At 36.9% G+C, this 72,089-nt stretch overlaps 3 protein-coding genes and 1 pseudogene across 3 annotated transcripts; 3 read left to right on the top strand and 1 right to left on the bottom strand.

Annotated features, from left to right (window-relative positions):
* Nucleotides 1–24,351: 24,351 nt before the first annotated feature.
* Nucleotides 24,352–25,295, bottom strand: LOC117074817 (olfactory receptor 10T2-like). The gene is given in 2 exon segments (XM_033196678.1): nucleotides 24,352–24,908; nucleotides 24,911–25,295. Coding segments are annotated over 2 exon segments (942 nt in total).
* Nucleotides 25,296–40,964: 15,669 nt separating this feature from the next.
* Nucleotides 40,965–45,935, top strand: LOC117074118 (olfactory receptor 10K1). Its single transcript, XM_033195332.1, has 2 exons — nucleotides 40,965–40,989; nucleotides 44,782–45,935. The coding sequence occupies exons 1-2, from the start codon at nucleotides 40,965–40,967 to the stop codon at nucleotides 45,696–45,698; spliced, it is 942 nt and encodes a 313-aa protein (XP_033051223.1). The 3' UTR covers nucleotides 45,699–45,935.
* A 12,178-nt stretch (nucleotides 45,936–58,113) lies between these two features.
* LOC117074856 (olfactory receptor 10R2) lies at nucleotides 58,114–59,121 on the top strand. The gene has a single exon (XM_033196760.1). The coding sequence runs from the start codon at nucleotides 58,114–58,116 to the stop codon at nucleotides 59,119–59,121; it is 1,008 nt and encodes a 335-aa protein (XP_033052651.1).
* Nucleotides 59,122–69,687: 10,566 nt separating this feature from the next.
* Nucleotides 69,688–70,629, top strand: LOC117074117 (annotated as a pseudogene).
* The last annotated feature ends 1,460 nt before the right edge of the window (nucleotides 70,630–72,089 follow it).

The raw sequence follows: 72,089 nt of genomic DNA, 5'->3' as shown, positions 1-72,089 counted from the left end.
TTCTCAGTACATGCTTATCATTTCTTCTTCCTTATTAGTTAACCCTTTATAGATTCTGGATATTAGCCCTTTGTCAGATGGATAGATTGCAAACATTTTCTCCCATTCTGTAGGTTGCCTGTTCACTCTGATGATCGTTTCATTGGCTGTGCAGAAGCTCTTTAGTTTAATTAAATCCCATTTGTCAATTTCGGCTCTTGTTTCCATTGCATTTGGTGTTTTAGTCATGAAGTCTGCATATGCTTATGTCCTGAATGGTATTGCCTAGGTTTTCTTCTAGGGTTTTAATGGTTTTAGGTCTTATGGTTTAAGTCTTTAATCCACCTTGAGTTAATTTTTGTATAAGGTGTAAGGAAGGGGTCCATTTTCAGTTTTCTGCATGTGGCTAGCCAGTTTTCCCAATGCCATTTATTAAATAGGGAATCATTTCCTCATTGCTTGCTCTTGTCAGTTCTGTTAAAGATCAGATGTGTGGCATTATTTCTGAGGCCTCTGTTCTGTTCCATTGGTCTGTGTATCTGTTTTGGTACCAGTACCATGCTCTTTTGGTTACTGTCACCTTGTAGTATAGTTTGAAGTCAGATAGCGTGATTCCTCTAGCTTTGTTCTTTTTGCTTAGGATTGTCTTGGCTATATGGTCTCTTTTTTGGTTCCATATGAAAGATCAAGTAGTTTTTTCTAATTCTGTGAAGAAAGTCAATGGTAGCTTGATGGGGATAGCATTAAATCTATAAATCACTTTGGGCAGTATGGCCATATTCACAATATTTGATTCTTCCTATTTGTTTGGTTCCTCTCTTATTTCCTTGAGCAGTGGTTTGTAGTTCTCCTTGAAGAGGTCCTTCACATCCCTTGTAAGTTGTATTCCTAGGTATTTTATTCTCTTTGTAGCAATTGTGAATGGAAACTCACTCATGATTTGACTCTCTATTATTGTTGTATAGGAATGCTTGTGATGTTTGCACACTGATTTTGTATCCTGAAACTTTGCTGAAGCTTCTCATCAGTTTGAAGAGGTTTCAGGCTGAGACAATTGGGTTTTCTAAATATACAATCATGTCACCTGTAAACAGAGACAATTTGACTCCCTCTCTTCCTATTTGAATACTCTGTATTTCTTTCTCTTGCCTGATTGCCCTGGCCAGAACTTCCAATACTATGTTGAATAGGAGTGGTGAGAGAGGGCATTCTTTTCTTGTGCCAGCTTTCAAAGGGAATGCTTCTAGTTTTGCCCATTCAGTGTGATATTGGCTGTGGGTTTGTCATAAATAGCTCTTATTATTTTGAGATACTTTCCATCACTACCTAGTTTATTGAGAGTTTTTAGCATGAAAGGGTGTTGAATTTTGTCAAAGGCCTTTTCTGCATCTATTGAGACAATCATATGGTTTTTGTCATTGGTTCTGTTTATGTGATGAATTACGTTTATTGATTCGTGTATGTTGAACCAGCCTTGCATACCAGCAACGAAGCCAACTTGATTGTGGTGGATAAGCTTTTCGATGTGTTGCTGGATTTGGTTTGCCAATATTTTATTGAGGATTTTGGCATCAATGTTCACCAAGTTTATTGGCCTGAAATTTTCTTTTTTTGTTGTGTCTCTGCCAGGTTTTGGTATCAGAATGACGCTGGCCTCGTAAAATGAGGGTCCCTCTTTTTTCTATTGTTTGGAATAGTGTCAGAAGGAATGGTACGAGTTCCTCTTCGTACCTCTTGTAGACTTTTGCTGTGAGTCTGTCTGGTCCTGGGCTTTTTTTGGTTAGTGGGCTATTAATGATGGCCTCAATTTCAGAACTTGTTATTGGCCTACTCAAGGATTCAACTTCTTCCTGGTTTAGTCTTGGGAGGGTGTATGTTTCCAGGAGTTTATCCATTTTTTCCAGATTTTCTATTTTATTTCATAGAGGTGTTTATAGTATTCTCTGATGGTAGTTTGAATTTCTGTGGGATTAGTAGTGATACTCCCTTCATCATTTTTATTGTGCCGATTTGATTCTCCTTTCTTTTATTCTTTATTAGTCTGGCTAGTGGTCTATCCATTTTGTTGATCTTTTCAAAAATCCAGCTCCTTGATTCATTGATTTTTTGAAGGGTTTTTCATGTCTCTGTCTCCTTCAGTTCTGCTCTGATCTTAGTTATTTCTTGCCTTCGGCTAGCTTTTGAATTTGTTTGCTCTTGCTTCTTTAGTTCTTTTAATTGTGATGTTAGGGTGTTGATTTTAGCTCTTTCCCACTTTCTCCTGTAGACATTTAGTGCCATAAATTTTCTTCTAAACACTGCTTTAGCTGTATCCCAGAGATTCTGGTACGTTGTGTCTTTGTTCTCATTGGTTACAAAGAATGTATTTATTTCTGCCTTAATGTTGTTATTGATCCAGTAATCATTCAGGAACAGCCTGTTCAGTTTCCTTGTAGTTTTGAGTGAATTTCTTAATCCTGAGTTCTATTTTGATTGTCCTGTGGTATGAGAGACTGTCTGTTATGAAATCTGTTCTCTTGCATTTTCTGAGGAATTTTTTTTTCCAATTATGTGTCCAATTTTAGAATAAGGGCAACATGGTGCTGAGAAGAATGTATAGTCTGTTGATTTGGGGCGGAGAGTTCTGAAGATGTCTACCAGTTCTGCTTGGTCTAGAGCTGAGTTCAATTCCTGAATATCCTTGTTTATTTTCTGTCTCGTTGATCTGTCTAATATTGACGGTGGGGTGTTAAAGTCTCCCAGTATTATTGTGTGGGAGACTAAGTCTTTTTGTAGGTCTGTAAGAACTTGCTTTATGAATCTGGGTGCTTCTGTATTGGGTGCATATATATTTAGGATAGCTAGCTCTACTTGTTGCATTGATCCCTTTACCATTATGTAATGCCCTTCTTTGTCGTTTTTGTTCTTTGTTGGCTTAAAGTCTGTTTCATCAGAGACTACGATTGCAATCCCTGCTTTTTTTTGCTTTCCATTTGCTTGGTAAATATTCCTCCATCCTTGTGTTTTGAGCCTATGTGTGTCTTCACACATGAGATGGGTCTCCTGAATACAACACACCAATGGTTCCTGACTCTTTATCCAATTTGTCAGTCTGTGTCTTAATTGTGCTTAGCCCATTTACATTTAAGGTTAATATTGTTTTATATGAATTTGATTCTGTCATTATGATGCTAGCTGGTTTTTTCTGTTCATTAGTTGATGCAGTTTCTTCATAGTGTTGATGGACTTTACAATTTGGTATGTTTTTGCAGTGGCTGGTACCAGTTTTCCCTTTGCATACATATTGCTTCCTTCAGGTGCTCTTGTAAGGCAGGCCTGGTGGTGACAATATCTGTCAGCATTTGCTTATCTGTGAAGGATTTTACTTCTCCTTTGCTTATGAAGCTTAGTTTGGTTGGATATGAAATTCTGGGTTCAAAATTCTTTTCTTTAAGAATGTTGAATATTGGCCCCCAATCTCTTCTGGCTTGTAAGGTTTCTGCTAAGAGATCTGCTGTTTGTCTGATGGGCCTCTCTTTGTGGGTAACCTGACCTTTCTCTCTGGCTGCCCTTTACATTTTTTCCTTCCTTTCAACCTTAGTGAATCTGACAATTATGTGTCTTGGGGTTGCTCTTCTCAAGGAGTATCTTTGTGGTGTTCTCTGTATTTCCTGAATTTGAATGTTGGCTTGTCTTGCTAGGTTGGGGAAGTTCTCCTGGATTATATCCTGAAGAATGTTTTCCAACTTGGTTCCCTTCGCCCTGTCACCTTCAGGTGCACCAGTCAAACATAGATTTGGTCTTTTCGCATCGTCCCAGATTTTTTGGAGGCTTTGTTCATTCCTTTTCATTCTTTTTTCTCTAATCTTATCTTCACGCTTTATTTCGTTAAGTTGATCTTCAATCTGATATTCCACTTGATGAATTCATCTATTGATACTTGTGTATGCTTCAGAAAGTTCTCCTGCTGTGTTTTTCAGCTCCATCAGGTCATTTATGTTCTTCTCAAAACTGGTTATTGTAGTTAGCAATTCCTCTAACCTTCTTTCAAGATTCTTAGCTTCCTTGCATTGGGTTAAAACATGCTCCTTTAGCTTACAGAAGTTTGTTGTTACCCACCTTCTAAAGCCTACTTCTGTCAATTTGTCAAACTCATTCTCTGTCTAGTTTTTTTCCCTTGCTGGTGGGGAGTTGTGAACCTTTGGAGGAGAAGAGGAGTTCTGGTTTCTGGAATTTTCAGCCTTTTTGCACTGGTTTTTCCACATCTTCGTGGGTTTATCTACCTTTGGTCTTTGATGTTGGTGTCCTTTGGATGGGGTTTCTGTGTGGATGTCCTTTCTGTTGATGTTGATGCTACTCCTTTCTGTTTGTTAGTTTTCCTTCTAACAGTCAGGTCCCTCTGTTGCAGATCTGCTGGAGTTTGCTGAAGGTTCACTCCAGACCCTGTTCGCCTGGATATCACCAGCAGAGTCTGCAGAACAGCCAAGATGTCTGCCTGTTCCTTCCTCTGGATACTTCATCCCAGAGTGACACCAGATACCAGCCAGAGCTGTCCTGTATGAGGTATCTGTTGACCCCTGCTGTGAGGTGTCTGTTAGTCAGGAGCTATGGGGGTCAGGGACTCACTTTAGGAGGCAGTCTGTCCCTTAGCAGAGCTCAAGAGCTCTGCTGGGAGAGCTGCTGCTCTCTTCAGAGCTGGCAGGTAGGAAGGTTTAAGTCTGCTGACACTGCACCCACAGCTGCCCCTTCCCCCACGTGCTCTGCCCAGGAGATGGGAGTTTTATCTATAACCCTTGACTGGGGCTGCTGACTTTCTTTCAGAGATGCCCTGCCCAGAGAGGAGGAATCCAGAGAGGCAGTCTGGCTACAGCGACTTTGCTGAGCTGTGGTGAGTTCCACCCAGTTCAAACTTCCCAGTGACTTTGTTTACACTGTGAGGGGAAAACCACCTACTCAAACCTCAGTAAAGGTGGACACCCCTCCCCCCGCCAAGCTCGAGTGTCCCGGGTCTACTTCAGACTGCTGTGCTGTCAGTGAGAATTTCAAGCCAGTGGATCTTAGCTTGCTGGACTCCATGGGGGTGGGATCACTTGCGCTAGACCACTTGGCTCACTGGCTTCAACTCTTTCCATGGGAGTGAACAGTTCTGTCTCACTGGTGTTCCCAGCCCCACTGGGGTATGAAAAAGAATAAAAACAAAAACAAAAACAAAAAACTCCTGCAGCTAGTTTGGTGTCTGCCCAAATAGCCGCCCAGTTTTGTGCTTGAAACCTAGGGCCCCGATGGTGTAGACACCTGAGGGAATGTCCTGGTCTGTGGGTTGCGAAGACTGTGGAAAAAGCATAGTATCTGGGTGGGAATGCACCATCCCTCATGGCATGGTCCCTCAGGACTTCCCTTGCCTAGGGGAGGGAGCTCCCCAAACCCTTGCCCTTCCCAGGTGAAGCTATGCCCCATCCTGCTTCAGCTCACCCTCTGTGGGCTGCACCCACTATCTAACCAGTCCCAGTGAGATGAGCCGGGTACCTCACTTGGAAATGCAGAAACCACCTTCTGTGCTGATTTCACTGGGAGCTGTAGACTGGAGCTGTTCCTATTCAGCCATCTTGCCAGGCACCTAATTAATATAATTTCAACATCACTTTCCATCCCTATGTCAGTGGGTGTTGAGGACCTCTAACAATACTTCGGTGCATAGTGAGAGCTCACCAGTAATGATACCAAAACCAAAAAGGTTACTGAGAGCAAGAAATGATGCCCATAGAAATAAGAAGCAAGAAGAGTGGCATTTAATATACCAAAATGCTGGACATTTGGTTTTTATTATTTATTCTCAAGGTTCACTCCCACTACTTATCATAATAGTGACCCAACTTTATTTTGGTTTGTTTTGTTCCCAGTCTCATCTAATTGTTTCATCCTAAAGTTTCAGAGAGCAATAGGTGCCATGCACTAACTTAGGTGGTCAGGACATTGGAATTTCTCTGCTAAAATATCGGGTTCAGAATGGGCATATGCTCCAACTCTGGACAATCAGGAACAAAAATATTCCATCTCATGATGCTTGTTTTAACATCTGTGAAACAAATTCTGTCTTCCTCTTGACTAGATTTTATGAGCTGAAAGTGTCAAGACTACTGTGTTTAGGCTGAAAATAGAACCAAGTCACAAGAAGCAGAGCTATGAAATGCATCCAGATAACAGTTTGAACTTTGAAGCAAGCTGTACCTGAAAACATTATATACTGGATTTCTTAGCTTATGGGGGCCAATAGATTTATTGCTTGCTAGTGCCAGTTTGAATTGGATTATCTGTTATTTACAACCCAAAGATTCCTAAATAATAAGAACATATCTCATTTCAGAAAGGATTTGAGATGACTTAAAATAGGTACTATTAAGGCAAGGATAAATATATTAAGCATTAACAAATTAGGGCAAAGATAAAGTAATGGTGTACTAATAAGGTGAATTTAGGAGGAATCATGACATAGAAACATATTCCATGAGGCTCAATTTATTTATTAATTTTTAGGCCAAAAATTAAACAGCAAATTTCACACTAGCTAATTAAATAGACAACATAAATATGTATAAGTCATGTTGTTCACAGATATAAAACATGCGAGGATGTGATTTCTAATAGGGAAGTGTTGGCCATATTAATGAAGCCCTAAGTAATTATTGGATATCTGAGTAGAATGGAAGAAGTACTATGAAACAATATGGCTGTACCACACCTTAAACATCAGATTTACAGCCTAAATGAAAAGCATAGTTTTATTTGTCTTGCCTCAGCCCACCCAGATCTCTGGTTTATGTGAATCATTACTCTGAATGAAGATTGTCCAGACCTTCCCCAGTACAATTTCCACTCTCTAACCTCTTCAGGGCCTGGGGAATTCAAGATGACAAATGGCAAGACATGAGGACTTATTGTGACTTATTTCTAAACATCCCAGCCCATTTACCTATGTTTCCTCTCCCTTCCATAGAACAAGAGTGTGGTTCTGCAGCCTTTGAACTGAATAACTTCAACTTCTGTTATTTTACTCCAAAGAGCATTTCAAAATCACCTGACATTTCCATACCACCTACCTTACTTTTCTCTTCTCTTCTGAATAGTTCCTTCTTTTAAATTATGCCTGGAGTTCCTTCACTTCTTTGCTTGTTCTTCCTTCTTGTGGTCTGAATTTCAGAGACCTATCTCACTTCCTTGCTCTACAGGCATCTCTCCCAGAAGAACTGAAAGGATGAAAGCCTCTTTTGCTCTGGTTTTCTCCTTCCACATCCTCTATATTCGTCCTCCTGCACAGTCAGGATAACAAGTCTCAACCTGAAATGGGAATAGTGGAAAAGGAGAGGAGAGGAGGAAGTAAGTAATTCATTCTAAGTGCAGATCTCTGAAGTTCAATTTTGTCTCTGGACTGCGGACAAGATGGCTCGCAGCCAGGCCCCCAGGGTGTTTTTAGGTTGAGGGCAGGTTGTGAAAAATAACGGAGAAAAATGCTTAAAGCCAGCATAAAAATGGATATTGGTACAAGTTCGTTTTCAAAATAGGAAGTAACTGACACATGATAACCAATTATAAAAACAATCAAAATCATTGTAAAAATATATTTATTCATTTATTTATTAGACAATTTTGCTATAAACGGAATGTTAAAATTTTTATTAAATATGTATTTACTGAATGACTACTCTATGACTTAGACTATTCTGATACTTCTGGGGATATAAAGATAAATGAGATACCGTTCTCGTCCTCATGGAGTTTTAATGTATTTATGGAGTATGAAGCAATTAGAAAACAGTAGTATTCTGTATATTAAACTAACAATTTGTGCCCATATGATAGAAATTGTCCATTATTCCTTTTCTTGTATTTTCAACTTAGCCTTTCAATGCGAATTTTTCCTAAATTTTAAGAACCTTTTATTATACTGTAACATATGCAAAAGTACACAAGTCAAAGTCTATACCTGGATTCACAAAGTAACATACACCAATCCACAATGAAATTTAGAAGTAGAACATTACCCACTTTCTTGCCTGAGAAACCATTATTCTGAACTTCTATGATGATATATTGGTTTTTCCAGTTTTTGAAATTTATCAGTGGAATTACAGAGTATGTAAGATTTTTGTTCAGTTTTCTTTCACTTAGATAATGTTTGTGAGACTTACCCATGTTATTAAATATAATAGTAAAATTTCAGTGTACTTCTATTTATTTGTCCTACCATTGATGGATATTTAGGTTATTTCCAGGTTTGGGCTATAGTGGAAAGCAGTGCTAGGAACATACTTGTATGCTTTAAGTAACATATGATTCAATTTATTTAGTATCCACTAACAGTGAAATCACTAAGTCACAGCATATTGTTGTAGATTAAATTTTTAGCCACAATTCTTTATTCCTTTCTATATATTTTGCTATATGACTTTGCAGTTTCTTTTATGAAAGGCAGAGTATAACTTCCTACCCTTAAACTTTGGGCTTTGTATTGGGATTTATATTAATCAATGAAATGTGGGCAGAAGTAATAGCCAGTTCTAAACCTTAGCCAAAAGAGGCATTTCAGGTTTTGTGCCATCACCATGAAAAGAGCATTTTTCCCAAGTAGCTTCTGTTCTTTTAACCTGAGCTCTAGGATGAATATATCTGATGCAAATCTAACCCCAATCTACCAAAAGGGGTCAAATCCAAGAGACATGCAGTTTGAAGGAGAACCACTATTCTAAGCCCAGCTTAGATCCCTAAGTTGACTTGCAGACACAAAAGCAAATTAAAAAAAAAAAAAAAACTCAAAATGTGGTTAAAGGGGGTGGAGCAAGATGGCCAAATAGGAACAGCTCCAGTCTCCAACTCCCAGCGCGAGTGACACAGAAGACTGGTGATTTCTGCATTTTTAACTGAGGTACTGGGGTCATCTCACTAGGGAGTGCCGGACAATCAGTGCTGGTCAGTTGCTGCAGCCCTACCAGCGAGAGCTGAAGCAGGGTGAGGCATCGCCTCACCTGGGAAGTGCAAAGGGGAAGGGAATCCCTTTTCCTAGCCAGGGGAACTGAGACACACAACACCTGGAAAATCGGGTGACTCCCACCCCAATACTGCGCTTTGAGCAAACGGGCACACCAGGAGATTGTATCCCACACCTGGCCGGGAGGGCCCCGCGGCCACGGAGCCTCCCTCATTGCTAGCACAGCAGTCTGCGATCTAACCGCAAGGCAGCAGCGAGGCTGGGGAAGGGGCGCCCGCCATTGCTGAGGCTTACGTAGGTAAACAAAGCCGCTGGGAAGCTCGAACTGGGTGGAGCTCACAGCAGCTCAAGGAAACCTGCCTGTCTCTATAGACTCCACCTCTGGGGACAGGGCACAGCTAAACAACAACAACAACAAAAGCAGCAGAAACCTTTGCAGATGCAAACGACTCTGTCTGACAGCTTTGAAGAGAGCAGTGGATCTCCCAACACGGAGGTTGAGATCTGAGAACGGACAGACTGCCTGCTCAAGTGGGTCCCTGACCCCTGAGTAGCCTAATTGGGAGACATCCCCTACTCGGGGCAGTCTGACACCCCACACCTCACAGGGTGAAGTGTACCCCTGAGAGGAAGCTTCGAAAGTAAGAATCAGACAGGGTACACTCGCTGTTCAGCAATATTCTATCTTCTGCAACCTCTGCTGCTGATAACCAGGAAAACAGGGTCTGGAGTGGACTTCAAGCAATCTCCAACAGACCTACAGCTGAGGGTCTTGACTGTCAGAAGGAAAACTATCAAACAGGAAGGACACCTATACCAAAGCCCCATCAGTACATCACCATCATCAAAGACCAGAGGCAGATAAAAACCACAAAGATGGGGAAAAAGCAGGGCAGAAAAGCTGGAAATTCAAAAAATAAGAGCGCATCTCCCCCTGCAAAGGAGCGCAGCTCATTGCCAGCAATGGATCGAAGCTGGTCAGAGAATGACTTTGACGAGATGAGAGAAGAAGGCTTCAGTCCATCAAACTTCTCAGAGCTAAAGGAGGAATTATGTACCCAGCGCAAAGAAACTAAAAATCTTGAAAAAAGAGTAGAAGAATTGACAGCTAGAATAATTAATGCAGAGAAGGTCATAAACGAAATGACAGAGATGAAAAACATGACACGAGAAATACGTGACAAATGCACAAGCTTCAGTAACCGACTGGATCAACTGGAAGAAAGAGTATCAGCAATTGAGGATCAAATGAATGAAATGAAGTGAGAAGAGAAACCAAAAGAAAAAAGAAGAAAAAGAAATGAACAAAGCCTGCAAGAAGTATGGGATTATGTAAAAAGACCAAATCTACATCTGATTGGGGTGCCTGAAAGTGAGGGGGAAAATGGAACCAAGTTGGAAAACACTCTTCAGGATATCATCCAGGAGAACTTCCCCAACCTAGTAGGGCAGGCCAACATTCAAATTCAGGAAATACAGAGAACGCCACAAAGATACTCCTCCAGAAGAGCAACTCCAAGACACATAATTGCCAGATTCACCAAAGTTGAAATGAAGGAAAAAATCTTAAGGGCAGCCAGAGAGAAGGTCGGGTTACCCACAAAGGGAAGCCCATCAGACTAACAGCAGACCTCTCGGCAGAAACTCTACAAGCCAGAAGAGAGTGGGGGCCAATATTCAACATTCTTAAAGAAAAGAATTTTCAACCCAGAATTTCATATCCAGCCAAATTAAGCTTCATCAGTGAAGGAGAAATAAAATCCTTTACAGATAAGCAAATGCTTAGAGATTTTGTCACCACCAGGCCTGCCTTACAAGAGACCCTGAAGGAAGCCCTAAACATGGAAAGGAACAAACAGTATCAGCCATTGCAAAAACATGCCAAAATGTAAAGACCATCGAGGCTAGGAAGAAACTGCATCAACTAATGAGCAAAATAACCAGTTAATATCATAATGGCAGGATCAAGTTCACACATAACAATATTAACCTTAAATGTAAATGGACTAAATGCTCCAATTAAAAGACACAGACTGGCAAACTGGATAAAGAGTCAAGACACATCAGTTTGCTGTATTCAGGAGACCCATCTCACATGCAGAGACATACATAGGCTCAAAATAAAGGGATGGAGGAAGATCTACCAAACAAATGGAAAACAAAAAAAAGCAGGAGTTGCAATCCTAGTCTCTGATAAAACAGACTTTAAACCATCAAAGATCAAAAGCGACAAAGAAGGCCATTACATAATGGTAAAGGGATCAACTCAACAGGAAGAGGTAACTATCCTAAATATATATGCACCCAATACAGGAGCACCCAGATTCATAAAGCAAGTCCTTAGAGACTTACAGAGAGACTTAGACTCCCATACAATAATAATGGGAGACTTCAACACTCCACTGTCAACATTAGACAGATCAACGAGACAGACGGTTAACAAAGATATCCAGGAATTGAACTCATCTCTGCACCAAGCGGACCTAATAGACATCTACAGAACTCTCTACCCCAAATCAACAGAATATACATTCTTCTGAGCACCACATTGCACTTATTCCAAAATTGACCACATAATTGGAAGTAAAGCACTCCTCAGCAAATGTAAAAGAACAGAAATTATAACAAACTGTCTCTCAGACCAAACTAGAACTCAGGACTAAGAAACTCAATCAAAACTGCTCAACTACATGGAAACTGAACAACCTGCTCCTGAATGACTACTGGGTACATAACGAAATGAAGGCAGAAATAAAGATGTTCTTTGAAACCAATGAGAACAAAGATACAACAATCCAGAATCTCTGGGACATATTTAAAGCAGTGTGTAGAGGGAAATTTATAGCACTAAATGTCCACAAGAGAAAGCTGGAAAGATCTAAAATTGACACTCTAACATCACAATTAAAAGAACTAGAGAGGCAAGAGCAAACACATTCAAAAGCTAGCAGAAGGCAAGAAGTAACTAAGATCAGAGCAGAACTGAAGGAGATAGAGACACAAAAAACCCTCCAAAAATCAATGAATCCAGGAGTTGGTTTTTTGAAAAGATCAACAAAATTGACAGACCGCTAGCAAGACAAAGAAGAAAAGAGAGAAGAATCAAATAGACGCAATAAAAAATGATAAAGGGGATATCACCACCGACCCCACAGAGATACAAACTACCATCAGAGAATACTATAATCATCTCTATGCAAATCAACTAGAAAATCTAGAAGAAATGGATAATTTCCTGGACACTTACACCCTTCCAAGACTAAACCAGGAAGAAGTTGAATCCCTGAATAGACCAATAGCAGGCTCTGAAATTGAGGCAATAATTAATAGCCTACCAACCAAAAAAAGTCCAGGACCAGGTGGATTCACAGATGAATTCTACCAGAGGTACAAGGAGGAGCTGGTACCATTCCTTCTGAAACTATTCCAATCAATAGAAAAAGAGGGAATCCTCCCTAACTCATTTTATGAGGCCAACATCATCCTGATACCAAAGCCTGGCAGAGACACAACAAAAAAAGAGAACTTTAGACCAATATCCCTGATGAACATTGATGCAAAAATCCTCAATAAAATACTGCCAAACCGGATTTAGCAGCACATCAAAAAGCTTATCCACCATGATCAAGTGGGCTTCATCCCTGGGATGCAAGGCTGGTTCAACATTCGCAAATCAATAAACGTAATCCAGCATATAAACAGAACCAAAGACAAGAACCACATGATTATCACAATAGATGCAGAAAAAGCTTTTGACAAAATTCAACACCCCTTCATGCTAAAAACGCTCAATAAATTCGGTATTGATGGAACGTACCTCAAAATAATAAGAGCTATTTATGACAAACCCACAGCCAATATCATACTGAATGGGCAAAAACTGGAAAAATTCCCTTTGAAAACTGGCACAAGACAGGGATGCCCTCTCTCACCACTCCTATTCAACACAGTGTTGGAATTTCTGGCTAGGCAAGAGAATCTGGAATTTCTCTGTAGAAATTTCTCTGGAATTCTCTGGAGAATCAGAGAATTTCTGGAATCAGGCAAGAGAAAGAAATCAAGGGTATTCAGTTAGGAAAAGAAGAAGTGAAATTGCCCCTGTTTGCAGATGACATGATTGTATATTTAGAAAACCCCATTGTCTCAGCCCAAAATCTCCTTAAGCTGATAAGCAACTTCAGCAAAGTCTCAGGATACAAACTTAATGTGTAAAATCACAAGCATTCTTATACACCAGTAACAGACAAACAGAGAGTCAAATAATGAATGAACTTCCATTCACAATTGCTTCAAAGAGAATAAAATACCTAGGAATCCAACTTACAAGGGATGTAAAGGACCTCTTCAAGGAGAAGTGCAAACCACGGCTCAGTGAAATAAAAGAGGACACTAACAACTGGAAGAACATACCATGCTCATGGATCGGAAGAATCAATGTCGTGAAAATGGCCATACTGCCCAAGGTTATTTATAGATTCAATGCCATCCCCATCAAGCTACCAATGAGTTTCTTCAGAGAATTGGAAAAAACTGCTTTAAAGTTCATATGGAACCAAAAAAGAGCCCGCATTGCCAAGACAATCCTAAGTCAAAAGAACAAAGCTGGAGGCATCATCCTACCTTTCTTCAAACTATACTACAAGGCTACAGTAACCAAAACAGCATGGTACTGGTACCAAAACAGAGACATAGACCAATGGAACAGAACAGAGTCCTCAGAAATAATACCACACATCTACAGCCATCTGATCTTTGACAAACCTGAGAGAAACGAGAAATGGGGAAAGGATTCCCTATTTAATAAATGGTGCTGGGAAAATTGGCTAGCCATAAGTAGAAAGCTGAAACTGGATCCTTTCCTTACTCCTTATACGAAGATTAATTCAAGATGGATTAGAGACTTAAATGTTAGACCTAATACCATAAAAACCCTAGAAGAAAACCTAGGTAGTATCATTCAGGACATAGGCATGGGCAAGGACTTCATGTCTAAAACACCAAAAGCAACGGCAACAAAAGCCAAAATTGACAAATGGGATCTAATCAAAGAGCTTCTGCACAGCAAAAGAAACTACCATCAGAGTGCGCAGGCAACCTACAGAATGGGAGAAAATTTTTGCAATCTACCTATCTGACAAAGGGCTGATATCCAGAACCTACAAAGAACTCAAACAAATTTACAAGAAAAAATCAAACAACCCCATCAAAAAGTGTGCAAAGGATATGAACAGATATTCCTCAAAAGAAGACATTCATACTGCCAACAGACACATGAAAAAATGCTCATCATCACTGGCCATCAGAGAAATGCAAATCAAAACCACGATGAGATACCATCTCACACCAGTTAGAATGGCAATCATTAAAAAGTCAGGAAACAACAGGTGCTGGAGAGGATGTGGAGAAATAGGAACACTATTACACTGTTCATGGGATTGTAAACTAGTTCAACCATTATGGAAAAGAATATGGCAATTCCTCAAGGATCTAGAACTAGAAGTCCCATATGACCCAGCCATCCCACTACTGGGTATATACCCAAGGGATTATAAATCATACTGCTATAAAGACACATGCACACGTATGTTTATTGCGGCACAATTCACAATAGCAAAGACTTGGAATCAACCCAAATGTGTATCAGTGACAGACTGGATTAAGAAAATGTGGCACATATACACCATGGAATACTATGCAGCCATCAAAAAGGATGAGTTTGCATCCTTCGTAGGGACATGGATGCAGCTGGAAACCATCATTCTTAGCAAACTATCACAAGAACAGAAAACCGAACACCACATGTTCTCACTCATAGGTGGGAACTGAACAATGACATCACCTGGACTCGGGAAGGGGAACATCACACACTGGGGCCTATCATAGGGTGGGGGGAGGGGGGAGGGATTGTATTGGGAGTTATACCTGATATAAATGACGAATTGATGGGTGCTAACGAGTTGATGGGTGCAGCACACCAACATGGCACAAGTATACATATGTAACAAACCTGCACGTTATGCACATGTACCCTAGAACTTAAAGTATAATAAAAAAAAAATGTGGTCAAAAACTAAATAATGTAAAATTTGCCATCTCAACCGTTTTAAGTGTAAAATTCAGTAGTGTCAAGTATATTCGTATTACTGAAAAATAGATCTCCAGAACTTGTTCATCTTGCAAATCAGAAACTCTGCACCTATTAAACAACCTCTCTTTTCCTAAGTGAAATAGAGCAGCTAAAAAACACAAGCAAGAAGTTTCACTCGCTGTTTGGAAGTGGTTTGTTACACAGCAAAAGGTAAATAAAAATATATACATGTTCTAGTGCACTTTACTCTGACAAATAGTTTTTCAAAGTGGCTGTATACATTTACACTCATGCCAGCATTGTATGGAAATTCCAGTTGCTTTTCATCAGTAACAACATTTGCTATTATAATTCATTTTTATTTGAGAAATTCTGATGAGTATATGTAATTAGACTTGCCTTTTCATGATATTAATGACATTGAACACATTTTCATGTTTACCAGCCACTTGAATTTCCTTTCTTGAAAGTCTTGTTCAATATTTTGTGTACTATAGGGATATTCATTTTTATTATTGATTCAAAATATTTTATATAATAAGAATATCAAATACTTTATTGATTATATGTACTTCAAATATTTTATGTGACTTTGAAAATTTCATTTTCACTCTATTGAAGATGTCTTTTGATGAACATGTTTACCTATTTGTTTAGCTCTCACTTATAAGTAAGAACATGTGTTATTTCACTTAAACTTTTGTCCTCTTTGACTTTTTTAACAAAAAATTACTTTTGTACTCTTTGACTTCTTGTATTTTCATATTTCATATTCCTAGGCATAGTAATTCTTTCTGCTGACACACAGAAATAGAATTTATTTTTGTATTACCAACTTCGTATAAGACAATCATGTAAATACATTTCATTTTTAATTATTATATTTATCTGCTTATTCTCATGTCTCATGTAATTTTGTTTTTGTGTCTCTGTACTGTTTATGTATTTATTAAGGAATAATTGACAGAAATTATATATATGTATATTTCATATCCAATGTGAAGTTTTGATATACAAATACATTGTTCAATAATTGGTACAATCAAACTAATGAATATACTTATCACCTCACAAAAAAGTTACCTTTTTTTTCATTTGTGTGTGGTGAGAATACTTACTCTCTCAACAACTTTCAAGTATAAAATACATTATTGACCATAGTCAACATTCTGTACATTAAAGTATCTAAAACTTATTTATCTTATAACTGAAAGTTTTTACATTTTGACCAAAATGTTCTCATTTCTCCCACCTCCTTGCCTCTAGCAACCACCCTTCTACTCTCTGTTCTTGTAAGTTTGGATATTTTAGATTCCACATATAAGTTAGATCATGCAGTATTTGTCTTTCTGTGTCTGATTTATTGTACTTAGCAAAATGTCCTCTGGGGTTCATCTATGTTATTGTAAATTGCAGCATTTCCTTCTTTTTAAAGTCTGAATGGTATTCCATTGTATAAAAGTGTATACCACATTTACTTTAGCCCTTTGTCTGTTGAAGGACATTTCATTGTTTCATGTCTTAACTATTGTAAATAACGTTGCAATGAACATGGGAATTCAGATCTCTCTTTGAGATAGTGATTTTATTTTCATTAGATATATACTCAGAAGTGGGACTGCTAGTTCATATGGTGGTTTTATTTTTAATTTTTTGAGGATATTCTGTACTGTTTTCTTTAACGGCTATACCAATTTACTTTCCCACTAACAATGTACATGGGTTCCCTTTTTTTGCATTCTTTCCAACACTTGTTATCTTTCGATTTTTCGACAATAGCCATTCTAACAGGCATGAGGTAACATATCATTGGGGTCATCTGCATTTCCCTGGTTAGTCATGTTGAACACCTTTTCATATACCTTTTGGCTATATGTTTGTCTTCTTTGGAAAAATATGTCTACTTAGATCCTTTAGCCATTTTAAAGTGAGGTTATTTACTTGTATTTCTATTGGGGTATATGACTTCCTTATGTATTTTGGATATTAACCCTTTATCAGATGCTTGGATTACAAATATTTTTTCTTCTTCTGTAGGTTGCCTTTTCATCTTGTTGAGCACTTCTTTTTCTGTGTCCTTAACAAATTAAGGATAGAAGAAATGTAGCTTAGCACGATATAGGTCATATATGGCAAGCTCACAGCTAATATTACACTCCATAATAAAAAATCTTTTCTTCTAAGATCTGGAACAGACAAGGATGTCCACTCTCATCAGTTCTACTTAACATAGTGCTGAAAGTCTTAGCCAGAACAATTAGGGAAGGAAAAGAAATAAAAGTCATCCAAATCAGAAATAAAGAAGTAAAATTATTGCTGTTTGAAAATTACATAGTATTATATCTAGAAAATAAAAACTTCACCAGAAAACTATTAATATCAAAAAATGAACTCAGTAAAGTTGCAAGGTACAAAATCGACATATATAAATAATTCTACCAAAAAGACACATGAACTTGTATGTTCATTGCCATGCTATTCACATTAGCAAAGACATGGACTAAACATGGATGTCTATTGTTGTTGAATTGGATTAAAAAAATGTGGTACATATACACCATAGAGTGTTATGCAGCCACAAATAGACAGAAAAAATAACTTTTGCATGACAGATGTCTTTTGCAACAACACAGATGCAGCTAGAGGTCATAATCCTAAGCACATTAATTTAGGAACAGAAAACCAAATACTGCATGTTCTCACTTATAAGTGGGAGCTAAAATATTGAACACACATGGACATAGCATGGAACAATATTCACTGATAACTACATATCCAAACATGGGAACAATATTCATTGTAAACTATTAGAGGAGGAAGTAAAAAAGGGGGTCATGAGTTTAAAAACTTCCTATTGGTTACTATGCTCACTAGCTGGGTGATGGGATCTGTACTCCAAAGTTCAGCATCACACAGTATACTCATGTAACAAACCTGCACAAGTACTACCTTTATCTAAAATTAAGCAAAAAAGAAATTTAAAAAATCAGTTGCATTTCTATATATTAACAGCAAACCATGTGAGAAAAAATTTGTTTATTTATTTATTTTTTTAAATTTTTTTTTATTATACTTTAACTTCTAGGGTACATGTGCACAACGTGCAGGTTTGTTACATATATATACTTGTGCCATGTTGGTGTGCTGCACCCACCAACTCGTCAGCACCCATCAATTCATCATTTATATCAGGTATAACTCCCAATGCAATCCCTCTCCCCTCCCCCCTCCCCATGATAGGCCCCGGTGTGTGATGTTCCCCTTCCCGAGTCCAAATGATCTCATTGTTCAGTTCCCACCTATGAGTGAGAACATGTGGTGTTTGGTTTTCTGTTCTTGTGACAGTTTGCTAAGAATGATGGTTTCCAGCTGCATCCATGTCCCTACAAAGGATGCAAACTCATCCTTTTTGATGGCTGCATAGTATTCCATGGTGTATATGTGCCACATTTTCTTAATGCAGTCTGTCACAGATGGACATTTGGGTTGATTCCAAGTCTTTGCTATTGTGAATAGTGCCGCAATAAACATACATGTGCATGTGTCTTTATAGCAGCATGATTTATAATCCTATGGGTATATAACAGCAAACCATGTGAGAAAAAATTTAAGAATGCCATAAGAAGAATACAATATTTAAAAATAAATTTAAGGAGATTAAAAATCTATAAACTGAAATCTATAAAACATTGATGGAAAAAAATTGAGGAAGAAAAAACAAATGGAAAGATCCTATGCATAGGATACTATGTTCATGGACTGGAAGAATTAATATTGCCAAAATGTCCATATTACCCAAAGTGATCCACAGATTCAATGAAACTTGTATCAAAGTTCCAACATCATTTTTCACAAAAATAGGAAAAGAATTCTAAAATTTGTATGGTACCAGAAAAAGATTCTAAATAGCTAAAGAAATCTTGAGCAAAAAGAACAAAACTGGAAGAATCACTCTTTCTGATTTCCATTTATATTATAAAGCTATAGTAGTCAAAACTGTGTGGTAGTGTCATAAAAGCAGACACATTTATCACTGAAACACAATAGAAAGCCCAGAAGTAAATCCAGGCATCTGTGATTAATTGATCTTTGTCAAAGGTGTGAAGAATACACAATGGGGAAAGGACAATGGGGAAAGGACAGTCTCTTCAACAAATAGTGCTAGGAATATGGGATCTCCACATGCAAAAGAATGAAAACGGACTTGTATGCCATACACAAAAAATAAACTCAAAATTAATCAAAGGCTTAAATGTCAGACTTAATTAAAGGTGTAAACTTAAAACTTCTACAGGAAAACACAGGGGAAAAGTTCCATGACATTGGCTATGGCAGTGATATTTTGGATACGACACCGAAAGTAAAGACAATGAAAGCAAAAATAAGAAAGTGAGACTACATCAAACTAAGTGGTTTCTGAACAGCAAAGAAAACAATCAGCAGCAGGGTGCGGTGGCTCACGCCTGTAATCTCAGCACTTTGGGATGCCGAGGCGAGTGGATCACCTGAGGTCAGGAGTTCGAGACCATCCAGGCCAACATGGTGAAACCTGTTCTCTACTAAAAATATAAAACTTAGCTTGGTGTGGTGTCAGGCACCTGTAATCCCAGCTACCTGGGAGGCTGAGGCAAGAGAATTGATTGAACCTAGGAGGAGGAAGTTGCTGTGAACTGAGATTGCTCCATTGCATTCCAGTCTGGGCATGAAGAGTGAAACTCTGTCTCCAAACAAAAAACAAAAACAAAAACAAAAACAAAAGAAAGAAAAGAAAAAGAAAAAGAAAACAGAATATTATTAGGTAATTTCTATGTTACAAACAAACTACTACTCTTTTGTGTGTTTTCCTTATATTAAGAAGTAACTCTAATAAAATATTGAATAGAAGCAGAGATAATGGGTACTATTGTCTCATTGCTGATATTAATGGAAAAATTTCCTCTATTTCATCATTAAGTTTATTCATTATAGATTGTCAAAGATACTCTCAAATTAAGACAGTTTCTACCATTTTCAGTTTTATGTTTTCTCAATTATATTTGCATGTTTAAATTAGAAATTGTTTTCTGCATCTATTGATACAATAAGATTCTGTATATTTATATATGGAATTTATAATCTGTACCTATCTACTGTATGGCCTATTATCCATCTATCTGTTCATATATCTAGCAATCATCAAAAAGTCTATCAATGTATTTTTCCTTTTGTGTTATGTATATGGTAACTTTAACATGTGAAATATGTTAAGCCAGGCCACAGTTGGATAAAATCTGTTTTTTTCCACATCAGTGAATTCAATCTGACCTGTTTTTTTGTTTTGTTTTGTTTTTGAGACAGTATCTCACTCTGTCACCCGGGCTGGAATGCAGTGGTGCCTTCTCGGCTCACTGCTGCCTCGACCTCCTGGAACCACATGATCCTCCCTCCTCATTGCCCCCCAGTATCTGGGATTACATGCATGTGCCACCCCATTCTTCCTACAGACGGGGTTTCACCATGTTGCCCAGCCTGGTCTCAAACTCCTGGGCTCAAGTGATCCACCCACCTCGGCCTCCCAACATGCTGAGATTTCAGGCGTGAGCCATGGCACCTGGCCCAATCTGACCTCTTTAATTTAAACTACGAAAGCCCTTCCCAATAGGTTTACATTTTCTGCCTTAACTTTATAAACTTCTGTCACTCCAGAGGTCTATTTTCAGGCACTTGAGACACTTAGATTTACTCATCTAGGCCATGAGCTCTTCTTTGCATCGGTGTACACAATGCAAAGTGCCTGAAACACTCTTTAACTTATTAGTTTTTACTTGTTTCTCTAGCTTAAATTTAAGTGTCACTTATTCTGAGAAGTCTTTCTTGATTCTCCAAAATTCAGTTATGTCCTGATACTATATTCAGGCTCTGTATCCCAGTTAATTATTTATTACACAGCACTGTAATTGTCTCTTTATTTGTCTGCAATTTTTTCCTCTCTCTATCTTATTTATTCTCACTGTGCCTAGTGAGTGATACATGCCAAATAGGTAATTGTTAGATAAATAAATGAAGAAGAACATAGACTATATTAGAACGTAGAATAAGTATTTTCTGTCTTTCTTTTTTTTTTTTTTTGAGGCGGAGTCTCGCTCTGTCGCCCGGACTGGAGTGCAGTGGCCCGATCTCAGCTCACTGCAAGTTCCGCCTCCCGGGTTTACGCCATTCTCCTGCCTCAGCCTCCCGAGTAGCTGGGACTACAGGCGCCCGCCACCTCACCCGGCTAGTTTTTGTATTTTTAGTAGAGACGGAGTTTCACCGTGTTAGCCAGGATGGTCTCGATCTCCTGACCTCGTGATCCGCCCGTCTCGGCCTCCCAAAGTGCTGGGATTACAGGCTTGAGCCACCGCGCCCAGCCTTCTGTCTTTCTTTTTTAGAGATGGATCCTACTGTGTTGCCCAGGCTGGCCTTGAACTTCAGGGCTCAAGCAACCTTTCCTGTTTGAGTCTCTGGAGTATTTCCTACTCCTGCAGGACACCCTACCTGCTTCAGAATAAGTCTTCAATCACTATTTAATTAAACCAACATTAAAAGAACCATTAAAGATGCAGAAAAAAAGTCCATTCAGCTTTGTGATAATTTTTATCTACAGATAAATTAGAGAAACTTGGATTACCCAACATTTATTTTCATTTATTAATTTAAAAATGATTTTGAAAGCCTAGTGTATGCCAGGTGTAGCTCTTCACTAATATCACCATCACCATCATGGTCATCTTCAAATGCAAATTCAGTAACAGTTGTGTTATTCTCTGAAAAAAATGACAAGTCATCTAAGGATTCAGGGTTTAAGACAAATTAATGAACACTCTCACATGTGTAGCAAACAAAAGAGGTATGCACATCATATGCAAATCAGAGGGAAGTACATTTGACAGAAGTGTATTTGGGTGTGTGTTGAGTAGGTGGAGTTGAAGAAAAGTGGTGTTCTGGGAATTCTGAGGTCACAGGGAATGAAGCTGAAAGTTGCCTCTCACTCTCTTCAGCTTAATCTTTCCTATAGTAGAAACAATCACAGAAACCTCAAACTACTCTCACCAATGCGTGGTGTCAACTTTATCTCAACAAACAAAGCTCAAATCTTTGAATCAAAAAAATCTAAAATAAATGATCATGTTCTCATTTAGGTATCTTCATCAAAGAAATGTCCAAAGGAGGTTTTAATCATCATATTCTGATAAACTATGAATACATTAGCAACTCAGTTTTTTCCTTCAGACACTCATTGCCAAACTGTTGGGTGTAGCATGTTAAAAATGCTACAAGTAGCATTTTTTTCCCAGGTAGTAAAAAAAAATCAGGTTGGCATTTAGTAAATTCAACCAAGGCTTCTATCACTCTTTTATTTATTTGTTTTCTTTTTCACCCTTCTTTCAATCCTAGCTTTTTTTTTATTGTTCCTTCTCCTTATATTCTGCATTCTAATGTCTTTCTTTATCTCTGAACATTACATATAGCATACAAATAATAATTATTAAAATATATCAAATACATGTTTCAAACCGTGTGCTAAATAAGGAATCCCCGCCACTTAATTCTTACAGCAACCCTATTTTGATCATTTTCAATGTATAGAGTTTAAGTTATTGTTTCATACTTACAAGTATATGAAGAAACCTCCTTCTAAATCCGCATAATCTATTTCCCAAGCGAGAGTTACTAAACTGCATGTTGCTCAAGTGAAAGGCTGAGAAATGAAAACTTTTGATGTTAATATCATATAATTCCATTGTTTTACTGAAGCACACCTTTAGCAAAAGCCACAGTAAACTCATTCAAATGTATATGATGCACCTATATTGGGTGGCTAAAATTTGACCATTTCTTTAAATGAAGCATGAGGAAAAGAAGGGATTGTGCTGTACTTTTCATTGTACTCGCTACAGTGCTTGCTTCAATGCCTTCAATGCCTTGCATATGGTAGAAGATGCATAAACAGTGCAGGGCTCTTGAATGGTCAACTTACCTTTACACTTTATCTGACATAGAGTCTAACCCTAGATTATAGAATAAAGAAAGGAAAATGAAAGGGAAGTAAAAATAGAAGTAATTTTTTAATATCTTCTATCAGGCACGTATGGAATTGTTTTACATCTATTAATTGAACTAGATTTTGCAACACTACCACTGAGAAGGTATTAAAGATCCCATGTTACATAATAAATAACTAACAATAAAAGAAGTAAAACCTGGCACAAGGCACTTAGATGGAAAATGATCCAAATAATGATTAAAACCCAGGTCTTTGTGACTCCAAAGTCTGTGTTTTCTATTCGATCATTGACCTCTTAGAACTTTAATCACCACCCTCCTCATTTTTCCAGAAGTAAATTTATATTTATTATTTAGAAATAATTTACTGCATATTTTTCTTTTTAAACATAAATGTATAATATATACGTGTGTGTATATTATATATATATATATATATATATATATATAAAATGTGTGTGCGTATATGTATACATGTAGATTGGGGATAGGAAAGAATCAGGAGACATGAATAGTGACATACCCCAATTTAAAGATATCTGAAGTAATTTATCTTTATTTTTGCAAGTTATTTCTATTCTTTGTATTACTATGTGCATAGAAGCTTTGTACTGTAAAATCAAACTATGATGGGAGCTCATCTTATTGAATACTCATTTTATGGAAGAAGAAAATGAGACTCAAAAAGATTAAACCATTTGCTTTAACCCATTTCCCGTTTGACCCGAGAATTCCGTACTGGCACAGAACTGTGCTTTTTTTTTCTAAATGGGAAATGGGTTAAACTTTATATATATATATATATATATATACACACACACACACACACACATATACACACATTCATATATATACACACACATATGTAGGTATGTGTGTATATATATGTTTAATAAAGAAATAACTGCAGTAAATTATTTCTAGAAAATACTGTTTCTTTCACTGTAAAAGGAGTATCAACAATCCAGGAATTCTGAGAAAGATAATGCAGCATTCGCAGTGTTGATCTGACAAAGCAAACACTTGCAATGCATAAAAACAATGTAGCTTGTGTTATTGAAAGTTTCTATGTTCACATAATTTTCTGGAGACCAATTGGTATAACTTTTGCACTGGATATAGGCTAACATGAAAAAGGAATTTTGATATAAACAATCAAGGTTACCTAAAGTCCTTATTTCTTTTCTTTTCTCTTTTATTTTTTGTCAAGGAGTCTTAAGAAAAGGACAAATCTGTTTATAGATCTGAAGTGCTATCTAGGAAACTTTCATGAATGCAATTTACTGCTGTATCGGCCCACTCATACAGTTTTGGAATATGAGTATCTACTCAGAACCTTTCTCAGAGCTGTCTTTACTTCCTTATTTCTCAGTGTATAGACAAGGGGGTTGAGTAGTGGGGTAATCACAGTATAAGTCACTGCCACGAGCCGGTCCTTATCTGAAGAGTACAGGGATGTGGGCCTCAAGTAGATAAAGGCAGCACAGCCATAGTGGACGATGACCACTGTGAGGTGGGAAGCACAGGTGGCAAAGGCTTTGCACTGTCCTTCCACCGAGGAGGTCTTGAGGATGGTGGAAACTATGAAGACGTAGGAGATGAATATCAACACAAGGGGAACCAGCAATACCAGAATGCTGAGGAAAAAGATGATCATCTTCTTCAGGTTGGTGTCTGTGCAGCCCAGTTTTATGACAGGGGGAATGTCACAGAAAAAGTGGTTGATCCGATTGGAGGCACAGAAGGGCACACTGAACACCAGGATATTGACAATCATAGAGATCAGGAAGCCACAAAAGCTGGAGGCTAGAACCAGCTGCATGCAGGTGGCTTGGCTGACAATGAGTGTGTAGTTAGAGGGTTGCAGATGGCAACATAGCGATCACAGCCCATCACAGCAATGACAAAACAGTTGGTACAAGCCAAGCCCACAAATAAATAGAGCTGGACAGCACACCCAGAGAAAGAAATAGTTGGAATTGTGGATAGCAGGTTGGTAAGCATTTTGGGTACAATGACCAAGGTGTAGCAGGTTTCAGAGCATGAAAGAACAAAGCGGAAGAAGTACATAGGAGTGTGCAAAGCCCTGTCCAGGCGAATGACTGTCATGATGGTGGCGTTGGCCATCAGAGTGGTCAGGTAGACTAATAGGAAGACAAAGAAAAGAAGGATCTGCAGATCCCCCAGTTCTGAGAAACCTGTAAGGATGAACTCGGTGAGCTCGCTCTGGTTCTGTCTTTTCATTGGTCAGTGTAATTAGACTATGGTAACCTGAAATTGAGAAGAGTGAACTTGACAAAAGTGAAATAACCCTAGAGATACACAGTTCGCATTTCTGTAAAAAGCTGATAACACTGGTCTGAAAAAATACATAACAAACATTAAGCACATAGATCAGAGTATAGGGAAGGATCAAAGGACATGAATAGTGACATACCCCAATTCAAAGATATCTGAAATTATTTATTTTTGTAAGTTATTTTCATTCTCTGTATTCCTATGTGCCTAGAAAGTTCATACTGTAAAATAAAAATGTGATTTAAACCTCATTTCATTAAATACTCTCATTTTATGGAATAAGAAAATGAGGCTCGATAAGATTAAACCATTTGCTTACCCACATGACAATGACAGTCCTTAAAAATCACCTATCTTTGCTAACACCTTATAAAAATCTGATTCAGAAAAACAAACAAAACAAGTAAAAAGGGATGTACCCAATCTTCATATACATGACTCAAATAATGCTTGTTCACATGTGGAGAGCTATTTTAATCTACTTAAAAGTATTCAGATTCTATTTACCCATGATCGATTGTGAAGACTTTGAGATGGCTCACATATTGGGGTTTCCCTTGTCATCAGTGCGTGGGAATCTGAGATTAAGAACCTAATTAAAGCTCAAATTAAACTCAGAGCATTATGAGGCTTGGGCTGAAATCTCCACTCTTCTGGCCTATGCCTCAATCTCCATTGCCTCCATAATATTCTAAGAAAAACTTTCATCATTATCTGTGAGAAGATCTGTGGTTTGATTGGGAGATCAAATAAATGTTAAAACTTTCATGTCAGACTTAGACAATCAGATTATTTTTATTTTAGAAAAAAGATCAGAAATCTAACTCAATCTGCATACAATTCTGTGAACCTCTTTATAGCAATGTAGGAAGTATTGTCCAACCTCCATAGTCAAGGACAAATTTTAAGAAGTCACTGACTTCCAAAATAGGCTGTTCCCTTGCTAAATAGTTTATCTGGCTACTTCTGAGTAGAACTATGCCTCCTCGAAGTAGTCACCCATTGTTCTTGATTTGTCCTCTGCAGATACTCACAATAACGTTAAATTATTTCTATGAATGACAGCTAGCCTTTAGTTATTGAAATAAAATGATCATATATCTTTATGGGTCTTATTTTCCTTCTAACTAATTATTTAGCATATAGCTTATGACAATGTTTCTAGAACTTTCTCTGTCCTCATCACCATCTTAGGTGTGTTTGTCCTCAGCATTAGGTCATGCATCTGCCCCTCAGCTGTAGACAAGCTCGTTGGCTGCAGCCATCAAACATAACTTTGTCTCTCTGCTTCTACACATAACATTATATTTTCTTTCCTATTTTTGTTATCCCTCAGAATTAATATTTATCTTTCCTACAAAACCTTAGTTCATTATTCATCCTGGGAGGCTCCCCTATGTAGCTCTCAAAGACTGATTTCTGTTTGAATTCACTTCTCTGTCAGTTTGCTCTGAGATCGTTGGTTAGAATGGCAGCATAGTGAGGCTGGATGGACACAGGCTCTGGAGTCAGACTGTCCAGGTTGAGACCATGGCTCTGCCAATGTACAGTGTTGGGGAAATCACTTTGAGTCTCATGATTTAATCTCTAGAATGGCAATAATAATAGCATAAGCCAAAAAGTTTGTGTGAGCACCAAATGCCCACAGTGAAGTTCCTAATGCATAAGTGGTCAATATAGGCAGGCTGTTAAATATCTAGTCAAGCCCCCTCATGTTACAAATGAAGAAACAGAGGCCCAGAGAAGTAAAATATCAAGATGCAGCTTGCATAAGTTATGAGGCAAGAACTGTATCCCAAATACCTTAAGTCTTCCATCTAGAGTTTTGTCTTTTGAATTACCTGGGCTCTAGTTTTGATATTTCCTTTGCACTGTATGCTTATACATCAGTGATTTAGGAAATAGATCGATGTCTTCTTTACTCTGTATGATCCCCACAAGGCTTTCTGTTCCACTCTTCCATCCACTCCTATCTCTTATTCTTCTGCCTTAATCCATCATATATTTTTCCTTATGCTAAGGTACATATTAGGCAGTTTCTCCCTATTTCCTAATTTAGGTCTATTTTAGAAATATTTTGCTATTTACACTCTTAGCTATTCTCTTCATTTACTATATCTCCCAGGGTTTGTTCAGCTGCATCTTTGCCCTCTCCATATGGTCTCTGTCCTGTCTCTCACTCTAGATTCTGATGCTATGGCCCACATTTCACCAGTGCATGGTTTCCATGAGTTCACCTGCTGCTGAATCTTTCTTTGGTATTGAAAGTATTTTTAGAGAAAATTGACAGATATTACTCATAAAAAAGAGTGGTCCTACAACTCTAGTACAAAGGAGACACTTACATCCACAGGCAGTTTCTCTCATATCCCATCAAAGTCTAAAAAGGAGAGAGAAATAGGCAAACATTAAAAAATATATATCATGTAGCACATTTCTTCCAGATCTTACAGGGGAAAGTCCAGGGGCCATTTGCTTTTAAAGATGAAAGACAGCTCAGCCTGGTCTCTGAGCCGAAAGTAACTGTACAGCCCCAATCTCAGCAGCTCTGTGCCCTTGATGACACATACTCCAGCAAAATCCCTGGGTCTTATACATTAGGGGTGCCTCAGGGGATTGAGGCTTTGGAGGGAGGTTCTTCCTTGGACTCTAGGCATTAAAAATGTAACATTCTACCTTTAAAAAAAAAGAGTAGAGAAATTATGCAGTTTACTTGATCTGTGTAAAAGACGAATAGCTTTAAATACTATAATTTTTTATACTGATCATTCATTTTGGAGCAAGGTTATATTTGCTGAATAAAGTGATGACTGTGACTTTTTTAGTAATTAGCTTTACAGATGCTAAACATAGAAGAACTCTTTTAAGGGATAAAATAAATGGCACTCTTGACAATTTTTTTCTTCCTTCTTAAAGTTGCTAGTTGAATTATGATGCTATTTTTTCTGTAACTGTCTTGATTTATGCATAAGTTATACTAGCATCATAAGAGGGCACACAGTTTAACCTTTTCTACATTCCTCTACCTGCTCGATTTATCTCTTCAAATATGTTAATCAATACAGACTTTTGTCAGGGCATTAGTTGATTTAATCAATATGCATTGAGTACCTATAATGCTCCAAGCACTCTGGTGAGTGTTTTGGTGGGGGAAGGTGACACAATGATGGCTTAGTCTGTGCCAATGGTGACATATGGACCCATATACATCTGGGCCTCCTGAGGTGCATGTGAAGATGCATATTTTGGGGCTTTACCCTAGGATCTCCTAAATAAGAAATATTTTAGGTAGAACTTGGAATCTTGCAATCAGTTTATGTAATTATTTTGATTTTCAGAAAGTATAGAGCTACTGACTTCTTTCTGATAAAAGCTTGATGTTTAGAAGATGAGATGAAGAAATAAGTGAATAATTACAACAAGCAAAGAGGGTTAAGCTGGGGACAAGCACAGGGCACTACAGCATTACTGAGAGGAAGTAACGTTATCACATTTAGTACCAAACTGAGTGGGTCTCAAACTCCCCTTATACCTTTTCAATCCAACAATATTCCTTTTATAAGTTTATAAGTAGAATACATGACAAAACTAGGACAAAACTCAGTAGGGAGAAATGAAAGTATACTATAAAAAAATCACAATACAAATAAAGTGCTACAATATTATTTGAGGATTGACTGTGATGAGTTATACATGCATATTTTATATCTCACAAAACCCGAAAATTAAACAAATGTGTTGCTAATAAACCAATAGAGGGGATACAACAGAATATTAATAATTACTCAATTAATCCAATGGAAGTCAAGAAAATAGGAAAATAGTAACAAGAAATAAATGAAACAAAGAGACATCACATAGTACAATGGTGGGACTTAAACACACACAAAATGAAACTTATATTGACTGTAAATTATTTACACTTCAATAAAAAGAGATTGATTTGTATAAACAAAGCAATTATATATTTTCTGCAAAAGATCCAATATAAATCTTGTCTCAGATAACAGTAATGTTCTAGAAAAAAAAGCACATAACTCTATTAGAAAGGCAGAATGACTATACTAATATGATACAAGTGGACTTCAGCACAATAAATATTAACAGAACTAAAGATGGACATTTGCTAATAATAAAAAATTTAGCCCTGGGGTGCACCCAAGGTGGCCAAATAGGAACAGCTCCAGCCGCTAACTCCCAGCATGAGTGACGTAAAAGATGGGTGATTTCTGCATTTTCAACTGAGGTACCGGGTTCATCTCACTGGAGGGTGCTGGACAATCGGTGCTGGTCAGCTGGTGCAGCCTGACCAGCCAGAGCTGAAGCAGGGCGAGGCACTGCCTCACCTGGGAAGCACAAGGGGGAAGGGAATCCCTTTTCCTAGCCAAGGGAAACTGAGGCAGACAACTCCTGGAAAATCGGGTAACTCCCACCCTAATACTGCACTTTACCAAGGGTCTTAGCAAACGGCACACCAGGAGATTATATCCCACACCTGGCCCAGAGGGTCCCACACCCACGGAGCCTCCCTCATTGTTAGCACAGCAGTCTGAGATCTAATTGCAAGGCAGTAGTGAGGCTGGGGGAGGGGCGCTCACCATTGCTGAGGCTTAAGTGGGTAAACAAAGCCACCAGGAAGCTCAAATTGGGTGGGGCCCACTGCAGCTCAAAGAGGCCGTCCTGCCTCTGTAGACTCCTCCTCTGGGGACAGGACATAGCTAAACAAAAAGCAGCAGAAACCTTGGCAGAGGTAAATTCCCCTGTCTGATAGCTTTGAAGAGAGCAGTGGATCTCCCAGCACAGAGATTGAGATCTGAGAACGGACAGACTGCCTGCTCAAGTGGGGTCCCTGGCCCCTGAGTAGCCTAACTGGGAGACATCCCCCACTAGGTGCAGACCGACACCTCACAGCTCACACGGCAGGGTACACCCCTGAGACAAAGCTTCCAGAGTGAGAATCAGACAGCAACACTCGCTGTTCAGCAATATTCTATCTTCTGCAGCCTCCACTGCTGATACCCAGGCAAACAGCGTCTAGAGTAGACCTCAAGCAATCTCCAACAGACCTACAGCTGAGGGTCCTGACTGTTAGAAGGAAAACTAACAAACAGAAAGGACACCCACACCAAAACCCCATCAGTACGTCACCATCATTAAAGACCAAAGGCAGATAAAACCACAAAGATGGGGAAAAAGCAGTCCAGAAAAGCTGGAAATTCAAAAAATCAGAGCACATATCCCCCTCCAAAGGAACACAGCTCATCACCAGCAACGGAACAAAGCTGGATCGAGAATGACTTTGACAAGTTGAGAGAAGAAGGCTTCAGTCAATTGAACTTCTCAGAGCTAAAGGAGGAACTACGTAACCAGTGCAAAGAAACTAAAAACCTTGAAAAAAGAATGGATGAATGGATAACTAAAATAATCAATGCAGAGAAGACCTTAAAAGAACTGATAGAGATGAAAACTATGACACAAGAACTATGTGACAAATGCACAAGCTTCAGTAACTGACTCGATCAAGTGGAAGAAAGAGTATCAGCCATTGAAGATCAAATGAATGAAATGAAGTGAGAGGAGAAGTGTGGAGAAAAAAGAGTGAAAAGAAAAGAACAAAGCCTCCAAGAAGTATGGGATTATGTGAAAAGACCAAATCTATGTCTGATTGGTGTGCATGAAAGTGATGGGGAAAATGGAACCAAGTTGGAAAACACTCCCCAGGATATTATCCAGGAGAATTTCCCCAACCTAGTAAGGCAGGCCAACATTCCAATTCAGGAAATACAGAGAATGCTACAAAGATACTCCTTGAGAAGAGCAACTCCAAGACACATAATTGTCAGATTCACCAAAGTTGAAATGAAGGAAAAGATGTTAAGGGCAGCCAGAGAGAAAAGTCAGATTACACACAAAGGGAAGCCCATCAGACTAACAGCAGATCTCTCAGCAGAAACTATCCAAGCCAGAATAGAGTGGGGGCCAACATTCAACATTTTTAAAGAAAATAATTTTCAACCCAGAATTTCATATCCAGCCAAACTAAGGTTCATAAGTGAAGGAGAAATAAAATCCTTTAGAGACAAGCAAATGCTTAGAGATTTTGTCACCAGCAGGCCTGCCCTACAAGAGATCCTGAAGGAAGCCCTAAACATGGAAAGGAACAACAGGTACCAGCCATTGCAAAAACATGTCAAAATGTAAAGTCCATCAATGCTAGGAAGAAACAGCATCAACTAGTGAGCAAAATAACCAGCTAATATCATAATGACTGGATCAAGTTCACATATAACAATATTAACCTTAAATGTAAATGGACTAAATGGTCCAATTAAAAGACACAGACTGGCAAATTGGATAAAGAGTCAAGACCCATCGGTTTGCTGTATTCAGGAGACCCATCTCACATGCAGAGACATACATAGGCTCAAAATAAAGGGATGGAGGAAGATCTACCAAGCAAATGGAAAACAAACAAACAAAAAAAGCAGGGGTTGCAATCCTAGTCTCTGATAAAACAGACTTTAAATCATCAAAGATCAAAAGAGACAAAGAAGGCCATTACATAATGGTAAAAGGATCAATTTATCAGGAAGAGCTAACTATCCTAAATATATATGCACCCAATACAGGAGCACCCAGATTCAAAAAGCAAGTCCTTAGAGACTTACAAAGAGACTTCGACTCCCGTGCAATAATAATGGGAGACTTTAACACCCCACTGTCAATATTTGACAGATCAACGAGACAGAAAGTTAACATGGATATCCAGGAATTGAACTCAACTCTACACCAAGTGAACCTAATAGACATCTACAGAACTCTCTACCCCAAATCAACAGAATATACATTTTCTCAGCACCACATCACACTTATTCCAAAATTGACCACATAGCTGGAAGTAAAGCACTCCTCAGTAAATGTAAAGGGGCAGAAATTATAACAAACTGTCTCTCAGGTCACAGTGCATTTAAACTAGAACTCAGGTCTAAGAAACTCAATCAAAACCGCTCAACTACATGGAAACTAAACAACCTGTTCCTGAATGACTACTGGGTACATAAGGATATGAAGGCAGAGATAAAGATTTCTTTGAAACCAATGAGAACAAAGATACAACGTACCAGAATCTCTGGGACACATTTAAAGCAATGTGTAGAGGGAAATTTATAGCACTAAATGCCCACAAGAGAAAGCTGGAAAGATCTAAAATTGACACCCTAACATCTCAATTAAAAGAACTGGAGAAGCAAGAGCAAACACATTCAAAAACTAGCAGAAGGCAAGACATAACTAAGATCAGAGCAGAACTGAAGAAGATACAGACACAAAAAGCCCTCCAAGAAATCAATGAATCCAGGAGCTGGTTTTTTGAAAAGATCAACAAAATTCATAGACCTCTAGCAAGACTAATAAAGAAGAAAAGAGAGAAGAATCAAATAGATGCAATAAAAAATGATAAAGGGCATATCACCACCAACCTCACAGAAATAGAAACTACCATCAGAGAATACTATAAACACCTCTACGCAAATAAACTAGAAAACCTAGAAGAAATGGATAATTTCCTGAACACTTACACTCTGCCAGACTAAACCGGGAAGAAGTTGAATCCCTGAATAGACCAGTAGCGGGCTCTGAAATTGAGGCAATAATTAATGGCCTGCCAACCCAAAAAAGTCCAGGACCAGATGGATTCACAGCCGAATTCTACCAGAGGTACAAGGAGGAGTTGGTACCATTCCTTCTGAAACTATTCCAGTCAATAGAAAAAGAAGGAATCCTCCCTAACTCATTTTACGAGGCCAACATCATCCTGATACCAAAGCCTGACAGACATGCAACAAAAAAGGAGAATTTTAGACCAATATCCCTGATGAACATCGATGCAAAAATCCTCAACAAAATACTGGCAAACCGAATACAGGAGCACATCAAAAAGCTTATCCACCATGATCAAGTGGGCTTCATCCCTGGGATGCAAGGCTGGTTCAACATATGCAAATCAATAAATTTAATCCAGCATATTAACAGAACCAAAGACAAAAACCACATGATTATCTCAATAGATGCAGAAAAAGCCTTTTACAAAATTCAACAGCCCTTCATGTTAAAATCTCTCAATAAATTCGATATTGTTGGAACAAAACTCAAAATAACAAGAGCTATTTATGACAAACCCACAGCCAATATCATACTGAATGGGCAGAAACTGGAAGCATTCCCTTTGAAAACTTGCAGAAGACAGGGAAGCCGTCTCTCACCACTCCTATTCAACATGGTGTTGGAAGTTCAGGCTAGGGCAATCAGGCAAGGGAAAGAAATCGAGGGTATTCATTTAGGAAAACATGAAGTCAAATTCTCTCTGTTTGCAGATGACATGATTGTATATTTAGAACACAGCATTGTCTCAGCCCAAAGTCTCTTTCAGATGACAAGTAACTTCAGCAAAGTCTCAGGATACACAATCAATGTGCAAAAATCACAAGCATTCTTATACACCAATAACAGACAAACAGAGAGCCAAATCATGAATGAACTCCTATTCACAATAGCTTCAAAGAGAATAAAATGCCTAGGAATCCAACTTACAAGTGATGTAAAGGACCTCTTCAAGAAGAACTACAAACCACTGCTCAGTGAAATAAAAGAGGACACAAACAAATGGAAGAACATATCATGCTCATGCATAGAAAGAATCAATATTGTGAAAATGCCATACTGCCTAAGGTAATTTATAGATTCAATGCCATCTCGATTAAGCTACCAATGAGTTTCTTCACAAAATTGGAAAAACTGTTTTAAAGTTCATATGGAACCAAAAAAGAGCCCGCATTACCAAGACAATCCTAAGCCAAAAGAACAAAGCTGGAGGCATCATGCTATCTGAGTTCAAACTATACTACAAGGCTACAGTAAGCATAACAGCATGGTACTTGTACCAAAGCAGAGATATAGACCAATGGAATAAAACAGAGCCCTCAGAAATAATACCACACGTCTACAGCCATCTGATCTTTGACAAACCTGAGAAAAACAAGAAATGGGGAAAGGATTCCCTATTTAATAAATGGTGCTGGGAAAATGAGCTAGCCATAAGTAGAAAGCTGAAACTGAATCCTTTCCTTACTCTTTATAAGAAAATTAATTCTAGATGGATTAGAGACTTAAATGTTAGATCTAAAACTGTAAAAACCCTAGAAGAAAACCTAGGTAATACCATTCAGGACATAGGCATGGGCAAGAACTTCATGTCTAAAACACAAAAAGCAAGAGCAACAAAAGCCAAAATTGACAAATGGGGTCTAATTAAACTAAAGAGCTTCTGCACAGCAAAAGCAAGTACCATCAGCATGAACAGGCAACTTACAGAATGGGAGAAAATTTTTGCAATCTACTCATCTGACAAAGGGCTAATATCCAGAACCTATAAAGAACTCAATCAAATTTACAAGAAAAAAACAAACAATCCCATCAAAAAGTGGGCAAAGGATATGAACAGACACTTCTCAAAAGAAGACATTCATACAGCCAACAGACACATGAAAAAATGCTCATCGTCACTCACCATCAGAGAAATGTAAATCAAAACCACAATGAGATACCATCTCGCACCATTTAGAATGGCAATCATTAAAAAATCAGGAAACAACAGGTGCTGGAGAGGATGGGAGAAATTGGAACAGTTTTACACTGTGGGTGGGACTGTAAACTAGTTCAACCATTGTGGAAAACAGTGTGGCGATTCCTCAAGGATCTAAAACTAGAAATACCATTTGGCCCAGCCATCCCATTACTGAGGATATACCCAAAGGATTATAAGTCATGCTGCTATAAAGACACGTGCACATGCATGCTTATTGCGGCACTATTCACAATAGCAAAGACTTGGAATCAACCCAAATGTCCATCAGTGACAGAGTGGATTAAGAAAATGTGGCACATATACACTATGGAATACTATGCAGCCATAAAAAAGGATGAGTTTGTGTCCTTTGTAGGGACACAGATGCAGTTGGAAACCATCATTCTTAGCAAACTATCACAAGAACAGAAAATACTGCATGTTCTCACTCATAGGTGGGAATTGAACAATGAAATCACTTGGACACAGGAAAGGAAGCATCACACACTGGGTCCTATTGTGGGGAGGGGTTAGGGTGGAGGGATATCATTAGGATATATACCTAATGCAAATGACAAGTTAATGGGTGCAGCACACCAACATGGCACATGTATATATATATATATATAACAAACCTGCATGTTGTGCACATGTACCCTAGAACTTAAAGTACAATAAAAAAAAATTTAATACAAATTCTAATTTTCAACTATACATATGCACTTCATAGAAAGTTAAAAAACAGGAAACCCAAAGTGACAAGACAGAAAAGGAAGAAGCCAAATCCAAAAAGTAAAAATCAAAATTAGAAAAGCTCTATAAAATGCTCTCAAACCATGAAATAGTTACGTGAACTGACAAACAAAATAAAAGTTGTTGAGAACAATTAAAGGAGGCCTGAATAAATGTAGAGGTATACCATTTTCATGGATTGAAAAACTCAAAATAGTCAGGATGACAATTACTCCCCAGTTTGATCTATAGTTAAACACAATCATAATATAAATCCTGGCGTGATTTTCTCTAGAAATTGATGCATTGATTATAAAATGTATATGAAAATGCAAAGTATATAAAATAATCCAAGCAATTTAGAAATATAGAAAACATTTAAAATATATTAGCACAGGATTTCAAGCCACACTGTAGAATGACATTGACTGAGTGATATTATCATAAAAATAGACACATAAATCAAAGGAACAGAATGTATATTATAGAAATAGTCTTATGCATATATGCTTAATTGACTTTCAATAAAGTTGTCAAGGTAGTTTGATAAGGAGAGAATAGTTTTTCAACATACTGTTCTGGGAATATTGGATACCCATACAAAAAATAAAAATAAAACTCAATCCTTACACCACCACATACATAATTACACCTCATATAGACATTATAACTTAAAAATGTCAAAACTGTACACATTTTAAAGAAAGCATAGGGGAAAATTTCTTCAACATGGGGTAGACAAAGACTTATTAGGAGACAGAAAACATGAATCTTAAAAAGAAAAAAATGGCAATTGAACTATGTTAAAATTAAAAATGTCTGCTTTTAAAACGTTAGGCAATTTGATGGGTGTAAAACTGTGAAAATACTAAAAAACACTGAAATTTATAAATTTATACTTAAAAAGTATAAATTTTATGATATAAAATTATAGCTCAATAATTTATATAAAAAGGAATGATTAATGAAATGGAAAGGTAATTCACATGCTAGGCTAACATATTTACAAAATATATACCTAATAAGGGGCTTGTATCCAGAATAAATATATATCTCTTATATAAAAAATGAAGACACATAATTAAAACATGGTCAAAGATTTGAACACACACTTCACAAAGCAAGATATACAAATAACCACAGAGTACATACAAATGCTCAATATAATTATTCTTCAGAAGAATGCCTAATAAAACTAAAAGGAAAGATAACTATACATGTAATAAATTAAAAGACTGGCAATGCCTAGAGGTGGATAAGATAAGAAACCATTGGAAATTTTACAACATTGTTGGTTGGATTGAATTATGATGCAGCCTCTTTGAAAAACAGCTTGGAGGTTTATAAATAGCTAAACTGATATCTATTATATGGCAGAGTCACTCCACTCCTAGGTATGTACCAAACATAAATGAACATATATGTCTATATAATGACTTGGAAACTCATATTTATAACAGTTTTATTCCTATTAGCCTCCAACTAGAAAGAATTCAAATATCTTTCAACAGTTCAATTTATCCTTCACTGAATAAATTGCAGTGTATTCATAAAATGGAATACTATTAAGCAGTGAAAAGAATGAACTGACAAATGACACATCATGAGTGAATCTCAGAAATATGTTAAGTGAAAGAAACTAGGCACAAAAGTTAACATACTGTTTTATTCCATTTACATGAAATTCTGGAAAAGGCCAAACAGTATTGACAGAAAACAGATTATTCTTTCTCTGGGACCAAGACTGAGTAGAATTGACCACAAGTCGTGAGGGGGAGAGTTCTGGCATTGTAGAAATGCTCTGTAATTTGACTGGAGTGTTTCTGGGACCAAGGCTGGGTAGAATTGATCACAAGGCTGGAGGGGGAGATTTCCAGCATTGTAGAAATGCTTTGTAATTTGATTGAGTATTGTTGCTTAGTATTGCTTAAATGTACCAAACTGTACATTTAAGTTGGGAACATTTTACATGATGTAAGTTAATCCTCTATAAAGTTAATTGCTAATATTAAAAGTTTTCTAATAAAAATAAAAGACAAGGTGAAACACTTTTAATTCAAAGGTCAAACACAATTATTGAACCAAGTAGCCTCTCAAATCTGTAAAGAAAAAAATGTAATAGTAAAATAAAATAAATAGACAATTTTCAAAAGTTGGACAACAGTGTTTGATAATTTTTTAAAAAGTGTTTTACTTCTACTATTAATCAAAGAAATGTAAATGGAATCAGGATATCATTTTTACATTTCATCTTGGCTAGAATTTAAGATTAAAAGTAACATTATATACATTATGGAGAAATTGGCATGTTCACATATTGTTAATGAAAGTGTAAGTTTCATAACCTTTGTGGAGATTATGTGCCAACACAATGCATATTAAAATTTGAAATAAGAATATATTTTCATTCAGCAATTTCATTTTGTGGGTAATGTGCAATTTTTCAAAAAACTATTTCATTTACCCAAACTCTGAGAAATTTATAAAAATTAATAAAATGGCATTTATAAAGTTATTCCAAATATAGACAAGAAAAATCAAAACTCCAGTATCTATTGCTAAGATTGAGGTAGGTTTACATACTGTTACTTTTTGAGAGTCTAGGAATTTAAAATAATAGATTTGATAGAGAAAATAGAGGCTTGTGTATGCACTGGAAGATTAGGAGAATAAATGTCAGGAAAGCTGCTCTTGATTTTCTGAATTGCAAGGATCACAGGAAGCCCTCACAGATAGTCTTGGCTGCTGCAGTACTGATGGCTGATTCTCAGGAAATCTGAACGTGAAGGGCTAAAGTCCGCATCTGTCATCTGATAAGTGCTGGCATATCACATTGCCCCAAAAAACTGGCTTCCCTCTTCTGCATCCACATATTTCATGAATGCTCCTTTTTCATAAAGCCCTTTTGGCAAGGTAATATGGAAAATGGACCTCAGGATTTCCCGAATTTTTATTCCTACATTGTGGTAGAGAGAACTTAGAAGTGTAAGTATCATACTAAGTATCAGTAAAATATAGTCAGAACAGGTTTCCCTTCTAGGTATTCACCATCCACACACATCCTTCTGTTGATGTTTAAATTTCCAAACAGTAATAATGAACATAATGAAAATACATCTCACATAAAGAGGTACCCACAATTATCTCTAAAAATGAAACAAAGTTCCACAAGTTAATAAATTATTTGATAGCCTTTTCTTAGTAGATGGAATTATAATGTTTTGTACCATCAACACACCTTATATACACTGGTAGGTTAAGACAAGGTGGGAAAATGATCAACATACACATATATACATAATAAAGCAAGCAGTAAAATAAAACAGCTACTGCAATCCTTGTTTCTGTAAGTAAACATGACTATCACTGACGTTTACGATTTTTTAAAATTTCACCTATTTATATTCTTTTGAGCTCACCTCATCCCCCAACATTTCTGAAGGGCTTGAACCATTAGTGACCACCTAAATTAGGTTGTTTTAGTCTTCTATTAAATTTTGCCTTTACATATGAAGTAATAAAAAATGCCCTAGAGCATCTAGATTCTAGACATACTATTTTCTGCCCTGGTAGTATAGCAGAAACACCCTATTTTTTCATTAAAAAAAAAAAAAAAACAGGATTCTTTTCTGTCTGTAGATTACTGGCACAGAAGGACAAAGTAGACAGAAGTGGCCAAGGGGGCCATCTCAATCTCCATTTTTGTGTTTGCTGGTGGAAGTAACACTCCTTTGTGAAATAACACTTCTAATCTACAAACTCAAACTTATGCGTGTAAGTCATTAGGAGTAATAACAGAAGGAATCATTTCATCTCCCCTTACATTGGTTCTCAGACTTACACATTCCTGTTATTAGAGAATGGGCACAATCCTTTGGCTGTTGGTTCAGAGTATTTTCTGCTTTGTGCAGACACATGAGGCTGTACTAGGTGCTGTGCAGTAACTGAACCTCAAGTAAACCATTTCGTATTCTACCAGGTCACCTCCTTCTGAGTGGTGGAATACACAGAGGCTTCCTAGTATAATTTAGTAAATAATTTTAATTCTCTCACTGACTTGTGAGGTCACTTCGCCCAAAGACCAAGTTCTCATACAATATACACATACATTGTACATACAACCAAATACACATACATTAATTTCTGAGCTCTCCTTTCTGTCTCTATACTACTTATTTCTTCCTGCACAAATAACATGCTCTTTTTTATTACTAAAGCATACTTTTTTACTAGGAAGAATGAGGGCCTATATTACTTGCCCTTTACAAAATTGTTTTGTAATTTCGTGTAAATTTTGGAAATCTGATTGTCAGGGTGACTTCAAAATTTATGTAGGGATTTAGATTGGAATTATATTGGCTTTATAGATTAGCTTGAACAAAATTCACAACTCTATATTATTTTGTCATTCTGTTAAAATGCATTCATAAGATAACACACCGTTTGATGATAGAGCTCAGCTAGATTTTGTATACTTACTAAAATTTTAGGTTTTTGCAAAACATCTTAATGTTCTTAGTGAGAGTTTCTAGGGGCAGGGCCCTGGAAAATATAATTCAACCCTCTTTTGATTCTTAGAAACACTGAAGTTGAGTGTCACTGGACAAATACATCAGTCTTCTGACTTAAAATTCAGTAAAAGTTTTCCACTTGGACTGCTGCATTACAGTCTTAATTGTGGTGGGCTCTCCTTCAGAATCCATCACAACTTTCAAATGGACTCAACTTTCAAAGCATACATGGGCCAATTATGCTCATGACTTCAACTCCCCAGGCTTTTTCTGAGGCCACCTTTGAGAAACTGGTGACATTATTTGTTTCCAAAATGAACTTGACTTCTAATTAACCCCAAGACAACAGCTCCAGGGCAGTAGACCTCAGGAGTCCAGTGATTACAGTACTTGCTTCTAATAACCACAGCCCATGTTGGTGATCAGAACTTCTGAAGATAGTGACTTATCTGGAGAAGCTGAGAGTCCTGATAGATGGAAGAGGTTAGCTCTGTTGATTTGGATGAGAGTTTCTATCTCAAGGCAGCTTCCTTCTCATTTGCTGTTATTTCCTCAGGCTCTGATCTGTGGCTCTGATGCTACTTGTCAGGAGACTCCCAAATACTGAATAGCTGCTTCTCTCTAAATTAGAAGTGAGAGAGCAATGTAAGTACTTACTGACCAGTGGGAACATTGACCTAGTTTGGGGATTTGTGGGGCCTGGACTTGAATGATGAGTAGTGTTTGGGAAAACCTCTCTCTGTGCACCCCATGGAGATCATTGATGGCATTTCTGGTAAGTAGCAGAGTTAAAAAGGAGAATAACAGGCTACCTTTCACTGAAGGTACTAAGAGTGACTGGGAATGACCTTTATAATGCTCTGAATTTGGCCAGGTGTGGTGGCTCACCCCCATAATCCCAACACTTTGGGAGGCCAAGGGGGGCCAATCACCTGAGGTCGGGAGTTTGAGACTAGCCTGACCAACATGGTGAAACCCTGTCTCTACTAAAAATACAAAAATTAGCCAGGCGTGGTGTCATGTGCCTGTAATCCCAGCTACTTGGGAGTCTGAGGCAGGAGAATCACTTGAACCTGGGAGGCAGAGGTTGCAGTGAGCCAAGACCACGCCATTGCACTCCAGCCTGGGCAACAGAGTGAGACTCCGTTTGGAAAAAAAAAAAAAAATCTGAATTGTTCTCGATGATCATATTGGGTCATTCTTACAGCTAGATTTTATTTTCTTTTTTCTTTTACCCTCCTTCCTTCCTTCCTTCCTTCCTTCCTTCCTTCACTTCCTTATTTCCTTCTTTCCTCTCTTCCTTTCTTCCTTATTTCCTTCCTCCCTTCCTTCCTTATTTCCTTCCTCCCTTCCTTCCTTTCTTCCTTCCTCCCTCCCTCCCTCCCTTTCTTCCTTCCTTTCTTCCTTCCTCCTCTACTTCTCTTTTTTGTTCATTGGTGGACTCGTGGATTAAGTGAAACAGATACTGCACTTGTCCCTCATTTCTCACTATTCTGCTTCTCTTTCTGCTGTGTACTCCTGGATGTATGCTTTTAGGTCTAATTGAAATCTAGTACTTAAACTCCATTTTAATGTGACAATCTGGAGAATTTAAAGATTTTTATTTGTATCTAAGAAGCTAAAAATTCCACTCCTTTAATATCTGAAGTTGCCTACATAATTTCTCTCAGTTAACTGATTGATGTTTTCCTTAAAATAAATATTTGTATTTCTTAAAAGTTTTACACGTGAAAAGTCTGTAGATTGCCTTCTTTTGGGGGAACCCAGTACCCTCAAGTACTATGTTTCTATTTAAATCCAGATTACATAAAATCCCAGTGGAGCATCTGAGGAATTAGAAAAACAAAACACTGAAGTACCATCTCCAAGGATCATAGCCTGAATTCTATTCATAGGTTCTAAAATATCACAATTAAGGGGGTTTTGAGATCATCTAACTGGAGAGTCTTTGATTCTCTGAGTAAGAAAGGCTCCTAAGGGTCATACTACTCAGATACTATCTTAGTCAAAACTCCTCTGTAAAATGTTCAGGGATCCTCTTCCTCAGTGCCTCCCATGTATCCCAATAGTTTATTCCATTACTGTTTATGCTATCCCTTAAATTAAAAAAAAAAAAAAAAAAAAAAAAGCTAAATATTGAAGGCAGGTACCTCATCTAAGGTCACATAATACTAGACCTGAAGCCTAACTCTTTTCACATCACCCTAAAGATCTTTCATCTTCATTTTGCTTGAAGGTATTTAGCAGGACGAGAATTTTTGTTTTCCTGGTCTTATGTCTTTCTAACAGTACAGATGACCACACACTATGGTGGTCCCTAATGGCATATTGAGCAGATGGGGGCTGCCTTCTCAGATGCACCATGGAGCTGAATCCATAGATCATAAAAAGGTAATTATATCGATCACACGATTCATTTAGGCTATGCATTTATGTTAATACTATATAAAAATCTACTGGACTAGAATCAGCTGTCCTCATGTGCCTTAGCAAAAATTAATCCAAACAATTCTCTATGATATCAGTTGGATACAGGTACTCCTTCAGAATCAGAGAATTCCACCTTCCGTGGTCTACATTCATTCATCATATTCAGTCGAGTGAGGGCCTAGTGGTAGTTAGAGGTTGATTAGTTGAAAGAAGATTCAAATGGAAGTCTTTTGGGAAAGCAATGAGGCAAGGCTAAGCAATGACCGTAAGTTCAGATTTCCTCATTGTTTTGAATGAATAGGAATTCATTTGTCCAGGAGGAGGTATTATGTAGGGAAACTTTTACCTTTCTGTATATAAAAACATATAACTAATACACACACACACACACTCATACACACAAATATATATGGAGGAATACATTGTATTTACTTTTTCTATGTTTATATATAATAGTAATATCTTTATAGTTATACTAATGTTATTAAAATAAGTAATTATATTAACTAAGTTTAGGACCAGTTTCTAGTAAGTAAGAAAGAAAAAAAAATCATCTCCAAATTCTATGAATAGATATAATGAATTTCAGGAATGTCTGATGAATTAACTTAGGGTTCAGAAAACAAAAAAAAGTTGCTATTGAATAGAAAAGTGGAAAAGTAACAGCAACAAAATTCTGGTAGCAGATGCCAATAATTTCCTAACGCAAAATGATGTAGTAACTTCAGCAGTACATAAATGAAGACTGGATACGAGCAAGATATACTGGATGATTTTCTATCCAGGTAGTGCTTTTTAAATTTATTAGGTTAGGTTATTGAAAAATGTTCCCATGAAAAAAAATTAGGCCTAAGATGACTTTAGAAATAATTTGTTATAGCAGTTTGCAAAATACTTTTAGTGACAGAAGGTTCAAAGAAATCTTATTAACATAACAACATACAAAAGATACAAAGTCTATGGTTTACAGCAGGAGAGGGGAAACTGGCAAAATTCCCAAGTGTGCCATTTTCTCTCACATTCTGTGGCAAGCTCTGTCATTTCTGCAAAACTCTTATTTCTCTGAGTTTCTCCAAGTTATCTTAGCATGGAAAAGTGAAGTGTGTTACAAAATGCCACAAAGTCAATCATCTCTCTTTACCACCTGGTGACTGTTTTCTTCCTGAAAAAATATTTTTTTTTCTTTAGACTAATGTGCTAATATGATTTATATTTATTTATTTATTTATTTTTTATTATTATTTTTTTGAGACATTCTCACTGTGTCACCCAGTCTAGAGTGCAGTGGCGTAATCTTGGCTCACTGCAACCTGCGCCTCCAGGGCTCAAGTTAATCTCATGCCTCAGCTTCCCGAGTAGCTGGGATTACAGGCATGTGCTGCCATACCTGGCTAATTTTTGTACTTTTAGTAAAGACAAGTTTTTGCCATGTTGCCCAGGCTGGTCTTGAACCCCTGGCCTCAAGCAATCCACCCACCTTGGATTCTCAAAGTGCTGGGATTACAGGTGTGAGCCACCACATCCAGCTAATGCAGCTGATGTTATTTTTTGTTTCACTCTTGACTCAATGTTTCAACTTGTGGAACTTCCAATAGTATTTATCATTGTTCTCTTGGAGATATAAAAAGTTCCCAATAAATACATATGTCCTCACACCTTTACTTAGAGATCGTGGAATACTTTCTCTCCTTTCTCATTTCGTGGTTAGATAAACTGAAGTCCACATCATTATGTCTGAACATTATTCATTCTTTCATTCTACATTCTGATCAGCTTCAGGTAGCTGAAGTTAACATTTTTCACTTTGGAGAGTGAGTTGCCTTGGGTTTATAGTGAGTAACAAAAACAATAATCTATATGTTACATTAGAGGAAAAACTATTAGCAAATTTCCTAATCTTTGTACAGAGATAACCTGTTCTTCACATTAGAGAAGGCCTCCAAACTGGCTATCAGTTATTCTTTTGCATATTTTGCCTAATTCTTCTTTTAGCAGACATTTTAATGGGAGAATGAAGAATTTCATCAAATATCTGGAAATGCCTGCCACCTGCAAACTTTGTGTGAAATTTCCCGCACATTTCCACTCTCCTTTCTGAATCCTGGTTTCTACCTCTGTCCCTGACTCTTCCGTGTAGAAGTGCTCTCCGTGGAGCAGGTCAATGAGACTGCAGTGAGAGAGTTCGTATTCCTTGGCTTCTCATCCCTGGCCAGGCTGCTGCAGCTGCTCTTTGTTATCTTCCTGCTCCTCTACCTGTTCACTCTGGGCACCAATGCAATCTTCACTTCCACCGTTGTGCTGGACAGAGCCCTTCATACTCCCATGTACTCCCTCCTTGCCATCCTCTCTTGCTCTGAGACTTGGTACACCCCTGTCATTGTACCCAAGATGCTGGTTGACCTGTTGGCCCAGAAGAAGACCATTTCTTTCCTTGGCTGTGCCATCGAAATGTTTTCCTTCCTCTTCCTTGGCTGCTCTCACTCCTTCCTGCTGGCAGCCATGGGCTATGATCGCTACATGGTCATCTGTAACCCACTGCGCTACTCAGTGCTTGTGGGACATGGGATGTGTATGGGACTAGTGGCCACTGCCTGTGCCTGTGGCTTCACTGTGTCCCTGGTCACCACCTTCCTAGTATTTCATCTGCCCTTCCACTCCTCCAACCAGCTCCATCACTTCTTCTGTGACATCTCCCCCATCCTTAAACTGGAATCTCAGCACTCCGGCCTCAGTCAGCTGGTCATATTCATGCTTGGTGTATTTGCCTTGGTCATTCCTCTGCTACTTATCCTAGTCTCCTACATCTGTATCATCTCTGCCATTCTAAAAATCCCTTCCTCCGTTGGAAGATACAAGACCTTCTCTACCTGTGCCTCCCATCTCATTGTGGTAACTGTTCACTATGGTTATGCTTCTTTCATATACTTAAGGCCCAAGACCAATTACTCTTCAAGGGAAGACACCCTAATATCTGTGTCATATACCATCCTTACCCCATTGTTCAATCCAATGATGTATAGTCTGAGAAATAAGGAATCCAAATCAGCCCTATGAAGAACAATCAGCCAAACTTTATATCCTCTTAATTAAAGAGGCATTTTTTAAACTGCTAATGCTTAGTACATGCCAGGCAAATTGTGTGCTTTTACACATTTTTTTTTCATTTAATTATTCAACTCCACTGTAACATAAGAACATTTTACATGTGAGAGGAATGAGGCTCACAGAAGATAAGACAGTCTGGCTTTCTACTGTCCATGATACTTTAACAAGACTAATCACATACGGGAACAGAGCACTCAGTTCCATAACAAATTTAGTTATATTTTACTGCTTTAAATATTGCTAATTTAAAAACTAATATGAGAGCAAAGATGCATCCGAACTGATGAGAGCTATGTCTCGAAGTAGACAGCCTGGATACATCAGGAAAGAAAAGATGTATCCAAAAAAAAAAAAAAAGAAAAAGAAAAAAAGGAAAAAAAGCAGGAAATCCATCTATCCATACTTTTCTTTTCCTAAAGACAACAGAAAACTTTGGTCCCACACATTCTGCTACAAATCTTGGTGGTCCTTTTTGTCCCGGATTCATTTCCTGAACCTACATATTGAAATATCTTTGCCTTTACTTGGGGTTGTTTTGTTCTTCCTTTGTTCCACTTTATGGTTCTCCTCCTGATGCACATGTATGTCCTTCACATACTAGTTTGTCTTAGCCCCCACATTTGTTCTGAAACACCATACTAATTCACTCTCTTCAAGGAAGCTACTAGCATTGCCTACGTGCTGAAATATCTCAATTCCAAGCAAAGGGCTTGAGTTAAGATTAATAGAAGGCTGGAGTCCTAGAATGACCACAAAACCCATGGAAAACCCTCCAGTGACTCCCTTTGCCATACAAGATAATGCCAAGAGTCCTTCATTGTCATGGATCTATCATCTAGTTTCTGCCTACATTTTCAGTATTATCATTTCTAGTTTTGTTATTCTTCATTTTCTATATGCCTTCTTGTACGCTCTGAAGCTAACCAATTATTTGCTTGTTTCAACACAAATAAATGTGATGAACAAAATAAATGTGGTCTCTGCCCTCATAGACCTTATTGTCTGGTTCAGGATAGTTCCAGTAAACAGAAAAGTGAGGAAAATACTTTACCAGTTTAAGTTGATTCCCTGAAGAAAAAGTGCATGCAGGGGATAGAGGAGAGAATACTAAGATTTAGTATTCTAATTTAGATTGAATGGTATAGGGTTGGTTTCCCAGAGAAACTGACAGTTAGCCTGCATGTAACCTGAAGGGTGAGTAAAAGTCATCAGGTAAAGGGGATATCCTTTTAGACAGAAGAAACAACGTGTACAAAACCCCTGAAGCAAGAACTGGATGAGTTGGAGACAAGCAAAGAAGCCCTGTACAAATCCTGTTTTAAAAATGCTTTTTAATTGACAAGTAAAATTATATATATTTATGGTGTACAACATGATATTTTGATATACATAGGTACTGTAGAATGGCTAAATAAAGTTCATTAACATATACCTTTAGCTCATGTACTTGTTTGTGGTGAGAACACTTACAATCTACAGTTAGCAATTTTCAAGTATATAATACATTATTATTAACTATAGTCACCATGATATGCAATAGAGCTTTTAAAATTATTTCTCTTATCTAAATGAAATTTTGTACCCTTTGACAAACATCTTCAAAACTGTCCCCTCAACTGTTCACCTGATTTCAGCCTATGGTAACCAACATTCTTCTCTCTGCTTTTATGAGTTTTTTAGATTCCACATATGTGTGAGATCATATGGTGTTTGTATTTCTGTGCCTGGTTTATTTCACTTAGTGTAATGTCATCCAGGTTCATCCATGTCATTGCAAACAGGACTTCTTTCTTTACATGGCAGAATAATATTTTATTGTGTATGTATACCACATTTACTTATATTAGGTTGATGCAAAAGTAATTGTGTTTTTTTTTCATTACTTTTAATTGCAAAAACTGCAATAACTTTTGCACCAACCTAATACATTTGTTCATTAATAGACACTTAGGTTGATTCCACACCTTGACTATTGTGAATGATGCTACATAAACATGGGAGTGCAGATGTCTCTTTGACATTCTGATTTTATATCGATATACATCAAGTAGTGGAATTACAAGATCATATGGTAGTTCTATTTTCAGTTTTTTGAGGAACCCCCTTACTGATTTCCATAATGGCTGTACTAATTTACAACTGTCAACAGTGTGTAGGGGTTCCCTTTTCTCCAAATCCTCCCTAACACTTTACATCTTTTGTCTTTTTGATAATAGCCACTCTAACAGGTGTGAGGCGGTATCTCATTGTGGTTTTAATATGCATTTTCTGATGAACAGTGGGGTTGAGCATTTTTTCATCTACCTACTGTCCATTTATATGTCTTGGGAAATGTCTATTCAGATTTTTTGCCCATTTCTAATTGGGTTATTTGTTATTTTACTATTGAGTTTTAAAAATTCTTTACATATTGTGAATGTTAACCCATTATCAGATATATAGTTTGCAAACATTTTCTCTCATTATGTAGGCTGTCTCTTTATTCTTTTGATTGTTACTTTTTCTGTGCAGAAGTTTTTTGGTTTGATGTAATTCCATTTGTCTATTTTGACTTCAATTACCTGAGCTTTTGGGGTATAAATGCTTTTTCTGCTTTCTCTCTGGAATGAATCTGAATTTACTGACAACATGGGTTTATGTATTAAACACATAACCAGTTGTGACCCAGTTCCTTGTATGGTGCCTGGCATAACAGAAATATGTGTTTTATGAATGGCCATGACTGTCCTGCAATTTTATGCCTCCCCAATCTTGCTCTGCCAACTTCATGCCTTATCTTGGTGCATATTAACTCCATCCACCCTAGCAACCAAGCCAAGCACATGGAAGTCGCCTTCACCACTTTGTTTTTTAATCCTCATACCATCAATTGTATCCTATAGATTCCACTGGCTAAAAGTTCCTCAATCACATTCCTTTTCTATTTTTACCTGTCTTCTCTGGATTACAGCAAAAACTTCAAGTCCTGTGGTCCCCAATCCATTCTTCACACTGCTGCCAGGGAAGTCTTAGGGTTGTTGTGATGGTTAAATTAGAAAATATGTGTTAAACATTTAACAACAATTGTTTGGCGTATACTGAGTACTATTTTAATGTTGATTTTTATTATTTTCATCATCATCTTTCTAAAATAAAAATCTAATTAAATAATGTCTCAGGTTATAAAACTTTCAATAGTTCCTAACAGGTTTGAAGGTACATTTTAACTCTTTGTTAAAAATTTTACCAAAGTACTTGTTGTTCCAATAAAACACATTGTTTCGTGCCTCTTTACCTTTACATGCATTTTCCCAAAATTTATGATTTCTTATTATTTGTCTACCCACTACTCAGATTTCAAAACTTCACTCAAGCATAACCACCTCTAAGTAGTTATTAACCTCCATAATGCAATTTATATTTATTTTCCATATTACTTTACAGTGACATATGCAAATCTCTCTTAATGCCCCCATGGAAATGTGCAGCAGTCACTGCTTTATACGTTTCCTCCTCTGGGAGTTAATTTTTTTCTTTTTTCTGTTTTTTTATTTTTATTTTTTTTCTTTTGAGATGGACTCGCACTCTATTGCCGAGGCTGGAGTGCAATAGAGGAATCTTGGCTCACTGCAACCTCCGCCTCCCAGGTTCAAGCAATTCTCTCGCCTCAGCCTCCTGAGTAGCTGGGGTTACAGGCGCCTGCCACCATGCCAGGCTAATTTTTGTATTTTTAGTAGAGATGGGGTTTCACCATGTTGGCCTGGCTGGTCTCGAACTCTTGACCTCAGGTGACCCATCCGCCTCGGCCGCTCAAAGTACTGGGATTAGAGGCGTGGGCTATTGGGCCTGGCAGGAAGGTGAATTTCTTAAGGTAAAAACTACCAATTATTTGAACTCAGATCTCCTAAACATAACATGGTTCATGACTGAAACTAAGCTTTGTAATAAATAAATACATCAATGCTGTCTCTGGGCACTATAACTGAGTTCCTCCACACTCTGCTGCATCTCCCAGATTTGCTCCTTGCTGCTGTCACTGCTGGATCTACCAGCGCCTGTCAGTCCATTGCTCTGCCGTGTCTCAAAATATATTCCTTCCCTTGAAATAGAGGCTTAAGGAGTGAACATTCTTGTCTCCAGTCAAAGGGCAAAAATCAGGAGCTATAGGAGGAAGCCCATGGGAGGTTTTTCTGCTGATTGTGTTTCCAGTAGCTTCTAGATTTTTAATGAGTCACTTCACCAAAGAATATAAAATAGGAAACCAACTAATTTCCTGAGTCTGTTGCATAGTTTATCTATTTGGCAAAAAAGGCTTGAGGAGCATTTTCCCTTTGGATCATAGTTGCTAATTGAGGGAGGGCAGAATGTGTCAGAAGCAATGTGGCCATGGCTCCCTAAGGTGCTAGATAGTAAAACTACCAAGCAGACATTGATGCTAATGTGAACCAGAAAAAAAGCCCGTTAATTATACTCATTAGGGCTGTAGCTGATCCATCCCATACAGAAGAGGCACAATGATCACTGTTCTGGGAAGCGAAGTAGTAAGTCGTTTGTCGCTCTGTTGAAAAATTTTAAGAGACTAGCAGGAAGATGTGTAATATACTGGGAACATGCTAGTTTTGGTGAATTACTTAGACTTTTCCATAAAGGGCCTGGGCCATGATTAAGATATAGGGCAACTGCATTCCTCTGTACCCCAGGATTCATATTTTAAAGAATATGAAACTCTTTCATATTGGAGATTTGGTCTTTATTCCATCGATGGCTTACAGAAATTAAATTATCTAAAATCATAGGACATATTTATGTCATTTCAAAGATGTTAGCTAGTTATGCCTTTTATCTTACATTTAATTCAGAAATTGTTGAGATTTTCTTCGAATTGCAGTCTACAAATACATGACAGCAAAGGATTGCAAGGTGGTAATAGGAAAAGTAGCTGGAAGGGGAGACAAAATAATGCTCAGGTTGAGGTCTTAAGGTCAAGAAAAAAGAACATTAGAGATATTGCAGAATGGTCAAAAAAGGCTGTCCCTGGCACCAGTCTTAAGAAGGAATGAAGGAAGAAAGGAAGGAAATACTTAATTATGGCTTCTTATAATTCTGGGCTACATTTTTAACTTATGCTGTCCATTCATCTTTATAATATCCCATATTACAGAAAAGAAAACTAAGATTCAGGAGCATTAATTTATTTGCTCAAAGAAAATGCTGAAATAAGAAGGTGAATTCCATCTCTAGTGTTTCTTCATAACATAAATTTTTATATAGCTTCCTTGATCACTCGCTGGAAGTATCTTTACCAACTAAATGAAAAATACCTACAAATTAGTTGCAATGATTTATTTAGGTATTAATTTGTTTAATTACAATTTTGTCAGATTTTGAATTTGTTGTTGCTAGAAACTCTGATGCTGATGTGGTTAGAGAGATGTATATAAATATTTGGTGCATGGTACAGAAACTTTTGTCAGATGAACAACATAGTTGTTCTAAGACTTCTAAGAGCTTAAATTGTACCAGGTTAGAATGAGCATTATATAGAATGATCTAAAATGTAAGAAGTCCGAGAATGTATGTTTCACAAGGGTACAGATCTTTGCTTTGTTCACTGTTGTATCTCAAACATCAAACAAGGTGTCTCAGGTTTAGTAATGTATACGATAAATAGTTTTTAAATTGAAATAGTGCTTGGAAACCTGACTTACAGGGAAGTGATTTGAAAGATTAGAGGATCTGCCCTAACACAGGAAAAGCCATTGTTGTTATAAGACATGGCTCTTTGCATGTTCAGTAAACTATGAAGTTCCATATGATTAAAACATTGGGATAAAATATGGGAACTGGAATAATGTTTGCAGTGTTGTGAGAGATCTAACAGCCTTTTTCCTTGTCTTTCCTTCCCTTTTTCTTCCCTTTCTTTCCTTCCCTTTCTCTCCCTTTTTCCTTCCTTTCCCCTCCCTTTCTTTCCTTCCCTTTCCCTCCCTTTCTTTTTCCTTCCTTCCTTCCTTCTTCTTCCTTCCTTCCTTCCTTCCTTCCTTCCTTCCTTCCTTCCTTCCTTCCTTCCTTCCTTCCTTCCTTCTTCTTTCTTTCTTCTTTCTCTTTCTCTCTTTCTTCTTCTTTCTTTCCCTCTTTCTTTCTTTTCTTTCTTCTTTCTTCTTTCTTCTTCTTTCTTTCTTCTTCTTTCTTCTTCTTTCTTCTTTCTTCTTCTTTCTTCTTTCTTTCCCTCTTTCTTTCTTTTCTTTCTTCTTCTTCTTTCTTTCCCTCTTTCTTTCTTTTCTTTCTTCTTCTTTCTTCTTTCTTTCTTCTTTCTTTCTGTCGTCTGTTCTTTCTCTCTTTCTTTTCTTTCTTCTTTCTCTTTCTCTCTTTCTCTCTTTTTTCTTTCTTCTTTCTTTCCCTCTTTCTTTTCTTTTTCTTTCTTTCTTCTTTCTTTCTGTCGTCTGTTCTTTCTCTCTTTCTTTTCTTTTCTTTCTTTCTTTCTCTCTTTTTTCTTTCTTCTTTTCTTTTCTTTCTTTCCTCTTTCTTTTCTTTTTCTTTCTTTTAAGAAAATTGGAATTTTACAATGTTTGCAGGGATTATTATAGGGTTCCGAGTAAGAAGGTACTTGGTTAAATGTAAATTTAAATTTCTCTGTGATTGCCTCTTCTTCTGAGTGGAACTGTTTCAACACCCACCTTACCATTTATTTTCCTATCCTCTCCCATCTTCTCCCAGCTGTTCTTCATGTTTGCAATGCCATGCCTCCCATTCTCAGGCCCCTCTATCTCTGCCGCCCAAATCACTCTGGAAAATAATCTCCTCCAATTGCCCTTCCCAAGTCAACAGGAGTGGAGGTAAAAATGAAACATAAAATGAAACAAAACAATACCCTATAGCTTCCTACTTTGAATAAATTTGTTTCTTCTAATTTCTCCCTTCAGGCTGGATACAAGAGAGGAAAGGCAAACAAAAATAAAGAGTGTCATAAGGTATTTATTCATTTTTAAGAAATAAAGATTCTCTTCAGATTCCATAGTTCTGGCTCTAGAGAGGAATCGGTCATATGGAAAACACCAGATATGGGTTACAGGGGGCCTGGAGAGAAAAAGAAATTTCATTCTCCAATGAAGATGTTATGAATCAGTTGGTCAGCCCATTGAGTGTGTATTCTATTTTCATAGTTCTGTCTGCAAGAAAAAGTACAAATATAGTTTAATTGACACCTAGTATGCATGTGCACATACACAAATTGAAATAAAATGTTCACTTTAAATAAGGGCTATTCAGATTGGGCATGTTTTATCCTAATCTTCTCTTCTTATATCTGCTCTCCATTTAAATTTAAAAACTGCTGGGGTTGACCACTAATTTGATTCTATAAACTCAGTGATGTTTTGAAACTCATCAAGTTTCAAAATTACTGTCTTAAAACATATTTGTCTATAAGAGAAAGGGACCAGTAAAAAAAGAATAATAGTAAAGAAAATAACACCACTAAATAGAGCACTTCTTATGTAGCAGGTGTTGTTCTCAGCACTTTACATAAATTAATACATTTAATATTAATCACAGCCTGTTTCATAGGTGAGACAACTACAATATAGTGAGGTTAAATAAATCGTCTAAGGTTACAGTCACCCAATGGGTGAACTGGGACCCAAAGCCAAGTTACCTTCCTCTAGATTCCATACTATCATTCAATGCACAATGATATTGCCTTTCTTAAAACAAATAGTATTAGTTTGTGATATGATTTTCAATTTTTCCTTATTAAAAATACATTTTTACATATAAATCTCTATGGGCAACTTTTAAGAAATAGATTATTGGAATAAATTAGATAAATATATTCAAGGATGTTGATATATTTTGCTAAATTTCTTGGCATAAACAAAACTAAATTATAATGTTATTAGTAAAATTTTTGTTACTAGTCATATAACACCACCACAGCTAATTTGATGAGTCTCTATTTGAAATACACTTCAAGTTAAAATATGTTTTTAACATAATTTTTTTTGTTTGATGCATTCTATTTCTATTTTATAAAACTGTATGCTTATATCTGTTTTCTTCTTCAAAGTTTGTTATTTTCTCCATCAACTTGTAATAAACTTTTTATTAATATTAACATTTGAAGAATATTTTTGGTAGTTTTCCACATGTTTGCTTTCTATTATTTCTAATTGTGTCTTTTTTGTAAATAAATTTTTTATTTTGTACAAATTGTTGCTTAATACTCCTTGATAATATTTCATTATTGTTTAAGTTTAGCTTTTCAAATTTTCTGTCCAGTAATACAATGTTTCCTAATCCTTTATTTTTTTGTATTTTTTTGTATTTTATTAACATATAAATTTTAAACATATGTGCTGAAAATTTAAACTGATATTTAAATTGTATTAAAGATGTATTTAGTAAGTTACTATTATATGTCAGAAAGAGTTTAGATGGCATTGAGATATTTTATACTTTAAAAATCATTAAATTTGTGTTTAGGTAAAGAATTAAGGTATAAACTTTCTTCTGATAACTGCTTTAAATTTAACCCATATAGTCTAATATATAGAGCTGACATTATTTTCTAGAACTTATTTTATTTTACATTGTATTTTCCCTTTGATCCAACACTTGTTTAATAGTATTTTCAAATTATTATATGGAAGAGTTTTCAAAAATATGATTTTCATATGATTTTATTTTTATTGTTACTGATCAATGGTTTTGCTCAAATGTACAGATAGGTTTGCTAAATTTTTTTAAAAAATTAAATTAAAATATTTAAAGTAGGCCATGCCCAGTGGCTCACGCCTGTAATCCCAGCATTTTGGGAGGCCGAAGTGGGCAGATCATGAGGTCAGGGGATCGAGACCATCCTGGCTAGCACGGTGAAACCCCATCTCTACCAAAAATACAAAAAATTAGCTGGGCGTGGTGGTGGGTCCCTGTAGTCCCAGCTACTTGGGACGCTGAGGCAGGAGAATTGCTTGAACCCGGGAGGCGGAGTTTGTAGTGAGCCGAGATCATGCCACTGCACTCCAGCCTGGGTGACAGAGCAAGACTCCATCTCAAAAAATAAAATAAAATAAAATAAAATAAAATAATTAAACTTAAAAAATTAATGTTTTAATTAATACGTCTTTAAATATGTAGGATAAATGTGTAAGATACGTTTTAGTCTTTACTGTTTTTGATCAATGTTTATGAGCACTTTGATAGTCATGAATATGAATAAGATGAAAGGGTGATGGATCATCTCAATGTATAGATACAAGTCTTTTATTTCATAGCATTCTGACTGGTGTGAAATGGTATCTCATTGTGGTTATGATTTACATTTCTCTGATGATTATTGATGATGGGAATTTTTCATGAGCTTCATGGCTGCTTGTATGTCTTATTTTGAGATGTGTCTGTTCATATCCTTTGCACATTTTAAAATGGGGTTTATTGTTTTTTGCTTGACTTGTTTAAGATTCTTAAAGATTCTGAATATTAGGCCTTTGTCTGATGCATAGTTTGAATATTTTCTCCCATTCTGTCAGTTGTCTGGTTCAATATATGAAAATCAATAAATGTAATTTATGACATAAACAATTAGAAATGAAATTCATATGATCATCTCAATAGATGCTGAAATTTTTCAATAAAATCTAACATCCCTTCATGATAAAAACCCTCAACAGACTAGGCTTTGAGGAACATATATCAAAATAATAAGAGCCATCTATGACAAGTCCACAGCCAACATCATATTCAACAAGCAAATCCTGGAACTATTCTTGAGAACTGAAACAACATAAGGATACCCATTCTTACCACTCCTATTCAAGACAAGAGAAAGAAATAAAAGGCATCCAAATAGGAAGAAAATGTCAAACTATTTGTCTCCATTGTTGATATTATTCCATATCTAGAAAAATAATTTAAAGACTCTGCCAAAAGGCTCCTAGAACTGATAAATGACATTAGGAAAATTTTAGGATACAAAATCAACCTAAAAAATCAGTAGCATTTCTGTAAATCAATAATATCCAGACTGAGGGTCAAATCAAGAGCACAATTATATTTCAAGAACCATAAAGAAAATAAAATATCTAGAAATGCACCTAATAAAAGAGGAGAAAGGTCTCTATAAGGAGAACTATAAAACATTGCTCAAAGAAATCAGAGATGACACAAATAAATGGAAAAATATTCCATGCTCATGAGCTGGAATAATCAATATTGTTAAAATGGCCATACTGTCCAAAGCAATTTATAGATTCAATGCTATTCCTATCAAACTACCAATGTAATTTTATCAGAATTAGCAAAACTATTATAAAATTCATATGAAACCAAAAAAGGGCTCAAATAGCCCAAGCAAACCTAATCAAAAAGAACAAAGCCAGAAAGAAGCATTATACTAGCCAACTTCAAACTATACTATAATGTTACAGTAACCCAAACAGCATGGTTCTGGTGCAAAAACAGACACACAGACAAGAGAACATAATAAAGAACTTAGAAAGCAAGCTGCACTCCTACAACCATCTGATCTTCAACAAGGCTGACAAAAGCAAACAATAGAAAAAGGACTCCCTATTCAATAAATGGTGCAGGGATAGCTGGCTAGCCATCTGCAGAAGAGGGAAACTGGACCCTCACCTTTCACCATATGCAAAAATTAACTTGAAGCGGATTAAAAATTTAGATGTAAAACCTCAAACTCTAAAAATCCTAGATGAAAACCTGGGGAATACTATTCTCAATATCAGCTCTGGCAAGGAATTTTTGGTGACGTTCCCAAAAGCAATTCCAGCAAAAACAAAAATTCAGAAGTGAGAGCTAATTAAACTAGAGCTTCTGCACAGCAAAATTAACTATTGACAGAGAGAAGAGATTCTTATTTCTACTTGTTAGAACCTGAGGGGAGGTTTACGTGCAGTAATTAGAGTAAATTTCATATAAGCTAATTTTATTTAATGGGATTCTACCTGACTAAAAAGTGTTCTTGTTTTCTCTTATACTCTTTCTCTTGTTTCTCTTAAGATTTAATTAACTGTTAGTAGAAAATCAAAAGTATACTGCATTGCTTTGACTTTTTACTACAGAAAAAAACTATTGTAAGTTTCAAACCTCAATTTTCATTTTTTCATAAACCATACACAAAGTTTTTCCTAAAAGCAGTTTATGTGTCAGAATTCAATAACTCTACAATGGACCATGTTTTATTTAAGGCATGCTGTGTCTATAGACAAAGATGATGGGCAAGGAAAGAAGAAAGGTGATAAGGGTAATTCTAGTCACTTTAGAAAATACTTATTCTACATATAAATACAGATAATTAGTCACAATCTCTTTGTTTATTTTTCTTGAATGTCTACATTATTGTTGTACAAAGTGGGGAATAAGTGATATTAACTTAACTCAGTCCATCTATATTGAGCTCAACAGAACCTATCTCCCAACTCTCTGTTCAGGTATATAATATCTTCTTTTGTAAAATGTGTTTACGGTTATTTTAATTATGATTACAAATATAACTGGGCATTACTAGAGTGGTAAACTTTAAGTTATCAACCTGAGAATGCAAATAATCAACTTACAATTATTTCTATCAACAATCTTCAGAGAGCTGTGATGTGTTCCAGAAACACTTAAAGATCCTAGAGTAGGACTAAAATGGTGACTATTAAATGGATCACAATGCTCTGAATGCCTCTATTTAGTGATTAAACTAGACACATTTGGGCAATTCTGATTTCTTTTCATATAAATTTTATAATCATCTTATCAGTCTTTAGAAGAAAGGCCTGCTGGGATTTGTTAAGAATTATGTTGACTACATAGACCAGTTTGTTCAGAATTGCTCTTTATTTTATTACATCTTTAAACTGATGAACATGGGTGTTCTTCACTTAGTCATATATTTTATAATTTAATCCAACAATGTTTGAAAGAGTTCTCTGTATATGTCTCACACTTTTTTTGTTAAATCTAAGCTTTTTAAAAATGATATTGTGAATTGAATTGTTTTCTTAATATCATTTTTAGATTGTTTGTTGCTTGTTGTAGTAGGCCAAATAATGAGCTCCCAAAGATATATATGTTTTAATCACTGGAACCTGAGAATATGTTAGATTATACAAACAAGAGGAATTAAGGTTGCAGAAGGAAAGTCAACTGACAGTAAAATAGAGATATTATCTTGTATTATTCTGGAGGGCCCAAAGTAATCATAAAGGTTCTTAAAATTGGGAGAGAGAATCAGAAAGTCAGAGAAAAGATGCAACTTTGTTGACTTTGAAGATAGAAGAAGGGGACCATGAACTAATGAACATGAGAGGTAGCTAGGAACTGGAAAAGGCTAGCAAAAGGCAAGATTATTCCTTGTCACCTCCAGAAAGGAACAAAGGACTACATGCCCCAAATTCTTATATTCACATACCTGAATATGTTTTACTTCTTTCCCTCTCTGCAGGTCTTGGGAGAAAACATCACCATGGTCACTGAATTCCTGTTGCTGGGTTTTTCCAGCCTTGGTGAAATTCAACTGGCCCTCTTTGCAGTTTTTCTTTTTCTGTATTTAGCCATTCTTAGTGGCAATGTCACCATTATCAGTGTCATCCACCTGGATAAAAGCCTCCACACACCAATGTACTTCTTCCTTGGCATTCTCTCAACATCTGAGACCTTCTACACCTTTGTCATTCTGCCCAAGATGCTCGTCAATCTACTTTCTGTGGCCAGGATAATCTCCTTCACCTGTTGTGCTCTTCAAATGTTCTTCTTCCTTGGTTTTGCCATTACCAACTGCCTGCTATTGGGTGTAATGGGTTATGATCGCTATGCTGCCATTTGTCACCCTCTGCATTACCCCATTCTTATGAGCTGGCAGGTGTGTGGAAAACTGGCAGCTGCCTGTGCAATTGGAGGCTTCTTGGCCTCTCTTACAGTAGTAAATTTAGTTTTCAGCCTCCCTTTTTGTAGTGCCAACAAGGTCAATCATTACTTCTGTGACATCTCACTAGTTATTCATCTGGCTTGTACCAACACAGATGTTAATGAATTTTTGATATTCATTTGTGGGGTTCTTGTACTTGTGGTTCCCTTTCTGTTCATCTGTGTTTCTTATCTCTGCATTCTGAGGACTATCCTAAAGATTCCCTCAGCTGAGGGCAGACGGAAAGCGTTTTCCACCTGTGCCTCTCACCTCACTGTTGTTATTACTCATTATGGCTGTGCTTCCTTCATCTACCTGAGGCCTACAGCAAGCTATGTGTCCAACAAAGACAGGCTGGTGACGGTGACGTACACTATTGTCACTCCATTACTAAACCCCATGGTTTATAGCCTCAGAAACAAGGATGTCCAACTTGCTATCAGAAAAGTGTTGGGCAAGAAAGGTTCTCTAAAATTACAGAATTGAAATATTATTACGTTTTAGATTTCTCAATAAATAATGCCTTTTTATCACATGCATATTATAACTCTAACAAATTCATTGAAATAATAGGAGTCCTTAAGATACATGTCATAAAATATGTTTTTCTCCTTACAGTCTCTTTAAATTTAATCCACAGGCTAATGTTTTTCATTTTGTCATATGGAATCTCAGGGAGCTCTTCAAATTTAAATGCCCAGTTCACTGTGATAACTGAAAATTTAAACTTAATTTAAAGCTAAAATTTCTGCCTTTTCTGGGTGTAGATTTTTGAATTGGGGAGCCTTCATTGGTACCAATGAAGGTTGACTTATGTATTAGCTCTTTCAGCAAATACTTTTCTCTCTACTTATTTCAGTGACTGGTCCTTCAAGCATTACACTGTGAGGGGAAGGATAGGTGGAGGGAACATCTTTCTTGATTGCCACTGTCATGTTCTGGCAATAGCACTTTCAGATGTTGCACACTGAGTCTTTCTCATGCAGGGAGCTTTCCTGGTTGCTGAAATAATTCCTTACTTGGAACTTCTACCACATTTCTTGTGATATGGTTGAATCTGCCTCTAGCTGACAGCTTGTAAATTTTCCTCTTAATTCTGAGGTTTCAACATTTATCTGGGTCCCATGTTTTCTTTTTTTTTTTTTTTTTTTGAGACGGAGTCTTGCTCTGTCGCCCGGTCTGGAGTGCAGTGGCCGGATCTCAGCTCACTGCAAGCTCCGCCTCCCGGGTTCACGCCATTCTCCTGCCTCAGCCTCCCGAGTAGCTGGGACCACAGGCGCCCGCCACCTCGCCCGGCTAGTTTTTTGTATTTTTAGTAGAGACGGGGTTTCACCGTGTTAGCCAGGATGGTCTCGATCTCCTGACCTCGTGATCCGCCCGTCTCGGCCTCCCAAAGTGCTGGGATTACAGGCTTGAGCCACCGCGCCCGGCCTAGGTCCCATGTTTTCTAGAGTTCTTATTGGACAAAATGTTATTTTTAAGTGATTCCACAATGAGAATTTCTCCTAAATGGTCCATATGTGATCCAAAAGAAAATTTTGACAATCCTTGCTACCCATAGTCAGTTGAAGCGCAGACATCTTTCTCTGCGTACTGGTATTTCAGGCCAATAACTGCAGATTTCTACGTTTAGATTTCTCAGGTAAGCTCAGATACCAATCCACTGTGTTCCTTTATCTCCAGCAGATATATATCAATATCTTGAAGCAGTTCTCTACTCTTGGGGAGAGATAAAACGTTAAGAAATCCAAGAGCTTCCTCCAAAGATTATATTTCCTCCCCTTTTTTCTCAAAATGTTTATTTTTTAAGAGTAGTTCATACATTTTATTCTCTCAGCTTTTGTGCCTCAACTGAAACTAAGAAAAACTGCCTTTTATGACATTGTCGCCTGTTTTTCCTATAGATTAAGGTGTTATAATGGTGTTTATTGGTAAGTATTTAGTTCATAAAATTATTCTCTGTATACAGAGTCAAATAGTTGGCCTGACCAATGGTATAGCCGTAAATAATCACCTTAATCACTCTAGATCACATTTTGCAGTACATGGTTTTTTGAGACTCTGTTGAAAGCTATGTATCTAAGGGGTTTACATAATATACAAAGTCCATCCCTCAATCCAATTCATGGGTGTACTTGTTCATGACCAAAGTCATATAATCCATTTAAATTTGCTTTCATCATTTTATCTTTTCTTTTTCACTTTTAACAATTTGTTGTAACTTTTTTTACCTGATTGAAAGATTATTTATATCATCATGTCACAGAGTTTACATGTTTTGTAATTTTATTATAATAGCAGGATAGACTAATAGACACCCCTGTTGCTATCTTCTAGATCTCTTTAATGGATTGAATTTCCTTTTTAATATCACATTGCAGAGAAATTCACCACAAAGTAAGCAGAGAAACTATTCTGTTCGGGATAGCATATTCAATTAACTAGAGTATTGCTATTTTATGTCACATTCATTAAAAATTTAGGAGAAGCTACTGTGCGGTCTAACATTTGAGGTTTTTAAATATAGAATATGTATACATTAGGAAAACTAAATTCTATACTGTGAAAAGAAATGATAATTAAGCAGGAAGTTTCAGAAATAAACTACACTTAACATCTTGATCAACTTTCATAAAACGTAGCTGATTTTTGTGTCCAAAACTAACATATAGAATATTTTCTACAGCTTGCTGACATGAGTGTGATTAAAAAAAATGTTTTCTATCTTACTTTAAGGCTCTAGTTTCCTACTATCCTGGTGTATAGGTCTCTTCAATTCCTTTTATTGGTAGTAGAAACACGAAAGAGTTAAAATTATGTTTAAAAGGGATTATAATAATAAATAGAATAAACTACAGAAAAATAACTTGCATCGACAAAATGGCCTTGTTTGCCATCATCGTACTATAGCCATCATTAATTAAAAAGGCAGTAGAAGATACACCTAAATTTGCCATTCTGTGCACCACAGTCCTTTACTTACAGCTTATATGGTGGGATCCTATGGAGAATGGTCCTGTGCTCACCTAAGAAACAAGGAATTTCTTGTTTGAAAAGATTATCTCCTTCTTTGTCTAATGTCCACAATCAAAGAATTTTTTTGATTTTCACCTATTTCATGAAGTATTGATGGTTTCCATTCTTCAAAACACCATAGAAATATAAGCTTTACTTATACTTCCTACTGAGCTCTGATGTATTGAGCTGATTATGTACATATCTTATTCTCTCTAATAGGCAATCAGCAATGTGAAAGGAAGTAATTTACTACACCATTATATTAACTTCTCCTAAATGTCTTCTATATCCCTGACATTCAGAAGATAACTTATACATATCTCTTAACTTTAATTGAATAAATGACTGCTTGGTATAGCTAAGTAAAACATCTGAAACTACACATGAAAGTGTAGCAATATTTATGCCCCCCAAAACAGTAATTAACAATAACAATGATAATTTAATTTGCTCATTAATCTCTTAAATGAGAGAGGGCTTATGATTGGCTTGTCTCAACTCCATACAATGTCAACTGAACTGTTCAACTAGAACTGAGGGACCCACTTCCATTGGGCTCATTTACACAGCTAGCAAAATGGTGCTGATCTGTGGTAGAGATGAGTCAGGGCTATAGGTTGTGAGTCAGTTTCTCTCCATGTGGCCCTTTCCATGGGGTTCTATAAGCTTTCTCACACCATCATGACTGGTTTCAAAGACTAAATGTTCCAAGAAACGGAAAGAGGAAGCTGCTAGTCTTTTAAGGCATAATACCAGCAGGTTGTCTGCTCCTGACACCCAAAAAGACAACGATGTGATGGGCACAGGATAATAGCAATGGACGTTCCCTTTTGAAAAAGGAGGAAATTAGACACATCACAGTCATTTGTCCATAGAAATTCTCAAATTCATCTGGACACATGTTGCCAGTCCTATTTTCTGGGAATGAATTCCATGACTCTTAGATCTAACCTGTGGTGCCATTTTCCCACTTTCTGATCATCCTTTTTTATCCACAAGACATAGCTACAATTTGCAGACATGTCGTTTCTCAGTCTGGTACCTCCATGGAAGAAGTTGAGGGTCCAAAGGTCTATTCATTTCTGTTTGCTCTGTAGTCTTTAGCACATGTTGATAGAATGTCTTTTTAAAAACTCGGTGAGTTTCTTATGTTTCAACCTATAAATTAATTCCATTAGATAAAAGTCACATCCATATTCATTTCTTTATTATGGGTCACTTGTGAGGTAGTAGTATTAATAACTGCTGTATGGCAATTCCCTTAAGATTCTTAAAAAGACTTATTGTTTAACTTTAAGGATTCAGGTCCTTAGGATATTTATAAATCTTGTTGGGTATAGCTTAAAATATTTCTGAGTTCTAACAAAAGGTATTACAACTACATTCTTAAGATGTTTACCCTGAGGCATTGGTTTCCTGATAGCACCTTGGATTTGCTTTCTTTCTCGAAGCCATTTTGTGCTTGAGAGTCTTTGTTGAGAGAGACTGTGCATGAGAAACATCTTTATTTGCAAACCCAAGTTTTATTTCTTTCTGTTTCCTCTAAATTCTCAGAAACTTAAGAAACTTTAAAAAATTATGTACTTTTTAATTGACAAATAATAATTGCACATATTCCTTAGGTACGTAGTAATATTTTGATATGAATAATGTATAGGGATCAGATCAAGGTAATTAGCATATCATCATCTCAAACATTTATCATTTCTTTGTGTTGGAAATGTTCAATGCCCTCCTTCTGGTAATTTGAATCTATATGTTATTTTTAACTATATTCATCCTACAGTGATATAGAACAGTGTAACTTATTCCTTTATCTAGCTGTAATTTTGTATCCCTTTAGCAAATCTCCACCTATCCTTCCTTCTCTTTTTCTACTCTTCCCTTCCTCTAGTATCCTGCTTTCTACTCTCTTCATATTTTATCATTGATTGGTATTTTCTATAATCTTCCTAGAAATTTCCCCAGGAAGATAATGAGATTACTAAATAGTCTGTTTTCCAGGCTGTAACATGTGGCCCTGCTGCCAAACTTTCCAGCAATGGATAGTAAATATCCATGTTTTACCAACTCTAATAACAGTTTCCTCTCTGTCCTTCAAACATTTTTCTCTCTGTGCTTCAAAGCTTTACCAAAAGTTGCCTCATGATCCTTTCACCTTTTAGTAAGAGACTTCTTAAGCCCTTATGGATTATTTATACCACCAATTGCAAAATTAATGCCAAATGTTTTAAATGTTGATTATAACAGCTCCCTGCCTTTAGATACCAAATTCTTTTCTCATTATTTACTGCTGCATAATCAACTATCTACAACTTTAGTTACCTAAATGAGCCGTAATTACTTTGCACACAAGTCTGTAATTTTGGTAGGACTCAGTAGGGACAGCTGGAATCTGTTCTTTGTGGCATCAGGTTGAATGATTCAACTGGAGCTGAAGGATTTACCTTCAATATTGCTCACTCATGTGCCTGTTTTATTCATGTTGGCTACTGGCTCTTTGCTCAGCTGGGGCTATTGGCCAGGAGCCTAGGTTTCTTTCCATACCGTTCCATATTCTCCAAGGGCTGCTTGGGCTTCCTCAAAGCATGGTTGCCAGGGTACAAAAGTGGATGATTCAACACACAATAAGTAGCAGCTACTAGACTTTAGAGACAAGGATTAATAAATGGATATAGTCTTACATTTATTATAATTTATTGGTCAAAGTAGTCACTCATCCTTTATGGATTCAGGGGAAGGATGAAGCCACCAAAAGTTCCCATCTGGGTTAATCACTTGGGCTTTTCTCTTACTTTCTCATCCCTGTAGCATCTTTTTTAAAAAAATTAATTTAATTTAAAGTTCTGGGATCCATGTGCAGGATGTGCAGGTTTGTTACATAGGTAAACATGTGCCATGGTGGTTTGCTGCACCCATCAACTCATCACCTAGGTATTAAGCCCAGATGCATTAGCTATTTATTCTGATGCTCTCCCTTCCTCCACCCCCGCACCAAAGGCCCCAGTATGTGTTATTCCCCTCACTGTGTCCATGTATTCTTACTGTCAGCTCTGACTTATAAGTGAGAACATGAGGGACATGACTTACACAAGAGCAGTTGTCATGAGTACCTAAGAGAGATGTCCATGTGTGTCTAGCATTTGACCCATTTCCAGCCCAAGTGGATGGACTCACTGTCAGAAAGAATCGATATGTGAGCTGAAATGGGGAGAAAACTGATGGGTTTTGTGAAAGCCTACATGAAGTCACTGTCACATTTTTCTCTATAACCCAAACTGTATTCATATACTGAGGAAATATTTACCAAATTCACATTATATTCCAGAAGCAAACCTGTTTCTAATGTATCTGAAAGATTCTGCCATTCTAATATTATGTCCTCTGTTCTTTACATTTTCCTCTCTTCTAGCTTTCAGAAATAGGAACGTGTAGAGGCATAAAAAAGAATATTTTTTCTTCAACTTCAGAATACAACTCTAGAGGCACTATGTAGGGAAATTCAAAAGAGATGGTTTCACTGATGTATATTTTAACAAATGATACCTGGAGAACCTCCACATCTCTGACTCCTTAGAGAATTTCTAACAGGAAGTCAATGAATCCCCATGAATAATAGGGCTTTTCCTTTGGCCAATGAATTCTCATAGCATATTATCATGGTTCCACACACTAATTAGAAAAATTATGGACATGTATTGGGCACAATGTGTTAATTACTCCCTGTGGAGGTGGCGAGCTCACTTACCAACCAAGGCGTTGAGACCATGGTTAATGTAAAAAGGAAAGGCCATTGATGACACCCATTGAGGCATTACCTAAAGTACCCATGGAGAAAGGGCACAGGTAACATTTTTCTGTGGAGTAATGCTGTTTTCTTATTTTGGTCTTGGGAGTTCCTGAAAGATGAAGAAGAACCCTGAGGCATCATGACAGGGAAGACAATTTTGGCAAATTTCACCTAGCAACCCTTTACAGAAGTTTCTAGGAGATGCCTGAGAGTGAATAAACTGGCAGGTTACAAAGCACCAGAACTCTGATTTGAAGAAAAGTAAATTTTAATTTTTATTTAGAGAACTTGATTTTTTTATTAAGAAGACCAGTGACAGTCATTTATTTGTATTTCAAATTTAAAAATTGTTGAGTTTTTCCCATGAGCTAATGATCTGTTTATCCCTAGTTATTAGTAATGAGAAATCGAAATTGTGGCCAAATGAGAGAAAGAAAAGCTGAATAGTGAAAAAATAAGGATAAAAATTGAGACCAAGGCCAAGACAAAGGCAGAGACCCAGGATAAGTCTTGATTATTTCATAGGGTGGTGGTAGCATTAGTCTTAGAAACGAAGAATAAAAAAATTACAGTAAACATACAATGTATGAGGAACACAGAAGTGTTTCTCACTTAAGAGGCACATGGTAGTGCCTCTTAAGGAAACCAAGTTACTACAAAATAAACTAATTGGAATTATTACTAATTCATTAGTAGACATTTATTCGTCAAGTATCCATATCTCATTTATTTAAATATTGGATAAAGTTGAAGATACAAAGGGAATAAGATGAGGCATTTGTCCTTGAGGCTCTTAATTCTATTGGAGAGACCAATAGGAAAAAAAATTAGGTATAACATGATGAGTATTTTGATGAAGACATACTAGACAAGCTTTAGATTACTAAGAAGGGAACAGCCTACCCTCCCTAGACATATTGGAGAAAGTTCAATGATTGATGACTCTAAAAATGTGAGGAATGAGTGGGCCATACATGAAGGGGAAATGATTTTGGAGGCTGAGATCTCTCTCTCTCTCTCTCTCTCTCTCTCTCTCTCTCTCTCTCTCCCCAGTGGAATCTTGAGACACAAGGGCATATAAAGGAAACTAAATATTTCAGTACAATTCCTGTGTGATGAAAACTTAGAGGATTAGACTGTAGATGTACGTGGAACAGAGAATCAGATGTCCTGTGATTCACCTTAAGGAATTCTGACTTTACCTATAGATGATGAAGAGTTACTAAGCAGCATAATGTGAAAATATCAATTCACAATTTCTACTTGTTAAGAAGGTGATCTAGTTACTCTGTTTTTCTTCTTTTCTTTTCTCCCTTTCTCATTTTTCCAACCTTTTCTTTTAACCTGTGATGCCTTCCCTTCCAAACTCTTGTCACTATCTCCTATTTACCAGTTATTTTAAGCAGTATCCTAGACTGAGTTAAGTAAAACTAACTAAGTCAAAGATTTCCATAGTATATTTTATTTTTCACTATTAGTTTCCACATAGGTTCCAAGGATGAGTTTGAAAGAACAGATGATTGATGGGGTAGGAGTTATAGAGTAGATATTGAGTAATATGACCTTACTTTTCTTTCAGGTGCATCAACTTTCTTTGCATACTTTGTCACTATTAATACTAGGGATGAGCCTGTAAGTGAGAAAACACTCCAAGAAAGGATATATGGAAAATGGAAAGGCATAGATGATGTATCAGGAAGAATATTAGTGAGGACTCTGTTTTGGTCAAATGCATGGTGTACATTCTTTATTTATAAAGTTTAGAGATAAGGCCATTCAAAGATATATAGAGGTAGAAAATAAAACTCCTGGTTCTAGTCCCATTTCAAAATTTTATTAAACATTTGCCTAAGCAAAACAGCAAATACTGATAGCAATTTAGTTATTTGTAAAGGACTTCAAGCCCCCAAATCAAGTGTTTCTAAAATTAAAATAAAAAGTTTAGCTAGTGAGATAATGGAGGAGACTGTTTGATAATCAGAAATGATAAATAAGATAGCAACATTTTTACGGGATTTTTTGCTCTGCATTCAGAGAATAATGTCAGAGAGATTTTTCATTCTAAAATGTTGAAGCAGAGTGTTAATATTACAGGCTAGATTAATATTAAGGTAACAAGTTTTGAAAATCCCTGGAATCAAATATCATCTACTTGAGAGTTTTGAAATGATTTAGAGAATAAAGTGATATCATTGATCACTGATTTTTTTTCAACAGGTTTTGAAGCACTTAGTATATGTTGGGCATCATTGTATGTGTTCAAGATGCAGTGTCTGTTATCTGGTAAGTTATAGTTTGTAGAGTCAAAGACAGTCTTATAATAATAGTTTGTGGCAAAGCAAGTAATATTCTGGTGATCACTCACAAAATCCAGAAAAAATGGTGCAGCATGATTAGGAAGCTGTAGGAAGGATTCTACGAGTAAAGTCATTTTAGATGAAAAGTAAAAGGAGACCACAAAATTAGAAGCAGAAAAACAATAAGTATAAAGCAGAGACTATTTCCAGATATAGAGAGTAGTATGAAAAATGACTTGGTTGTGTAAAAATTCTTACTGCTGAAGTACATATGAAGGAATCTATAACGGCAATTATGAGTGAAAAGGTGAAACTGGGAAAAGTGTGAAAGACCTAGAATATTTTATAGATAATTGAGAGTCAGTTGGTTTGGTAATATGATAGGATTTGTTCTATAGAAAGAATTCTGCTGCTATTATGGAGGATTACTCAGAGTGGAAGAGAGAATTTGGGCAGTTCGCTTATAACACTGTAGTCCAGACAAGGGATAATTACTTGCAAAATATAAGAACGAATCCTAAAAGTGAACAAAAATAGGTTGAACGTGGAAGATTAGAAAAATGGTGAGTTTAAACATGTCTTGGAAACTTACAGCTTAGATGGCTTAAGAGTATTTGTTGAGATACAGAATCTACATAAAAGAACATATTTAGGCAAGAGGTAGAACAGAATAAGAATGTTTTGATTAAAATGTATATAATTCAGTACCAGCAATGATAAATATGTTGGAGGCCTTAAGGAAGGTATCTGAGCCCACTTGTTCAGAAATTTAGAGACAGCTCCTTGGAATGACAGCCTTTTGGGCCTCCAAGTCAGGTACATCAAGGATAGGACATAAAACAATGGGCAACAAGTGAATGCTGAAGCAAAACTAAATGATTCTAGCCATGTCTTTTCTGTAAGGAGAAATCAGCTCTATAATCCTGTAAGAGTTCATAGAGTAATCAAAAAGCCAGTCCTAAAACAATAGCAATAGTTCAAAACCAATTTATTTGTAACAAATGAATGCATAAAAATTGGTTATATAATTAGTTGTAAAACGGAATTGTGCTCTTTAAGTAACACAAAGATCAATGGATGTTTCTCTAGATAGAGAAGGTATTAAAAACTGGTGTAGAAAGGTGAATTATCAGACATTGGTGCTATTGCTTGTTCATGCTATCCCTTATTGACATATGTATCAGTAATCAGGATAAAATTGTGACCGTTGAAAATAAGAATTAATATAGATAAAGGATTTTATAACATTAGATTACAAGAATCCTCTCTAGTCTGCAGGGAATATATTCCAAGACTCCAGTGGATGTCTGAAACTGAATAATACTGAACCCTAAATATACTATGAATTTTTTCTATAATACGTGCCCATGATAAAGCTTAATTTATAAATTAGGCATAGCAGGATATTAACAACAATAACTAATAATAAAATAGATCAACAATAACATTATATCAGCATCACTACTCTTGCGCTTTGGAGCCATTATTAAGGTAAATAAAGGTTACTTGAGCACAAGCTTGGTGATACCATGACAGTTGATCTGATAACTGGACGGCTTCTGAATGACTAATGAGTAATAGCATATACAGTCTGGATACACTGCACTAAGGGATGATTCTTGTCCTGGGCAGGAAGGAGCAAGACAGTCTCCAAGTAGGGGACCTAACAGATAGGCTTTATTTGAGCAAATAACTGTACCCTTCATGTGTACATTTGTCCCCAGATTCACTGCTAAAATCAATAGCGGAAAAATAGCAGTTTGAATGCATATCAATTTAGAAGAACTTCTGGTTAAATTTATAATTCTTTTTCTCTCCCATGCTTGTTGTTTCTCAGTCAAACAAGACTGGCTTAGCTACTTTATGAGGGTAAGTATTCCTGAATTTTAAGTTCCAAGGATCTCTGGACCTGATCATATTGACTTTATTCTGTGGGATCAACTCTTCATGGCCAATTCCTCCTCTGTCACTGAGTTCTTACTGCTGGGCTTCTCCAGCCTTGGGGAATTGCAGCTTGTCCTCTTTGGGGTCTTTCTCTGCCTCTATTTGATTATCTTGAGTGGAAACATCATCATCATCTCAGTCATTCATTTGGATCACAGCCTCCACACACCCATGTACTTCTTTCTAGGTATTCTTTCTATCTCGGAAATCTTCTACACAATTGTTATTCTGCCCAAGATGCTTATCAACTTATTCTCTGTACTCAGGACACTCTCCTTTGTGAGTTGTGCCACCCAGGTGTTCTTCTTCCTTGGTTTTGCTGTCACTAACTGTCTGCTTCTGGGAGTGATGGGTTATGATCGTTATGCTGCCATCTGCCAGCCTTTGCAATACACTGTTCTCATGAGCTGGAGAGTATGTGGACAACTGGTAGCAACTTGTATTATTAGTGGCTTCCTAATATCTCTGGTGGGAACAACTTTGGTCTTTAGCCTCCCTTTCTGTGGCTCCAACAAGGTCAACCACTACTTTTGTGATATTTCACCAGTTATCCGTCTCGCCTGTGCTGACAGCTACATCAATTAACTGGTCATCTTCATCTTCGGGGTCTTGGTGCTTGTTGTGCCTTTGATATTTATCTGCATTTCTTATGGCTTCATTGTCCACACCATTCTGAAGATCCCATCAGCTGAAGGCAAACAAAAAGCCTTCTCCACCTGTGCATCCCATCTCATTGTAGTCACTGTCCATTATGGTTGTGCGTCCTTTGTCTACTTGCGACCCTCAGCCAAATATAGTTCGGGCAAAGATAGGCTGGTGACAGTAACCTATACCATCATCACCCCACTGTTGAACCCTATGGTATACAGCCTCAGGAACAAAGATGTGCAGCTGGCTATTCAGAAACTGATTGGAAAGTCTGGGTTTTCTCTTAAGACTCTATAATCAGAATACTTTCGAACAGTAGGGACACCATTAGACCAATTGTGTCACAATTATTTAAATCATGAGATTATCTAGTCTATTTAACTAACTGTGAGGCCTTGGATTGTTTGACATTTGGGCCTATATGTTCTATGTAAAGCAGAGATAGCAATATTTTCTTCCTGGAGTCATTGTAATTAAGAGAGATTACAAAATATCTGGCAATAGAGTATAACTCTCCTCCTCTTTCCACTCTTCCTCTGGATTTAAAGTCCTCAAAAAGGTCTTAGCAGCCATCATTTTTTGCCCTATACTTGTCTTGTTTGACCAAAATGTCTGATTGCTCTCTGTTTAAGGTTATGTCCAGCTTAAAATGAGGAGTCCAGGCCTGAAGGTGGCTTAGATCTAGTGGTATGACATGGCAGGGAAAACTGCACCATATGGGTAATTAGATGATTTAAAACTGCACACTGGTTAGGTCATGACTGAAGCTTTGACTCTTCTCTGAGTCTAAATTCTAATATATGGAAAGTAGGGATAATGTAATTTTCCTGTTCTACGTCGTGGGGATTTTATTTGTATCTCATAAATAGTATAAAAGAAAGTGTAAAAGCAGTGCAAAATGTGAAACTACATACAAAGTAGAACTCATATCAAGCAAGTTTTGCATAACTGAGAGGATTTTATTTCTTTCAAGTCCTTCAAAACAGGTATTTTGGAATGGCTTTTCTGACTGCTCCTTTGAACCACTTCTTACATAACATAGAAGTTATGCTATGTAACGTAGAAGTTATGCTACATAATGGAATGGAAAATAATATTCAACCATTCTGTCCCATCTCAGGCTAAAGGTATCAACATGGCTTTCCACACTGAATTTATTAGGAAGAGGAAGCTACTTAATTTCAAATTTATCAAGCGAGTATATAAGATTTGAGAGATATCATCTGGTTTGATGATCATCTGGTTCAATCCCTGACCTGTCACAGAAATTTCTTTAACAGTAACACTTCTCCACTGATTGGGCATCAACGACCTTACAAAATATATGTTCCCATTGCACTCAGCTCTTACTATTATTCCCTCTCATTTCAGTTGATGTTTGCCTCTGCTTTTCACGCATTCTATCTCTTGTGTCATACAGTAAGTTGAGTCCTGATTCCCAGATGTTTGAGACAGTTATGATGACAACCTGAACGTTTTCCATAACTTATGTGACCTGAATTTCAGATGCCTCACTATCCTGGGTGCAGTTCTCTAGCTGTGCTGTAGATTATCAGTTTTCTTGTAAAAGAATAATGAATAAAACTGAAGTTCATATTTCATGTGCAGCCTCTTTTTTCTGGGGTAAAATATAACTGTATTCTTTCCTGTTAACCTTATTTAGATTTTCAAACTAAAATGTGTCAAATCACAAGTAATATTTTCTTATATTTAAAAACTGTAACCTCTGTTTCTATTTTTATCTCCCTTTTCCAGTT

Source organism: Trachypithecus francoisi, unplaced genomic scaffold (genome assembly GCF_009764315.1).
Source record: "Trachypithecus francoisi isolate TF-2019V2 unplaced genomic scaffold, Tfra_2.0 Lachesis_group5, whole genome shotgun sequence".
NCBI classification, from domain to species: domain Eukaryota; kingdom Metazoa; phylum Chordata; class Mammalia; order Primates; family Cercopithecidae; genus Trachypithecus; species Trachypithecus francoisi.
The sequence above is the reverse complement of the archived record's forward strand: the minus strand, read 5'-3'. Positions and strand labels throughout refer to the sequence as shown.

Excerpts from the sequence above, each read along its gene's own strand:
- LOC117074118 (XM_033195332.1), top strand. The coding sequence starts at position 40,965 with ATGGAGATCATTGATGGCATTTCTG. Across the intron at positions 40,990-44,781 it reads GATCATTGATGGCATTTCTG|AAGTGCTCTCCGTGGAGCAG; the intron begins GTAAGTAGCAGA and ends TCTTCCGTGTAG.
- LOC117074856 (XM_033196760.1), top strand. The coding sequence starts at position 58,114 with ATGCCCCAAATTCTTATATTCACATACCTGAATATGTTTTACTTCTTT.